The 72,089-nt window shown below is 45.0% G+C and overlaps 1 long non-coding RNA gene across 1 annotated transcript; it reads left to right on the top strand.

Annotated features, from left to right (window-relative positions):
* The first annotated feature begins 29,119 nt into the window (after positions 1-29,119).
* LOC147661193 (uncharacterized) lies at positions 29,120-43,379 on the top strand. Its single transcript, XR_015306010.1, has 3 exons — positions 29,120-29,161; positions 31,036-31,105; positions 43,335-43,379. It is a non-coding gene; the product is annotated as an uncharacterized LOC147661193 (long non-coding RNA).
* The last annotated feature ends 28,710 nt before the right edge of the window (positions 43,380-72,089 follow it).

Below are 72,089 nucleotides of genomic sequence, written 5' to 3'. Positions count from 1 at the left end.
CCTGGCTATATGCAAATTAGTCTGTCCCTGGCCCAGTGCATCATGGGAACAGGGCAGACTAAACTACCAAGCCAATTCACACCAGAAAGGAGACAAGCTACCGGGGATACTCTGTCCATCACCACCCCCTTTTCTGAATCGTTTTGTCCACCATAAGCGTGGAAGGGTATACTCAGATGTGAGTCCCTTGCTCATTGCACCATCAGGATTCAAGCAAGCCGGGCCGAAGACGGCTGTAATGCCAGAAACCGGTCCCCCGAAGCTTGTTTCCTTCCCAGTATAAGAATTGGCTTGGTAGTTTGGTCTGCCCTGTTCCCATGATCACTGGGCCAGGGACAGACTAATTTGCATGTAGCCAGGTTCTGAGCTGGGATGGTGCAGTGAGCTAAAAAACGGTGATGGATCAAGCCCTGATCTGTCGACTGGGTATGAGTGTTCTGTTTAATTCAGATACTCTGTCCATCACCACCCCCTTTTCTGAATCGTTTTGTCCACCATAAGCGTGGAAGGGTATACTCAGATGTGAGTCCCTTGCTCATTGCACCATCAGGATTCAAGCAAGCCGGGCCGAAGACGGCTGTAATGCCAGAAACCGGTCCCCGGAAGCTTGTTTCCTTCCCAGTATAAGAATTGGCTTGGTAGTTTGGTCTGCCCTGTTCCCATGATCACTGGGCCAGGGACAGACTAATTTGCATGTAGCCAGGTTCTGAGCTGGGATGGTGCAGTGAGCTAAAAAACGGTGATGGATCAAGCCCTGATCTGTCGACTGGGTATGAGTGTTCTGTTTAATTCAGATACTCTGTCCATCACCACCCCCTTTTCTGAATCGTTTTGTCCACCATAAGCGTGGAAGGGTATACTCAGATGTGAGTCCCTTGCTCATTGCACCATCAGGATTCAAGCAAGCCGGGCCGAAGACGGCTGTAATGCCAGAAACCGGTCCCCGGAAGCTTGTTTCCTTCCCAGTATAAGAATTGGCTTGGTAGTTTGGTCTGCCCTGTTCCCATGATCACTGGGCCAGGGACAGACTAATTTGCATGTAGCCAGTTTCTGAGCTGGGATGGTGCAGTGAGCTAAAAAACGGTGATGGATCAAGCCCTGATCTGTCGACTGGGTATGAGTGTTCTGTTTAATTCAGATACTCTGTCCATCACCACCCCCTTTTCTGAATCGTATTTACAATGCGGCACACCATGGTCCCAAAACGTCACCGAAGCGTTACGCATCGGTGCCGTAAAGGCGGCTCATTGATGGAGTTGCGTCGCAACGATGGTGCAGCTCTAGCAATGCTGCGTCAAGGTGTACGTCTGCTTCATGCAGGTGCAGGGTTTGAGTGACGCATCATTGTCCTAAATGACTGATTGAAATTTTATATATTCCCCATAGCCACTTTTAGCATGCGTTCCTGCGCAGGACCGCCCTCCCTTGCGCTGGAACGCTCCCTTATGGCGCAGGGCTTTAGAATGGGATGCATCTCCCTTATGCGTCACGTTGTTAATAAACGCCATAACATGGCGCCTCTCTTGTTGTGGCACTGCGTCACAAAAGTGACGCAAGAACGGAGCAAAAGAGCTGCAAGGGGCTTGTAAATCTGCCCCTAGAGTAGAGGCTCAGGTGCAGTCCTTCCTTTGTAGCCCTCTTTTTGGCTGAAATAGTTGGTTCTTGTTCTTTCTAAATGTTTGATTTGGTTGACAAGGACATCGACAAGCAGCAATCATCAATGTTTTCTGTTCTTTCTTTCATGTTGTACGTCAGGTCCCCCCAGGGGCAAGCGGACGGAACAGGAGGATGCTGTGGCTCCAAAGGAGGAGGATGCAGGCCAGGGCGGCGAGTGCTCCTTTGCTGGCCCTAGTAAGTTTTCATTTAAATATAGAGGACCTATTTTAATTTTTTTGAAATAGTGCTTAGATAGGAGCACAATCCATAATACTACTGTTGCAGGGACAATTCTCCACAAACTGAACTATGGACACTAAACACCAGAGTAATAATATTTCAGAGTGGCGTGTTTGGTGCACTGTATAAACCTGGTAGTGTCAGAGGCACGGACTCCTCCTTGCAAAAATTGCAAAACCTTTCGCTCAGTCACTGTAGTCTGGAGGACCAAAAAACACAGAGTCTATTCAAGTTTAAAAGCTTTATTAAAAGTAAACACATATATTAAAATTAAGTTAGCTGGAAATGGAAAAGTGCTTGGTGCTGAGTTGATGAGTAATGGAACACATTTCTTGTGGTCGAGCCGAGCTTTCACCTGGTTTGAAGTTGATGTTGCTCTTGTCCTTAGAAGTCCAGCTTCTGTCTGTTCAGAGAAAAATGGTGTGTGTTAAAATTAAGCAAGCATTCATCAATTGTGACAAAAAAGTGCAGCAAGACAACAGCCTTCCCTGGAAGGAGGGAAATTTTTAATTTAGAGTAGACAGTCAATTACTTTTTCTGTTGTTTTCACATTTCTTCATTCCTAGACCAAATACTAGTGAGTGGTGTAATCTAACATTCTTAAATCTACTTTGTAGGTGGAACATCTGGTGGCGGGTCCAGCTCGGATGTGGTGATGGTGGTCGACTCCGAGGACAACTCTGGGGAGGAGGCAGCGCAAGTGGCCCAAGCAGATACTGTGAGGAAGCAGACAGTGGTGGTGGCGGGTAGAGGTAAGCTAAAAATGCCAGAAAAAAACAGGGTCAGTGGGGGAGGGGGGTGGATCTAGAGCAACAAAAAAAACTATGACCACTGAGCCACCAGACCTGGCATACACACATCTTTCTTTCTCTCTCTCTCTGTCTCTCTCCCTCCCTCTCTCTCTGTCTCCCTCCCTCTCTCTCTGTCTCCCTCCCTCTCTCTCTGTCTCCCTCCCTCTCTCTGTTTCCCTCTCTCTCTCTCTCTGTCTCCCTCTTTCTGTCTCCCTGTGTCTCCCTCTACCTCGCTGTCTCTCTCTCTCTGTCTCCCTCCCTCTCCCTCCCTCTGTCACCCTCTGGCTCCCTCCCTCTCTCTCTCTCCTTCTGTCTCCCTCTCCGTATTCCTCTCTGTCTGTCCCTGTCTCTGCCCCTATCTGTCAGTCTGTCCCTGTCGCTATCTGTCCCTGTTTCCCTCCCTCTGTCTCTGTCTGTGTCTCTCTGTCTGTCTCTGCCTGTCTGCCCCTTTCCCTGTCTCTGCCTCCATCTGTCTCTGTCTGTGTCTCTCTGTCTGTCTCTGTCTCCCTCCCTCCCTCTCTCTCTCTGTCTCCCTCCCTCTCTGCCTGTCTCCCTCTCTTGCTCCCTCTTCCCCTCTCTCTCTCTCCCTCTGTCTCACTCACTCTGTCCGTCTCCCTCTCTCTCTGTCTCCCTCCGTCTCCATCTCTCTGTCTCCCTCTGTCTCCGTCTCTCTGTCTCCCTCTCTGTCTCCCTCCCTCTGTCACCCTCAGTCTCAATCCCTCTCTCTCTCTCCCTCTGTCTCCCTCTCCATCTCCCTCTCTATCTCTCTGTCCCTGTCTCTGCCTCTATCTGTCTGTCGGTCCCAGCTGTTGTAATTACCATATTGTCACTGGGCCAGCACTGGATGGACCTGCGATCCAGGGGGGGGCAAGCGCCCCCCCTTGCCCCTCCCTGCGGACGCCCATGATACTGGCCTCAATAGTTTTGTACTGCACTGGCTAGTTGCTAGTTGTACTGTGACACAACTTTCTGCTGAATCATTTTGTGTTAATCATATTCTTAAAGAGCATTGGTTACAGATTATGTCTTTCTTTCTTCATATAGTTGGTCGTACAAAAACATCCAAACCATCCCGGAGTATGCAGGCTCTACTGGCCCGGCAACGGAGGCTGGATGCCACTGTTGCCGAATATCGGCGGCTGGTGGAACTGGAGTGGGAGGACACGCAGTCCAGTACATCTTCTGGGACACCTGCATCCTCCTCCGCGCCCCCACGTTCTGCCGGTCAACACAGTGCTCCGGCGGTACTGAGCCGGGCTGGCAGACGCCACCGCCGAGCAGCAAAGGCTGCCCCTCACAGTACTCTCAAGGCTCGCTTGCGCCGTGCAACCCACAGATTGTCCGACCTGGAGGCGGAGGTCCGCAAGTTGAAGGGAAATCAAAATTTGTTGGAGGGCCTCCGCTTAGACCACAGCATCCTCCGGGAGCAGTACGATGCCCTGGCCCTAAGGCATGATGCCCTGGAGGCCAAAGTCCACAGCATGCATCCCTAGAGTGTCCCTTGCCCCTTTTTTAGAGACTTTTGGGGGGTGGGAATTGGGAGTTGGGGTTTTTGGGGACTTTTGAAGGACTATTTATTTGTTGGGGTTAGGGAGGGTCTTGCGGGACATTATTTTGTTAGGGATATAAAAATATACTTTTTCAAACTTTATCTGAGCATACCTGTTTTTTACTACTTTTGAGCCTGGTGGGTGGTGGTTTTGCAGTAAGTTCGTTTTACTGAACACTGTCATCGTGTTGGTTCACGTGTAATTGGCCAAATGTTTTCCAAAGTAAATGCCTGTCACAGAGCTATTAGCTCTTTGCTCACTCGTTATGTCCCTACTAGAGGTCTCCGGTCCGCTGGACTTTTCCAACTTGTCGTGCCTCGTTTTAGGCTGACTAGATGGGGAGCCAGGGCCTTTTCAGTTGTTGCTCCTCAACTTTGGAATTCCATCCCAATTGAGATAAAAACGTTACCCTCAATTGACTTGTTCAAAAAGGAACTTAAAACCTGGTTCTTCAGGAGGGCCTACCAATGATGGAAGGCTGCTGGTGGTGACAAGCTGATATTTTGAAGTAGGCGCCTTGACGCCCATTGGGCAAAGTTTGCGCATAATAAGAATCTCTTCATTCATTCATTCATTCAATTCAAAAGTCCTAGGACTTTACTAGTACCACTGTCACTCTCTCGCCTCTCCTAATACTCCATTATACTACCTCCCATCCAAACGATTATCTTACCTGTAATTTGTGTTTGAGGGCTGGCTCCACCTGGAATTCACAGTGTCCTAAAGCGTTCTGCAGCAGGGCCCCAACTGGAGTTTCCCGGCGTGGATTTGCTGCAAAACAAAAGCAATCAACATTAGAAATGTGGCAGCGGTGCTCGCAGACCCCAAAACCCACACCCAAAAACCTAGAAGCCCCACAGACAACAACACTTTGACAGGCAAGCGAGCAATAACGCCTAAACGTTCACGTGTAATTGGCCAAATGTTTTCCAAAGTAAATGCCTGTCACAGAGTAAGTTAATTCAAGAGTCCTAGGACTTTACTAGTACCACTGTCACTCTCTCGCCTCTCCTAATACTCCATTATACTACCTCCCATCCAAACGCTTATCTTACCTGTAATTTGTGTTTGAGGGCTGGCTCCACCTGGAATTCACAGTGTCCTAAAGCGTTCTGCAGCAGGGCCCCAACTGGAGTTTCCCGGCGTGGATTTGCTGCAAAACAAAAGCAATCAATATTAGAAATGTGGCAGCGGTGCTCGCAGACCCCAAAACCCACACCCAAAAACCTAGAAGCCCCACAGACAGCAACCCTATGACAGGCAAGCGAGCAATAACGCCTAAACGTTCACGTGTAATTGGCCAAATGTTTTCCAAAGTAAATGCCTGTCACAGAGTAAGTTAATTCAAGAGTCCTAGAACTTTACTAGTACCACTGTCACTCTCTCGCCTCTCCTAATACTCCTCCCATCCAAACGCTTATCTTACCTGTAAATTGTGTTTGAGGGCTGGCTCCACCTGGAATTCACAGTGTCCTAAAGCGTTCTGCAGCAGGGCCCCAACTGGAGTTTCCCGGCGTGGATTTGCTGCAAAACAAAAGCAATCAACATTAGAAATGTGGCAGCGGTGCTCGCAGACCCCAAAACCCACACCCAAAAACCTAGAAGCCCCACAGACAACAACACTTTGACAGGGAAGCGAGCAATAACGCCTAAACGTTCACGTGTAATTGGCCAAATGTTTTCCAAAGTAAATGCCCGTCACAGAGTAAGTTAATTCAAGAGTCCTAGGACTTTACTAGTACCACTGTCACTCTCTCGCCTCTCCTAATACTCCATTATACTACCTCCCATCCAAACGCTTATCTTACCTGTAATTTGTGTTTGAGGGCTGGCTCCACCTGGAATTCACAGTGTCCTAAAGCGTTCTGCAGCAGGGCCCCAACTGGAGTTTCCCGGCGTGGATTTGCTGCAAAACAAAAGCAATCAACATTAGAAATGTGGCAGCGGTGCTCGCAGACGCCAAAACCCACACCCAAAAACCTAGAAGCCCCACAGACAACAACACTTTGACAGGGAAGCGAGCAATAACGCCTAAACGTTCACGTGTAATTGGCCAAATGTTTTCCAAAGTAAATGCCCGTCACAGAGTAAGTTAATTCAAGAGTCCTAGGACTTTACTAGTACCACTGTCACTCTCTCGCCTCTCCTAATACTCCATTATACTACCTCCCATCCAAACGCTTATCTTACCTGTAATTTGTGTTTGAGGGCTGGCTCCACCTGGAATTCACAGTGTCCTAAAGCGTTCTGCAGCAGGGCCCCAACTGGAGTTTCCCGGCGTGGATTTGCTGCAAAACAAAAGCAATCAACATTAGAAATGTGGCAGCGGTGCTCGCAGACGCCAAAACCCACACCCAAAAACCTAGAAGCCCCACAGACAGCAACCCTATGACAAGCAAGCGAGCAATAACGCCTAAACGTTCACATGTAATTGGCCAAATGTTTTCCAAAGTAAATGCCTGTCACAGAGTAAGTTAATTCAAGAGTCCTAGGACTTTACTAGTACCACTGTCACTCTCTCGCCTCTTCTAATACTCCATTATACTACCTCCCATCCAAACGCTTATCTTACCTGTAATTTGTGTTTGAGGGCTAGCTCCACATGGAATTCACAGTGTCCTAAAGCGTTCTGCAGCAGGGCCCCAACTGGAGTTTCCCGGCGTGGATTTGCTGCAAAACAAAAGCAATCAACATTAGAAATGTGGCAGCGGTGCTCGCAGACCCCAAAACCCACACCCAAAAACCTAGAAGCCCCACAGACAGCAACCCTATGACAGGCAAGCGAGCAATAACGCCTAAACGTTTTCACCTCCCATTTCCTCCTAACCGATTTCAACCCTTATAAGACCTTGCCAGCAATGGCCCAACCAAGACCCGTAAACCCAGACGCAAACAAGTTTGACACCCCCAAACAGCCAAAAAGCAAATCCGGGAAAAAAGCCACATTTAGCAAAATGTATTTAAATGAGGACTCACTACTTCCAGCCCCTCTTTAGGTGACTTGTCAACGTAAGTTTCTTCATTGTGCGGAATCCAGGCATCAGCATTACGGGAAATGGATAGGGTGAGTCTGGAGGAGAAGGATAGACTACCAGGACTGAGTTCTTGTCAACCAACTTGTGAACCTGAGGAATGCTGCGGCATCAAAATCAAGACAGTTCTGCTGATGGGCTTTTTGTTGTGATTGGGTGATTACAGTTTTGTTGTGAATGTGATCAAGCACTTGCTAAACAAAGAAAGACAGACACACAGGAATAAAAGTGAATAAGGATGAAAAATAAAGTTAGTGATTCATTGACTCATTTTCAGAACTCGCTGTCAGGGAAGCAGAACTTGTCCTCAAACTCTGCAAATTGAGTCGGTAGTACTTCTGGTAACTGAGGAAAACTTCCCTCAGGTAGGTCGGTGTCCTCTTCTTCCTGCGTGCATTCTCGTACTTTGAAATCTGGTGGTATGAAGTGCTGGTTCATCTTTATCATTGTGAGCCGCTCCACATTTGCGGGCAAGAGGCGGGACCTTTTGGAAGTCACAATGCCACCAGCAGAACTAAAAACAGGTTCTGAAGACACGCTTGCGAGTGGGCAAGACAAGTAATTGATAGCCAGGTTGGTGAGTTCTCGCCATATGTTTCTTTTCCCATGCCAATACGCCAATGGGTCCTCAGTAATATTGACCGCTGTTGAGTCATCCAGATAGACCTGCACCATTGAAACAATGTTCTCCCGGATTCCTGTACTTTGCACTTCTGTGTCCTTTCTGGGACAAGGAAACCCTAACTGACTTAGCCAATCCTCTTCAGACATATCGCCTAGGCCTGGTGCAGATGATACGGTTGCTGGTGTGGTTAACGGCTCAGAGGAAAAGTCACTCACTTCTGCCACAGGCACAGATGCAGAAGTGCTTTTTTGGGACGCCTGATGGCCTGCTGATTCACTAGTAGTACTGTCTTCTCCTACAGTTTCCTTCCGCTCTCTTTCAAAATGAATGGCTGACTGAGCTAGCCAACCTTTGTACTCTGTAACATCTGATGTTTCAAAAGGAATTAATACTTTGCCAAACAATGGCTTTTTGTAACGTGGATCCAGAATAGTAGCACAAATGTAGTGCGGTTGTTTCTTGATATTTACAAGCCGTTCATTGCTAACTATACAGAAAAGGGGGTGGTGATGAACAGATGTGAGTCCCTTGCTCATTGCACCATCAGGATTCAAGCAAACCGGGCCGAAGACGGCTGTAATGCCAGAAACCGGTCCCCGGGAGCTTGTTTCCTTCCCAGTGTAAGAATTGGCTTTTGTAGTTTGGTTTGCCCTGTTCCCATCATGCACTGGGACAGGAACAGACTAATTTGCATACAGCCAGGTTCTGAAACTGGGATGGTGCAGTGAGCTAAAAAACGGTGTTGGATCTAGCCCTGATCTCTTGACTGGGTGAGAGCTTTCTGCTTAATTCAGAGACTCTGTCCCTCACCACCCCTTGTTGTAAATATTTTTGTCCACCCTAAGCGTGGAAGGGTATTCTCAGATGTGAGACCCTTGCTCATTGCACCATCAGGATTCAAGCAAACCGGGCCGAAGACGGCTGTAATGCCAGAAACCGGTCCCCGGGAGCTTGTTTCCTTCCCAGTGTAAGAATTGGCTTTTGTAGTTTGGTTTGCCCTGTTCCCATCATGCACTGGGACAGGAACAGACTAATTTGCATACAGCCAGGTTCTGAAACTGGGATGGTGCAGTGAGCTAAAAAACGGTGTTGGATCTAGCCCTGATCTCTTGACTGGGTGAGAGCTTTCTGCTTAATTCAGAGACTCTGTCCCTCACCACCCCTTGTTGTAAATATTTTTGTCCACCCTAAGCGTGGAAGGGTATTCTCAGATGTGAGACCCTTGCTCATTGCACCATCAGGATTCAAGCAAACCGGGCCGAAGACGGCTGTAATGCCAGAAACCGGTCCCCGGGAGCTTGTTTCCTTCCCAGTGTAAGAATTGGCTTTTGTAGTTTGGTTTGCCCTGTTCCCATCATGCACTGGGACAGGAACAGACTAATTTGCATACAGCCAGGTTCTGAAACTGGGATGGTGCAGTGAGCTAAAAAACGGTGTTGGATCTAGCCCTGATCTCTTGACTGGGTGAGAGCTTTCTGCTTAATTCAGAGACTCTGTCCCTCACCACCCCTTGTTGTTCATTGCTAACTAGGCGTTGTAATAATCTCTGCGCCAACTCATATGCTTCATTCTTTCCAGCATCCTTTAATTTTGAAGACACCGCCTTGACTTGGTGCTCGAGCTTCAGCAACAATGGGATAGCTTTTCCCAAATTACAGTCCTCCCTGCTGACCTCACGCGTGAAGACCTCAAAAGGACGAAACATGTCTGTCAGGCTTTTAACTAGCTGCCATTGCTCCACCGCTAGCATCATTTCTGTCGTAGCACCACCCAGGTTGTAGACATACTCATTGACTACTGGAAACAGCTCATACAGACGCTGAAGCATGTAGAAGGTTGAGTTCCAACGTGTTGCCACCTCCTGGATAAGTGCTTTCACTGGCATTCTACGTTCATTTTGCTTGCGCCTCAGCTCCTTCCGGGCCTTAAAAGAATGGTTGAAATGTGTGCATATTCCTCTGCAGATGGTCAGTATTTTGTCGACTGCAAGTTCTTTTTTCAAGAACTTTTGCACGAGCAGGTTTATACAGTGCGCCAAACACGCCACTCTGAAAAAGTCACCGTCCTCCATGGCCTTAACTACATTGCTGCCATTATCAGTGGCAACATAACCAACCTTGCATTTTCTTGGGGGCAGCCATTGCGAGACCTCTTTGTTAAAGTCATCCAAAATGTTGTCTGCAGTATGACTTTTCTCCAAGCCAAACATGCCTAATGTTGCATGTTTACGAGCACCCTTAAAAATCTCGACCAAGTCACCACCTGCATTTATCTGTTTTGCAACCCCTGAAAAAGAGACCCAGTGTGCAGTGATGCACATGTAATCAAGGGCTTGGCAACTGGTCCACATGTCTGTTGTCAGGTGTATAGTGTGAACAGCACTCTTCTGCAAAGCTTCCCCAATCAACTCAAGCACCTCTTTATGTAGTGCTGGAACAGCAACCCTGGCAAAATAGAACCGGCTAGGAACCTTCCATTTAGGGGCCAGTGTTGCCACGAGTTCAAGAAAACCCACGCCTTCGACAAACGAAAAAGGGAGAAGGTCCACCGCTAGCATTTTAGCCAGCTTAGTGTTATACAGGCGCACAATTGGGTGGTTGCGTTGAAATGGCGCATCTGAGGAGAACATGGCTGTAATGGTGCGCTGGACAAATTTACTGGATGATGCTGATGACTTCTTCGACCCAGTTGTGCTCAGTGTTGACATTTTCCGCATTGGTGTGTCTCCCAGACTCTCAGTGTGCCTCCTATGTGTTGCGGAGGGTGTGGTGCTGCCAGGGGTACTGGGTGCAACCGGACAAATGTCTGACGCTTCTTCTACCTCCCCGTCATCTTCAGATGAAACACCTAGTACGGGTATATTTTGGCCACTTGCCCTTTGGGATTGCTTTCCCTTGATGTTTGCTAGGTGCGCAAACCATTCGACAGCGTGCCTTCTTCTAAGATGACCTATCTGGCCTCCGGTACCATAGTTGGTACCAGTCTTACCACGGCTAACTCTAGTCTTACAAATGGAACAAATGGCTATGTAATCATGCTTTGCATGGACACTAAAAAAGTTCCAAACTGGGGACTGGAAACTTCTGGTTTTGCCGCACGAGGTGATACTGCCAATGCCAGATGAAGCAGTGGTGGATGAGCCTTGCAGACATCTACTGGGTTGTGCAATTATTGCAGCAACCCTACTTGAGGGAGTCGAGCTGGATGGAGGTCCCCGCTGGGGAGAAAATATGGGAGCTGTAGGTTTTGTTGAACTTGTTGTACTACTTGACTGCGTTGGTGGTGCTACCAGTGCCACGTCGCCAGGGTCACGCTCAGCATGACGTCGGGATAGGGTATAAATGTCTGTCTGCTGCATGGCCGGTGTGGCTGGAATGACGTGTGTGATGACTAGGTCATTGCTGTCATCCTGTTCATCAACATCAGAATGCACCACTTCATCAAGTCCGACGTTCGGATCCATAAGTATAAGCTTTCCGGGGCCCTTCCTTTTAACATTTGATACCTTTCTCAGCTCATGGTGTGCCTCCCTCTCAGACGTCGGAGATGGTTGCCAATCTTGATCCAGATCATCTGATGGAGCGGGGCTTGTAGAGGAACTTCTACACACCCTCCGTGATCTTTTCCTTGCTGGGGAGCTGGGAGAAAATGAATCAGGAGGAGTGGCTTCTTCTTCCTGACATGATACCCCGGCTCCAAAGTCAATTTCCTCCAGTGCCCCTACTTCTGGAAGAACAACCATTGTGGGCGCTTGCACCGCTCCATGCGCCGCTACATGGGCCTCTTCACTGACCTCTACTTGCAACTCTCCATGGACCTCTCCTTCTCGGCCCTCTCCTTCTCGGCCTTCTCCTTCTCGGCCCTCTCCTTCTCGGCCTTCTCCTTCTCGGCCTTCTCCTTCTCGGCCTTCTCCTTCTCGGCCTTCTCCTTCTCGGCCTTCTCCTTCTCGGCCAGCTACTTCTCGGCCATCTCCTTCTCGGCCAGCTCCTTCTCGGCCTTCTCCTTCTCGGCCTTCTCCTTCTCGGACAGCTCCTTCTCGGACAGCTCCTTCTCTGACAGATCCTTGAGCATGTACTTGTGCTTGTACTAGTAGCCCATGCAGTTGTTGTTGCAGCTTTGGTTGTTGAATAGTACTTGTGAGATGAGTTACAACCTGTGTTGATTGTGTGCTGCTACTTTCTTGCGATGAGCCAACATCACTGGTCGTTGGTGATTGAACCACTAAACAGGCTACCTGTGCAGCACTCATGGTGGACTTTTCTTTTTTCCACAAAAATTTAGTGGTCGAGGCACCAGTCTCCTTGGTAAGTGGTGCCACTTGCTTCTTCTTCTCCTTAGTAGAGACATCTTTCTTGCAAGAGGAGCTACGGGCACCTCTTTTTGGAGCCATCTTCTTCAGATGTCGGAACAGCAGGTCGCAGCAGGACTTCTTCCTGGCACTGATGCTCAACGATGATGCGGAGTTCTTGACTTTGTGCACCTAAAAGCAAACGAAGATAGAGGAACATCAGTTAAATATATGTTGCATATGTAGCGCTTCAATTAATAGTTTGCAAGTAGGCATTTATGAATACACACGTGCACACCACAATATGGAAATATCAAAAATAAGAATTGCTAAATTTTTGGGAAACAGGAATTTAACATTGATCCAAGAGAGCCCACAGAGAGGGTTGTAGTTTCATGTACCACTGACTCCTGTGGTACTGAAATTCCGGACCCTGCGGTTCCACCTGTATCGAGGTCCAAACACTCATATCACAAAATATCGTCGTACCATGACGAATTTGGTATCAACGGACCGGTAATGATTAGGACCTTATCCCTATGTATTTGCGTCATGATTGAGTGATGCTAACACCCTTAAATCGTGTTTTCCGTTCCGAACCCTCAGACTCCATTTTGTAAACGGCATCCATCTTATGACTTGCCCTCATATAGTCAATCAATTAAGACCGAGTTTGATCTGAAAGGACACGTCCACCGTAGCTGACTTCCCCATGACCTGGCCGAGCTGACTCCACTGCCTCCAGCCAAACCTGTTTGGGCAGCTCCTCGCCCAGTGGCCGAGTAAGATATCATCAAGGCACAACATGCCATAAACCATTCACTACATACAGACCATGTTTTCTACACACATACACCTGTCCATGTCTCTTGTTTATGGCCAGTTTTACGATGGGAGGGTGCCCGACCTTATTGGTGTTTCATCGATATCTGATGGGAATTCTGGGTCTGGCTGGGTAATCCATCACGAACTGGACATCTAAAATATGGGTTGGCCAGCATGACTTCGCTCTTTGTATTATTGTAGAAATATGTGTATAACCATATCATAAACTCAAGAATTCTTGCCCGCAGCTGTTATTTATGTATATAAGGAGAAGGCTGGTTCTGTAAAAACGAACAGTCTCCTGAGAACTTACAGCCCGTGCTGTTGTAATTCTAGGACACATGTTACTTGGTTGCAACCAATAAACCTCGATCTCTGACTTCAACTAGAAGACTCTGTGTTCCTGTAGTCCAGAACAGGGAGAACCCAGAGGTCTTCGAGTGTGGTCCCCTGGCACCACCGGGTCTCTAAAAACCCGGCACCTCAGTTGGCGCTCAACGTGGGGCGATAGCAAGCGTTGACGGTCCAAGCCAGATGTTCGTGAGGAGCTTCGTGTGAAAATTCCGGAGGAAGGCCAGCCACTTCAGCGACCCCTGCATGTCGACGTGGTTCCGAAGGTCTTTGCTGCGAGGTTCCCCGCGTCCCGACGGCTACGAAGGACTGCTGCCCTGACTATCGCTCTGTTTTGGACCCAGTGATCCTTGGTAGAGCGAAACGATAGACGAGTCTTCTAGTGACGTCATCGATCTTCAATATTCAGTTAAGTATAAGTGGAGCGTCTCCCAGTTCTTAGTTTGGTTCTTAGTTTTGGTATCCCAGAGATACGGTTTGTATTGGTTCTTGCAAGCACCAAAACCGAGGGATTCGTGTATTCACGACACTATCATAACTAGATAATCCCTTGAAGTTTGAAGCTAGACTTGTGAGCGAGGATGCCTGGTCTTAGCAGACTTGGAAACTTGTTTTGTCTTGGTTGTAGTAGGGACTCCCGATTAGAGGATTCGTGTCCGGTTCCTCCGATTGGAACTCCAACATATGAGTTATATATAACGCACGGAGTAGGTCCTATCACGTATAATGAAGTATGGATAAAATACACCCGCAAGGATGGTGTTTTAAAATGGCCCCAATATGGTAGTTTTGACTCAGAAGTATTAGACAACCTCGAGGTCAAATTGTTCAAGAAGAAAGCCCGGCCGGCGATGTTTGACTCTTTTCGCTTATGGCGCAAAGAAGCCAAACAGAAAGAAATAAAATTAGCAAAGAAAAATAAAAGAGGTATGTCGATGGTACAAGCCGCCGTCGCATACAGGGATAATGAGGAAGAACAAGAAAGTGAACGAATGCTTAGGAGGAAGAAACTAGCAGTAGATAAATGCTACCCGATGTTACCACATGAGGGACAAGGCTCAAAGGGAACATCAGAGAAAGATCCATTAATGTCCCATTTATTGAATTCACCACCCCTATATACATCGAGCATTGTTGGACCCCCGAGGCGTATTGTTATACCGCGCCCTGGAGCACGAAAAGCAGCTCTTGCACAAGCACCAGCTCCTCTTCAGCTGGTTCCTACTTCTCCGGCGCAGCCTTCTCAAGGGCCGCCGCCTTTGCTACATACTCTGTCTACTTCTTCTACAACCTTGCCTACTGCTCCAACTATTTATCCTGATACTACTTCTGCCACTGCCTCGACTTCTTCTACTGTTGCTTCAACTTCCTCTTTTCATCAGCCTGTCTTTTCTGGCGCATCATGTCAGACAGAGAGTGGCAAGTACTGTCACTGGTCTATTCTCACCCTTCTTTGGGTCGCCTAAAATGACCCCTAAAACGGGACGTAGACAGTTGCGTAGTCAACTGCCCGACTACGAGGAAAGAGAAGTGCTAAATGAGTTAGCATGCAAATGGGTTACTGACACTGCTAAATATGATGTTCAGTCCGTTATGGAAGTTTTCCGTCAGTGGGATGCGCCCACTCAGAGATATGTATTTGAAGAGATGTGTGTATATCTCTGTGAAGATTTGGAGACAAACGATCCCAAGCCCAAAATGCAGGAGTTATTCCGCATGCGTTTTAAGTTCTACGAAGGTATGATTGTAGGTGCCGATGTTGAAAAGCGATAGATTTATTGTTATCCTATAGGAGTAAGGGAAATGTCTCTAGATCATTGTATGAAGATGACGTGTCAGATAGGAAAAAGGCGCGACAGTACCCCATGAGAGAGGTTCCTCCAGTATGGAGGGACGGTGATGCGAATGTAAATCCACCAATTCTGCCACATTTTCAGCGTGTATGGGTACATGTCCCCTGGAAAAGATCTGAAGTTTTAGCACTCAAACAGACACTACCTGATCCACGTAAAAACCCAGCAGGGTATTACAAGGAGTTATCACAGACTGCCAGCTCATGTATAATGAATTTAGCAGATGTAGACATGCTGTTTGGGAATGTTGTTCCACAACCTTTATGGAGTAAAATTCGTCATACAGATCATGATCAAGAACTAGGTGACTCATGGGCTAACATTTCTGCTACCGATACTAGACAAGTCGGTGGTTCTAAACCCGAGCCCTTAATAGCAGAACTTCCCGGTAGGATTATCGCGTACATGAAAACGTTAATGCCTGAATTGCGTGTAAATTGGGACAAGCTATCTGCATGCAAGCAGAAGAAAGATGAGAATGTGTCTGACTTTTTCACGAGATTTGAGGAGACCTTCGTCGACCATAGTGGTCAGGATATGGCTACCGAAGGTGGCCAAAGATTGTTTGTAGACAAATTTGTACATAATCTGCTTCCTGAACTATGCAATAAATTGAAAGATTCAGAGAGTGCTTGGGTTGTTTCCACGTCAGCGCAGATTTTAGCCACAGCCCAGTACTACGAAAATAGGCGCAAAGACGAGCTAGATAAGGCAGACAAAAAGACTAAAGAGTTAAAAACTAAAGTTCTTCTCCAGCAAGCCTATCCGCCTCGCACTCCTAGTCAGCCCAATTATCAGCAACCACAGCAGTATTCGAGAAACGCGCAAGGAAACGAGTTTTCCCATCCGCGTTCTCCGTATGGCCCGAATCAATGTGCCTATTGTAAAGAAGAGGGTCATTTCAAAAGTAATTGTCCAGCTCTTGCGCGACGTTTAAACGGTGTTTCCGGCGCAAGAGGTAGAGGTGTTCAACAGGCTCCTAGAGGTAGGGGCCGTGGAAATTTCTCTCAGAATACCACTTCTTTTCCGCCTCAAAATTCCATGAATAGCTTTGACCAACAGAATAATGCGTCTTCCAGGTCAGCTCAGTACTATGCAGATGACTATTACGCAGAAAACGAGAATGAGGGTACTAATTGCTAGGACAGCCATGGACAAAGAGAGGGAGTTGTTTCAGTTCCAGTAGATCAGAATGGACCTTATGTCGAGGTGATTACATCCGGAGTGTCGGAACCATTTCTGCTGGATACTGGTGCTACAAAAAGTTCTATTATGCACTCAAAACTTCCTGGCGCACCTTTGTCTGGCGAAATGAATGTTTCAGTAGGTTTTTCTGGCGCCCCTGTTAGAAACCCGATCTCCAGTCCCATGCCCCTTTCTATTGGCCCATGCGAATTGGAAGCACCCCTCATTCTTACAACAGGTTGTGGCGACAACTTGTTAGGTTTGGATTTGTTAAAGAGATTATATGCAACTTTGTACTGCTCCCCTTCGGGACTACAGCTTACCGTAGGAAGAAAAGTTATTTCTCCAATGTACTTGGCAAAGGAGAATATTCCAACCGAATTGTCATCTCTTCCGGATGAACTTTGGGCGAATGGTTCTAATGATGTAGGTCGTTTGGAGATAGCACCGTATGTAATAACATTGAAAGCTAATGTTAGGTTACCACGCATTCCCCAATATAGAATATCAAACGAATGTGAAAAGGCTTTGTTAGCGATCGTTTGCGATCTGATCGAGAAAGATGTCATTGAAGAGACAACAGGCAACATTTGTAACAGTCCTGTTTTGCCTGTTTTAAAGCGTACCGATCCTTCACAGCCCCCTGTGTACCGATTTGTAATCGATCTCAGGGAAGTGAATAAGATCGTTGTACCACAGTTTCCAGTCGTCCCCGACATTACTGCCTTATTGACAATGGTTCCAGCTTCAGCCAATTGGTTTTCAGTGATTGACCTGAAGAACGCTTTCTTCAGCATCCCGATTGCCGAGGAGAGCATAGATATCTTTGGCTTCAATTTACGAGGACGAAGCTTCCGCTTTAAACGCGCTCCTCAGGGCTACTGTGAAAGTCCATCAATATTCAGTCAGGCTCTGAAAACACAACTAGACACGATTGTTCTGCAGGATGGTGCAACTTTAATTCAGTATGTGGACGATCTGCTGATCGCTGCAGACACCGAAGAAGTTTGCAAACAAGCGACATTGTCAGTGTTACATCATTTATGTGACATGAAGCACAAAGTCTCGCTTTCCAAATTACAATTTTGTCGACAAGAAGTAACCTACTTAGGTCACATCTTATCGAAGGAGGGAAGGAGACTGACCCCAAAAAGAATACAGGCAATTGCAGAACTGAGTGTCCCAAGGACACAAAGAGAAGTGCGTGCCTTCTTGGGCATTACATCGTACTGTAGACAATGGATACCGAACTTCTCACTATTGGCCAAACTCTTGCTGGCATTAATGCGTAAAGACACACCCAATCCTTTGCCTTGGTCTGAAGATTGTCAGGCGAGTTTCCATGAGTTGCGTGAGGCATTATGTTCGGCTCCTGTGTTGGGCAACCCCGACTACAGCAAGCCTTTTACATTATATGTCCATGAGAAGGAAGGTTGCGCATTATCAGTCTTGACGCAACACTTTGGGGACAAACAACGCCCATGTGCGTATTTCTCTGCGACTCTAGATCCTGTAGCTAAGGCATTACCAAGTTGCTTGAGGGCCACTGCTGCAGCAGCTGTCTGTATTCGACAGTCTGCTGGGTTAGTCATGAATAATACTCTGATCGTTAGGGTCCCACACGCAGTAGATATCCTACTAAACAGGACGAAAACACAACATCTAACTAGTGCTCGACTATCCAGCTATGAATTGACACTGTTAGCAAGTCACATTCACATAAAGAGGTGTGATACACTCAACCCTGCTACGTTATTACCCATTCCAGCAGAGACAGATGAGGTTGACAAACATGATTGCTGCTTTAGGACAGAGGAAGAAACAAAAGGGAGAGTAGACTTGCAGGACACTCCCCTCCCTGAATGTAATGATAATTTATGGGTTGATGGTTCATGTTTCAAGTTGCCAAATGGTGATACGACTGCAGCATATGCCGTGACAACATTACACACGATTGTAGAGACAGCTCGCATCCCCCACAATTCCGCGCAAGCAGCAGAGTTAGTCGCACTCACAAGAGCGTTTGTGTTGGCGAAAGGAAAACGAGTGAATGTGTATACTGATAGCCAGTACGCCTTTGGCGTAGCCCATAGTTTTGGAAGATTGTGGCGTGAACGTGGGTTCCTGATGTCACATGGTGCAAAAATTCAACACGGCCAGCTAGTACACGACCTTCTCGAGTCACTGACCTTGCCCCTACAAGTTGCGATTGTGAAATGCAGTGCACACAGAAAGATTCAAGATGATGTTGGTCGAGGGAATGCATTTGCCGATGAGGTCGCGAAAGAGACTGCAAGGAACACAATGAGTCGGATGTATGTTGTAGGTCCTGCTAGATGGACCCCTGATGTGGGTATGTGTGAGGACACCATCGAAAGCGTGAAATCTATACAAGCTGATGCTACTGAGAAAGAGGTGAATGAATGGAGAGAAAGCAAGGGTAGATTAGATGCGAATGGTTGTTGGGTCGAACTGTCAAAACATCAGCGATGGATGTTACCTAACGCCTATGTGCTCGCAGTGGTGACGATGGCCCATGGAATGGCGCACATCAGTGTGAAAGGAATATGTAAGCTGTTGGCCCCAGTATGGCAGAATAGTGGTATCCCAAAATGTGCAGAGAACCTGGTCAGAAATTGTATGGTGTGTTTGAAGCACAATCCCGGTAGGGGGACCCCAACCCCAGTTGGTCATTTCGCGCCTCCAACGTACCCGTTCAAGGTCTTGCAGCTCGATTTCATTCACATGGAGAGGTGCAATAACCTGAAATATGTCCTTGTTGTCGTTTGCGCTTTCTCCAGGTGGGTAGAAGCGTACCCCCTTAAGGACAACACTGCATTGTCAACTGCCAAAGCCCTTGTCAAAGAATTCTTCCCTCGATTTGGCATGCCTAGGATTGTCTGGAGTGATAATGGAAGTGAATTCGTGGGACGAGTGATGAAGAGAGTGTGTGAGTGTCTAGGCATCCACCAGAAATTCCAGGCTGCAAATCACCCCCAATCGGCAGGATTGGTAGAGTGCTATAATGGCACGTTAAAATTGAAATTGGCCAAGATCCAAGCCAGCACAGGTCTCAAGTGGCCAGACGCCCTGCCTTTAGCACTCCTGTCTACCAGGATGATTGTCCATTCCAGATTAGGACTTAGCCCACACGAAATCGTGTTCGGCCGCCCAGCTAACATCTGGGGTGTGCCCAGACCCAAGAGATTGAGTGAAATAGAGTACCCCGCACTGTTTGACTATTTGCACGAATTGACAACTAAACTGCATGCTTTACATCAACAGGTCCACAGCTCCTCTCCACCGGCGTCTGACGATCCAGGCCACGCCATCGAACCTGGCTCCTGGATCCTAGTTCGGAACTTCAGGCGAACCAAGAACGAGGAGCCTCGCTGGACCGGACCTTTCCAGGTCTTGCTATCTACCCGCTCTGTAGTACGTGTCCACGGGAAAAAACACTGGGTGCACGGCGCCCATTGCAAAAGGGTCCCGCTGCCCCTTCCATATGACCGGTGGGTCCAGCAAGGAGTCGCTGACTCCGAGACAGAGTTCATACCTCGCTTTGTCCCCTTCAGCAATGCACGATTAAAAGGAACTGGTACCGACAAAGAGAGCGATTGTATTTTGCAAGGATCTGTGCCACCGTCAATGCAGTTGGACACTACGGAACTTGAAACATTGTTTGAAGATCACACAGTACCTGGGAAAGAATGATATAATCTGAGTCAAGACCAAGGAACTGACATAATCAAATTAATGCGATTTTCCCTTTTTTCCATGAACTATTTTTGATTTTACAGCTCTCTCTCCCAGGGAACTAGCTCATTTTTAATTTTCGAACACCCATCCGGTTCTGCTGCTAGGGCCGCGGTTGAAGTCTGAGGAGTGCAGCCGGGGACGCCGAGGTCAACGGTTCTGGTCGGTCTGAGGGAATTACCCCGGACTGGACAGAGCGCACATCTTGGCAGAAGCAACCTCCCACCGCGGGCAGCAACCAGAGGATGGAGTTTCCGAGGGTAGAGAGACCTGCTAGACACATGAACTTTAACAAGAAAATGTGCACTGTAATGGCTAGAAAGAGATTCTTGATAATATGTATTTTGATGATGTGTAGCATAACGATGTTCTTGATTGGTTATACTTTATCCACGTTTCAAGTCACCTTTGTAAACAACACTCAGCCCACACCTCCTCCAACTGTTTCTTTGCACTCCTTTCACCCTCTTCCTGAACACGAGTCTGCCAGAAGACTAGAGTTTGTAAATAACTCCTTCATCCAGCTCCTACACCAGCACCAGTCTATAATGAACACATCGAATTGTTGGATCTGTGGACTCATGCCGCACACGACAGATAAGGGCATTCCATACTTCATCCTGCCATTCAGTTATTATGGTTCTCTGTGGGCTTTCCAGACCATGTTCCTGTTCCCTCTAGAACCATACCCGCCCCGTTCCACAGAAAGCGATTCCAGCAACAAGGCACTAGTGGTAGGAATAAGAAATATGAGTAGGGATGTTGACACGTATCAAACGATTCCTAAAGATGAACTCACTCCCTACAGCCGTTGGAATGTGACTAAATACGGGATCTCCTTGAATAAAAACCAGAAAACAAAGAAATCATCCCCAGTCTGGATCGTGCCCCACCGAGGTCACTTATGTCTGCAAGGTATTGGCAGGGATCCCAAAGCACAGTTGGGGAAGAGCGTATGCACGGAAACATATGTGTTTGCCTCCCGAACTTCCCCTCCATTCTTGGCGGCTAAAGGCACCTATTTCGTCTGCCATAACAAAGCCTATACATGGTTGCCCCCTGACTTCTCGGGCACATGCTTTATCTCGTTTCTGCTGCCACCTACCTACACGGCCGGGGCAGATTACCATCAGACAAGGACAGTTAGGGGTGTCGTGAGTCAAGACGACACTGCGGGTCAAGAGTTTGGAGACTTCGCAAAGGGTTTTCTGCCATTTTGGGGGCCTATGGTGAACAGCAGGAACATTCGACAATTGACGAGGATAGTTGAGTCTGCCGTGACTGAGACGGCCGGTGCCCTTAGCAATTTGACAGCTGAGCTTCAGTCGGATCGACTTATGACCCTTCAGAACAGGGTTGCCCTAGATGTCATACTTGCAGACCGTGGTGGTGTATGTAGAGTGATCCAATCTAGTTGCTGCATTTTCATCCCTGACAATGCTCCGACAGTGTACCAGGCCATCTCCAAATTACACAAAATCTCTGATTCCCTTCACGTGGAGAAAGGGGACTGGTCCCTGCTAGGGTGGCTGTGGGAATTGATCTCTGCCTGGGGATGGAAAACTCTGATCTTCATCGGGATGATCTTAGCCGTTCTGTTTATGTTCTGCCTGTTTGTACAGTGCGCTCCTGCAATATGTCTCCTCTGCGCTACTTCATGTGTAAGGAAGCCTGTATCAAGGGACGAATTGAGCAACAGAATGATGCTACAGCAACATCTCCATGAATTCATCAATACAGATTTGGACTCAGATTAGCATAAGTTATTGCCTAATATGAGGGCAAAAGGAGGGTCTGTGGTACTGAAATTCCGGACCCTGCTGTTCCACCGGTATCGAGGTCCAAACACTCGTATCACAAAATATCGTCGTACCATGACGAATTTGGTATCAACGGACCGGTAATGATTAGGACCTTATCCCTATGTATTTGCGTCATGATTGAGTGATGCTAACACCCTTAAATCGTGGTTTCCGTTCCGAACCCTCAGACTCCATTTTGTAATTGGCATCCATCTTATGACTTGCCCTCATATAGTCAATCAATTAAGACCGAGTTTGATCTGAAAGGACACGTCCACCGTAGTTGACTTCCCCATGACCTGGCCGAGCTGACTCCACTGCCTCCAGCCAAACCTGTTTGGGCAGCTCCTCGCCCAGTGGCCGAGTAAGATATCATCAAGGCACAACATGCCATAAACCATTCACTACATACAGACCATGTTTTCTACACACATACACCTGTCCATGTCTCTTGTTTATGTCCAGTTTTAAGATGGGAGGGTGCCCGACCTTATTGGTGTTTCATCGATATCTGATGGGAATTCTGGGTCTGGCTTAGGCATGGGCGGAAAATCCGTTCCGCTCGCGGATTTTGCGGATTTTCGGGAAATTCGCAATCCGCGAGATTCGCGAATCTCCCGCAAAATCCGCAAATCCGCGAGCAGCGGATTTTGCTCGCACTGCTCGCACTGTTCGCGTGAGTTCGCGCCCCGCGAATAAGTGCAAAATTGCAGAAATACGATCTTAGCAAAACTGAAAGTAACTACTTACCAGGTTCAAAAGTTCAGGCTCATCATTAGTAGCCATTTCCTGTAGTGCTTCCTGAGGGGCCCCTCCAGAGTTCAGTTGCCAGTTGAAACTATTATGTGACCCTGCTCTGAACCTCAGAATAGTTACACATATGCCACAAAGGTCCTGAATTACAGCTAAGGGAGACAAGCAGGAGCCAGGCTGGAAGTTAAAATCCATTAATCAGCCCCTAATTCATTATTGTCAGTTGGGGCAGGGCAGGTGTTGTAACTAATTTTGCAACAATGAAAGCACTTAGCAAGTGCAAAAGATCACTAATCAGGGCGCACTAAGGAAGCAGGTGCCAGCTAAAAAAATATTCTGTGACACATTAATCAGCCCCAAATTAATTCAGGTCACTTGAGGCAGAGAAGGTGTGCTTTGCTTTGCCGAAAATAATGTACACTGGGCAACCAGAGGGTGTGGTGATGAAACAGAGGGTGGCATGGGTGGGCCAGAGGGTGGCATGAGTAGTCAGAGAGTGGCAGTGGTGACAGAGAGTGGCAGTGATGAAGAAGAGTGTCCCAAACAGGCTGGACACGTAGAAACAACAAGTTCGCAAAACTTGCGACCCGACAGGTAAGTTCGCAAATTGCGAAATTGTAAAAACCCTCGCGAACTGGCAGAAACACGGGCGAACACAAAAAAAAAAAATCCGCAAATTCGCGGGAATTCGCGGATTTTGCGGATTGCGAATCCGCAAATCCGCAAAATTCGCGAACGCGAGATCCGCAAAATTCGCTCATGCTTAAGTCTCTGGCTGGGTAATCCATCACGAACTGGACATCTAAAATATGGGTTGGCCAGCATGACTTCGCTCTTTGTATTATTGTAGAAATATGTGTATAACCATATCATAAACTCAAGAATTCTTGCCCGCAGCTGTTATTTATGTATATAAGGAGAAGGCTGGTTCTGTAAAAACGAACAGTCTCCTGAGAACTTACAGCCCGTGTTGTTGTAATTCTAGGACACATGTTACTTGGTTGCAACCAATAAACCTCGATCTCTGACTTCAACTAGAAGACTCTGTGCTTCTGTAGTCCAGAACAGGGAGAACCCAGATGTCTTCGGGTGTGGTCCCCTGGCACCACCGGGTCTCTAAAAACCCGGCACCTCACTCCTCCTGGGCACAATGGGTGAAAACAAGGCAAAATGGGTGCAGGCCTATGGCACAAAGCTCACTGCCTGCCTTCAAAATGGCCGCTTCACCCCCATCCACATGGCCAGGACCATGCCTCAAAATGGCCCCCACCAACATAGCCAGCCCCCAACCCCTACTCCAAAAAGTCAAAAAACACAACACAAATCACCACAATCCAATGCCATCCATCAAGTTTCAGAAGGTTTATGCTGCCTGCTGGTGGTTTTCTGGTGCAAAATTGCAATTTTTGCAATTTCGCGAGTGCGAGATTGTTGCTTCACGACGCGAACGTGGCGAAAGACCCGCAAAATCCGCGAACAGACCGATTCTGGGCCCCCTGGGCATAATGAATGAAATCAGAGCACACTGGGTGCAGGCCTATGGCACAAAGCACACAACTTGGCTTCAAAATGGCCCCTAGACCCCCACCCACACGGGACCAGGCAATAAAATGGCCCCCACCCACATAGCAAGCCCCCAACACCACCCCAAAAAGTCGTAAAACACACAAAAATCACAACAATCCAATGCCATCCATGCCCTAGGCAGAATCATGTTAAAATTCAACAAAACAGTTGTATCATGCACCCATAAAAAATGGACAAAGCAATGGGAGGAGCTTGCTGGACAGGAACAGGAAGAACTTGGTGACTGGGGCACTTCCTTCACCCCCCCACCCCCCACCCCACCCCCCCACAAAATGGACTCCTTGCAATTAATTATGAAGCCTGCTGGTGGTTTTCAATTCATGTGCAGAATTGTAATTTTTGCAATTTCGCGAGTGCGAGATTGTTGCTGCACGGGACGCGAGCAGTGCGAACACAAGCAAAAAAATCCGCAGCTCGCGAACTTGCAGATTTTCGGTAAATCCGCGGGAGTTCTAAGCCCCCTGGGCATAAAAATGAATGAAATCAGAGCAGACTGGGTGGGCCTATGGCACAAAGCACACTGCCTGACTTCAAAATGGCCGCTAGACCCCACATGGCCAGGACCTGCAGGACCATGCCTCAAAATGGCCCCCCACCAACATAGCCAGCCCCCAACACCACCCCAAAAAGTCGAAAAACACACACAAAAATCACCACAAACAAACAACAACATCAACCTATCAACTTACTTGTGAAATCAAATTTCGAATCCAAAAGTAATCCAAAAGGCCTCAAATCCAAATATCCAGCAGCATCCACAAAAAGTAATCCTTCCCAGTCAAGATCGAATTCAAAGTGGCCAGAAAATGGACTAAGCAATGGGAGGAGCTTGCTGGACAGGAACAGGAAGTTGCTGACTGGGGCACTTCCTTCACCCCACCCCAATGGGAGGAGCTTGCTGGACAGGAACAGGAAGATGGAGACTGGGCCACTTCCTTCACCCCTCCCCAATTGTAATTTTTTTAATTTCGCGAGTGCGAGATTGTTGCTGCCTGCGCCGCGGGCCGCGAGCAGCGCGAACACAAGCAAAAAATCAGAAAATCCGCAAAATCCGCGAGCGTAACGGATTTTCCGCCCATGCCTAAAAAAAAGTACCTTAAATCCTGGTTGCGGAGCATTGCGAGGGTCAGTGTCAAAGATGGCTGCACTGTCAAAGCAATGAGGCGAGGCTGCAATGTAAAATCCGATGTCTGGGATGCGGTGTGCAGTCAGGGCGATTCGTTGGTTTCTAATACCTACGAGGACTCAATACGGAGGCCATCGTCATTATTGATGCTGTCACTGCCAAGAGATGCAAGGGCCTGTGCCGATGGTGCGTCGTGCAGCAGCGTTCCCAAAAGTGGTGCGTGCTGAGGTCAAAATGTGAGTCCTTGTGATAGGTGCAATCCATGCAGCAACGGCAATATGCCCATTCTGCTCGCGGATGCGGTGTCCAGTAGAGAAGATGTGCCAGTTCTGATGGGCCATGGGCTACTCAGCAGACAAGATGGGCCAGTTCAGTTGGATCCACAGGGGCTGACAAGCACCTTAGGCCCACTTGCAAGGATCCAGGACTAGGGTGGCACCACTTGGCAGAGTAGACTCACAGATATCAGAGTCCAGGTACAGGTTGTTGGAAACCTGTTATGTCCCTAAGGCTTCTAATCAGGAGGCCAGCCAACGAGCCCTTGGAGTCACTCTGGATCTGGGGTTAAAAGATGCAGTTCCAGCCCTTTTCACTCATGCAAGAGGGCAGCAGTTGGCAAGTCGGCACAGCAATGCAAGAGTCCGGCAAAGTTCAGTACAGTAGAGTGACAGTCCTTCAGAAGCACAGCAGTACTTTTTCCTGGCAGAGTATCCACAGGTCCAGAAGTATATTGAAGAGTTGGTGTTTGAGGCTCTATTTTTATACCGTGGTGCCCAGGTTCTGGAAGGTGGGAAAAGCATCTAGACAGTGACTTTGAAGTGCATGGAATTTCTTATCTCCCCTACCCAGGCTGGGGAAGTGACAATGCCGGGTGGTTAGGCCCTTTCGAGACAGAATACAGCTTATTGAGGTGTAAGTGAGGTTGGATATAGCTCCTCGCCCATCCTGCCAGTGATGGCCCACCAAGTCACACCTAAGCTACCATTATGTGTGACTCTCTATGAGGAATACACAATAGCCCAACTGCCATTTACACCCAGTCATGTGAGCTGAGACAGGCTGCAGCCACCAAATGGCTAAGGCAAGATAATGCCAATTTTCTAAAATTGGCATTTTCAGAATTGTAATTTAAGCATTTCACTTAACCATAAGTTAGGGTTTTAATTTAGGATTCCACAGACACCAAACTTGAACAGGTCATCTCTTCCCATTTAGAAATGTCACTTATACCTCTAAGGTTATCCTATGGGAGAGATTGTCATGCAGTAGTGAAAACAAATTTAAGAGTTTTTCACTAGCAGGTCATGTACAACTTAAAAATACATGTCCTACTTTTAAGTGCATTGCACCCTGCCCATTGGGTTGTCCAAAGAAGGGTTGGGCCTGTCAAAAGGTTTATTGTGCCAGGTCAAAATGGCAGTTTGAAATGCAGACAGAGGCTAGGCATTGACCGGCTTGAGACATGTTTAAAGGGCTACTGCAGTGGGTTGTAGAATCAATGCTGCTAGCCCACTAGTAGCATTTAATTTACCGACACTGGGCACATATAATAACACTCTACCAGTGACTTATAAGTACATTAAGTATGCCACTTAGGTATGAGCCAATTTTAATATTGTCAGAGGAGAGAGCACATGCACTTTAGCAATGATTAGCAGTAGAAAAGTGCTCAGCGTTCTAAGGCAAGCAAAAATTAGATTAGATAAAAAAATGGATGAGGGAGGCAAAAAATTGGGTGGGGGTAGCCTAAGGCTGACAGGTCTTACAACCATGCATCACCTGGCAACAGATCTGATGGGTCAGTGCATAGGTAGGCCTGACCTATTTTGGGGTTGGTAGATAGACAGCGGCCTACATTGCCTGGAAGAATTTTTCTGAAAGAAACAATCTTGATGTTTCCTCATTGCATTAGTGGCCTTTCCAGCCTGGGGTGATGGGCCCATCCATACATATGGGGTATCATTTTTACTGGGAGACGTGTTGGTGCATTGTAAGGTAGGATTTGTGTTGCTCGCCGCAGATTCAGGGACATTCTAATATGTAAATGTGAGGAAAATCTGTGATTATATTGACAGTTTGACATTTGCATGACATTCTGATTAAGGAAATGTGGTGGAATCCATGCAACCCCACCATCCTTGATAACCCTTGTCTACTTTTCGGAAATATCTGAGTTTGGTAGGTCTCCATGTGTATCGACCAAGCCCAGGCTCATCTCCTCATTTACCTATTGCGCCAGAATGAGTGAATTTCAAAGGAAATAGCCTGATGTTTCCCTGTCGCATTCATGAGACTTACCTATTGCAGGAAATAGGCTCACCATCACAAATAGGGTGCTGTTTTTATATGGAGAAGTGTGAAACATAGAGTAGTAAATCACTTGTTATTAGTAATAGAATTTGTCTCCATTTGTGGCTTCCAAATGTAAGCAAGATTGCAAAAAAGGACACATTTAACAAAATGTCTTCTGACTCACATGGTATTATGGTTAATCCCAAATACAGAATTGTGATAATACCCATTAATCATATATTCATTATGAGGCATATTTGCCCTCTGCCACGCCATTGTTCTCAGTGGAGGTCCAGATATTTCAATGTTCTGAAAAAACTTTCAGTCCTATAGCATTCCAACATTATCAGGTTTGTTCTGAAACATTTTCATTCATTGGGTACTTTTCTTGTCTTGCATATTTAGGTTTTGTCAATGTTTTTATTTACATTTATCTCAAAAGTAAAACGCCTGCTTCTCTTATGTGTTTTAGGCAAATTTTCACATCTTCATTTATAGCATCGTCTTCTTCCCTGTTGTTTAAATAGCCTTTGTAGAAGACTTGGATCTATCCAAATGTTAATTTTGTTTTCGTAAAAATTAATATTTTTACTATATTTCATCACTCATCTGTTTGCGGTTTTAACTACTTTCCCATTTCGTTAATAATTTCTATTCAGCATTGTAATATGAAGTTGATGGTTTTTTAAAACACTCTTCAAATTAAAAGGCCTCAGAAAAGCATTGATGAAGGACAGTGTCATATTTTAGAATTAATTTCCTCAATTAATTTGTTTAAAACATAATAATAATTAATTGTAATGTTCAATAAAATCTAACTCTAGAAAATTGACACTAAGAAAGGAATTATTTGTATATATTTTGCTGGACTGATAATGTTGCTAATTTCCCCCATGGCAATGAGGTGCAAATTCTGACCCACAGGTACCTAGGTAGAGTTTAAATTCAGTTCATAATTGCCCTGCCTGCCATGGCGACAGACAGAGCCGTATGCGGTAAGCAAGAAGCAGGAACAAGACAAAGGGATCAAACATTCTAATACTGTGTAGGTTTTAACATCTAATTCCTAGAATCAAAAAAGCCACCTGTCTCAAAATGTGAAAGGCATTATTGAATTCATAATTATCAGACAACGCCTGAATTGTGGTTTGAATGGCCACGGAAACTTCGACAGCTCGATTGTGGAGTTTCGTGTCCTTACCTATTTATTTACCAAGACCACAGTTTTTACAAAATATTGCACTTAAAAGCAGCAGCAAAGGAAACTAAAGCAGGAGTCATCAAGGGTGGATTATTTACCACCCACTGTAATGTGTGTGACACAATCACCTCTAATCCTGGTAGAGCCAAGCCCTTAAACTAACACTATAAAAGTGCAGACATTGTAACACCAAACACCACTTCACTCACAAAAGCATCAGAAGACAACCCTTGTAGAAGCTCCTTCTGGTAAGTTATTGCTTTTAACTTTCAGATTGCTTTTCAGAGCTGAATGAAAGGGTAACCAGTCGAGTCGATTTAGGTTCTGATCATTTCTATATTATTTCAAGGTAAACTTGATTGGATGGTAATGAAACAGTTTATATTTACATTTAAAAAGCCCACACTGATCCAAATCTAGGAGTAAGGTGGGCATCCGGCAGTTCAATTTTCGAGCATAATCCCTTTCAGTCATAGCATTTATATGCTTTAGACTTTCTGTGTAAAAAACACACCGTTCATATCTGATTATTGCTCTCGATTTAAAATGATGTAAAGCTGTTAAAATTAAAATGGTATATTTTGTAGAAGAAATATTCATTTGGTAATGATTCCTTTAAAGTTTGAGCTTGCAGAAGGTTATTTAAGGCTCTTGCTTATCCATATGTTACATGGACAAGCAAAGCCCCTTGCTGACTGACATATGGAAATGCTGTTCATATCTTCAATTTTAAAACGGGATTCTGGGCTGAAGTCTAAAAAAAAGGCAGGTTCGAATCTATGAATTGTTGTATTTACATAGATTTCAAAATGTCAAAAGTCAGGGAATTCACAAAAATCCACAGGAATGTACATCAAAATCTATTTAAATTGTAGATTTCCATGCCTATATTTAACCTTAAACAGCCTGATTTCAACTATTGGAACTCCGATGGTTTACAGTACTATTTAAGTAGTTGCCTCTAGAAGTGGCAATCCCTAGCTGCTTTATAGAGCATAAATATATTAGACCAGGCTTTGATGGCCCTAAATGAGGTTCCTAGAATTGGTGAAAAAAACACTCAGGGCCCGATTCACGAAGGTAAACTTACACTTCAGGTCTAAGTTTACCTTTGCGAATTGGGCCTTTAGACTTCAAGCCTACAGTTTGACTCCAGGTGTAAAGTTGGACTTCTGGTCTGAATTTAGACTTCAGGGCTAAGTTTACCTTTGTAAATCGGACCCTCAGAATGGTTGTGAATGCCTTCATAAATTTTATTAATTTTGTTAATAAAAACTAAATCTGGTTAAAGTATTGTGAAAAGGAGAACAAAAGCTAAACAGTTCAGTTAACAAATGGGTAAACATATTTGTCTGTTTGTTATTTTTGTCTATTTTGCCTCAACCTACTAAATGGCACTAGCTCATATTAATTGTGTACAATCATATAGAAAATTCAATAAAAGGGATTTCCAACCTTAAGGGAAACCTGCATCATTATGGACAGGGCCTATAAAAACATTATGACATAACATTATTTCAGCAGAAATATTACTTAGCTTCTCCAGCCATGTAGTTCACCAAACGTTGAATTATATAAAGATTTAAAAAAAATGTTTCTGTCTCTAACAGATGGAAAGTTATTAAAATGAATCAAATAGTGGTGCAACACAATGATTCACATTTATTGCGCTAAGGGGTCACTTTTCGGCCTTTGAATGTTGTATCACACATGCAAACAGGTGAAAATGATGTCCGGATACTGGAAACACCTTCTATAGTTAGGCTGGCAGAAGGTATTTTGTCTGCTGCAGGGGGATTTTTTTAATGAATAGAAAAGTTACAAGAGGTCCTACTGCATGAAATGGTGCAAGCACAGAACTGAAGAAAAGTTGTAAAACATATCTGTGAGGCACTGAACAAGTGAGGCACACCTTTCATTGCAGAAAATCTGTATAAATAAGCTTGTTTTCACATGGTGTCCCACTACATCTGTTTCAAACAGTGCTATACTCAGGTGGTGGCGAGGTGAATTTTAATACAATTGAGCATCTGTGCTTAATCACAAGATTTTATTTTAATTCTTTGGAAAAACCTTTTTGAAATGTACTCTTTATTAACGTTTTTTTCATATTTCCTTGTAGATACCATTTATAAAAGATGAGGACTTTAGTTGTGGTGTCCTGCCTTCTGGCCTTAGCTGTTTGCATTGCGGTGAGTGATGATGTGTGGGCCATTAGCAGACATAAAGTACTTTGGTGGTCTCACTCAACAATGCTTCTAGTGAAAATATCTTTCATGCTTCTGTTGATAAGTATATATTCCCACTTTCATGTATGCGGTAGTCCGTTCCCTAAAACGGGAATTGGAAACACGTCCTACTGCCCTCTTATGGCTCAAAGGGTGCTTTTGGATTTTCTGGGTGTTTGAAGCATTTCACAATTTGTCTGTTCTTGAAAATGACATTAAATGTTGAGAAGTCTTGAAGTGATGATAAGGCATGTAATGTATGTGTCTTGTAAAGCGCACTGCTGCCCTGAGGCGTTGTGGCGCTGTAGACCGCTGGGAAACCCGTCCTGGTTATCCCTGTGAGATGGTCTCTACTGGGTATCTCCAAGGTGAAATCAGGCATCCCCAGCGAATGTGGGGGGCCGTTGCAGAGATGAGGCAACCTAATGCCCAGAGTTGCCGAATGTGATCCCTGGTTAGAGTAGGCACTGATGCGAGAATTATCGAGTCACCTTGAGGTTCCGTGACGGTTCCGTGACGACTTGAACCCGTGTTTTCAAGTTTGTCGGAAATACATAAAATTAGTATCAGCGAACCGCAAATGATCCATTTAGTATATCCTAGTGTTTTCGCTACGCTACGAGCAAGAGCACTCCTTCCACTGACACATTTCTGATATACACACGGCATCCATCTTAAGATCATGGCCGCCATTTTGTGGTTCCTTGCCCTCACATATGCAATAGCCTCTGATCATTTCATTCACTTCACTTTGATTAAGGACACGTAGCCTTAGCCGGAGATTCACCTCTTACATGACACGTGCACCTTAAACCAGATCACGCTGAAGCTGCATGACTCGACAAAGGCTGCCTCCTCTGCCCGAGGCCAGCCCACCTGAACTGGTTTTCCTGTCCATTGTACCTGATCATGATTAGGCGGCCGAAGCCGGTAGCCTTGCCCATTTACAACCCACAAACATCTCTTATCCCGCTTTTCTATCTTCTGCACCTGGCTCTGCTCCTTTCCTTCTGGGCCTTTATTAGGGGGAGGTAACGAACTTTACGATGAGGCGGTCCGGGTCTTGAATGCAATATTGACAAGGGATTGTGATGGACTGGTGGGAACCCCTCTTCGTGATGTTTGGTATCAGATATTATCGACAGTTCCTGTGTAACGCCAAATATTTATTGTTTAGAGACACAAAGGTTTGGGAATGTACCGACATGTGAAATATTTGCCTAGAGCACAATTTTTAGTATATAAGGAGCAACCCACTTTGTACAAATCGAACAGTCTCCTAGATTCTGCCCGTGTGTAGATTCTGTGACTTCTGTGTCCCTGCAGTAATAAACCTTTGGTCTTTGACGCCACCATCGAGAAGCCCGTGTTTCTGTTCATTTGTGCACCAAGGCAGGTGGGACTCCGGGGTCTTTGGGTGTTGTACCCTGACACCTCTGGACGGAACAAAAAAAAGTCCAGAACTCCAATTGGCGCCCAACGTGGGGCGACGTCATTCGGTACCGGTCCAAAAGCCTGAAGAGTTCGAGAAGCTTCGTGTGAAGATTCCTGAGGGAGGCGCCCCACTTCATCGATCCCGGCATATCGCAAAAGTGGCCCTGAAGTTCTCTTCCACGAGGGTTCCCGTTCAGGACGGCTGCAGTGGGCCGTTGCCTTGACCGTCGCCCTGTCTTGGACCCGAAGTGGTGCAGTCCTTAGTACGGCGAAACGTGACGGGTTTCTCCTTGGTGACGTCTTCAGTGCCTCAGTTAAGTATTTAGTGATAGCTAGCTGGTTACTTTTGTGAGGATTGTTAAAAATCCTTGATCGGTTCTTGGTTTGGTTTGGTTTTGTAAGATTATCACTAGTTGTTCTGGTTACGATAATCTATTTGGTTCAGTTTTGGGTATCGATACATCAGTTCGTTTTGGTAGGCCTAAGTTCTTGGTTCAAGTGCACAATTTGTTTCGTGTTTTGTTTGTTTTGTGTTCCGGACTGAGAATGGTAAGTCGGAAAATGTTGTCTTGTTTTAGTTGCAACAGTGACTCACAATTAGAGGATTCCTGTCTGGTTCCTCCGATTGGGACTCCCCTATATGACCTATATTGTAAGTATGGTGTGGGTCCTATAACTTATAATGAGATATGGGTCCGTTATTGTAAGAAGGATGGTGTCCTTAGTTGGCCACTGCATGGTAGTTTTGAACAAGAGATTCTCGACAATTTAGAAGCGAAATTGTTTAGGAAGAAAGCCCGGCCGGCAATGTTTGACTCTTTTCGTTATTGGCGGAAAGAATCCAAACAGAGAGAAATGAAAAGGTTGAAAAAAGAGCAAAAAGAACTAGAAGAGTTAACTCTAGAGCAAGCGACTAAGCAGTTGCAGGCTAACGAGTGTGAGAAAGCCATAGATGTAGCCATTAGAGAGCGTAACTTAGCGATTGACAAGTGCTATCCTGCCTTGCCATCGAAAATGGCTAAGATACTGGAGGATTCCGAAAACGATCCTCTGCTATCTTATCTGTTACGGTCGCCTCCACCGTATGCACAAGGTGCTGCGGCTCCACTTATACCGGATGTTCAATTGCCGGTTGCTGGACAACCTGGTGTTCTTGTTCCTCAGAATCAAGTTCCTATACCTCCTGTGGTGAATGTAAATGTTCCTACAGCTCCTCCTCTTCCTGCACTGCCCGCTCCTATACCTACCACTGTACCTATTGGTCCTCAAACTATTTTCCTCGATACTCCTACTGTTTCGTCATCTATTCCTACCTCTACTGCGTTCTCTATGTCTGCGAGTGTACTAACTCCACTTTCTGTTCGTCGAAGAATTACTGATTCTGTTACTAATATGCTGTCTCCTATATATAAAACCTTGATTAAGACTCCTACTCCTGACTCTGTTCAGAGACGGAGTCAGCTTCCAAGTACTGAGGAACGGGGAGTTTTAGACTCCACAGCTCTCAGATGGATTACAAAAGTTAGAAGATATAGTACGAAAGATGTGTTAGAGACATTTATGCAATGGGGAGAGCCAACACAGCGATACGTCTTCGACGAGATGTGCTCGTTGTTGCGTGAGGAAATAGAAGAAGACGATGTCGAATCAGATTTGGAAGATTTAATTAAGATTCAAAAAGAGTTTGCTGCTGGAATGATAGTGGGCGATAATATAAAGGAAGCGATGGAACTCATTTTGAGTTTTAGGAATGATCCATCTCTTCGTTCGCCGAGAGATTTAGAGAAAGGTAGAATGAAGCTAAGTCGCCAATATCCTATGAGGGAAGTTCCTCCAATTTGGCGCGAAGCAGTACAACGTGATGATAATGCGGGTATTGCAGCTGCTCCAGCACAGTTCCAAAGAGTATGGATACATATTCCGTGGAAGCGAGCAGAAGTGTTAGCAGTGAAACAGGCCTTGCCAGATCCACGTAAGAATCCAGCCGGATATTACAAGGAATTGACACAGACAGTTGAGGCTTGTATAATGAACTTAGCCGACATTGATATGTTGTTTGGTAATGTAGTTCCACAACCAGTGTGGGCTAAAATTCGTAGAGAGGATCATCAGGCTGCTTTAGGTGGTGATTGGGCAGCTATCACTGCAGCAGATGCTCAACAAATAGGTGGTGCGAAACCCGAACCCCTAATTGCTAATCTTCCTGGCAGAATAATAGATTTAATGAAGACTCTGATGCCAGCATTGCGTGTTAATTGGGATAAATTATCCGCATGCAAGCAGAAGAAAGACGAAAGTGTCTCCGACTTCTTCACGAGGTTCGAAGAGACTTTTGTAGACCATAGTGGTCAGGATATGAGCACTGAAGGAGGACAGAGATTGTTTGTCGATAAATTTGTGCATAATTTGTTACCCGAATTATGCAATAAATTGAAAGACTCAGAAAGTGCGTGGGCTGTATCTACGACAGCGCAAATACTTGCGACTGCACAGTACTATGAAAATAGGGATAAAGAGGAAAAGGAGAAATCAGAGAAGAAAACGAAAGATTTAAAGACTAAAGTTCTTTTACAGCAGGCGTATCCGCCTCGCACGAATCAGACTAATATGCAACAGAATTCGTATCAAAAGACAGATTATAATTCGACCAGGCCTCAATACCAGTGGAATCAGTGTGCGTACTGTAAGAAAGAGGGTCACTATAAAAATGATTGTCAGATTTTAGCGCAAAATAATGCGGCAGCAGCTCAGAGAGGTCGTGGTGGTTTTGCACAGAATTCTAGAGGTCGAGGACGAGGTGCTATGCCTCCACAAACTAATGATCGTCCTTCTAATCACTTTGATCAGCGAAATGTACAGTCAGCTCAACAGAATAGATCTCAGCAATATCTTGTTGAGGATTATTGTGAAGTTGAAGAGGGATTTCAACAAAATGGGTACTAGGACAGCCATAGACAGAGAGAGGGAGTAGTATCAGTTCCAGTGGATCAGAGTGGGCCTTATGTCGCAGTAGCAACATCAGGTGTAGTCGAACCGTTTCTGTTGGATACTGGTGCCGCAAAAAGTTCTATCATGCATGCGAAACTCCCTGGCGCACCTTTGTCTGGCTCAACAAATGTTTCCGTAGGTTTTTCAGGCGCCCCTGTGTACAACCCGATATCTGGTCCTTTGTCTATTTCTGTTGGACCGTGTCAATTGAAAGCACCCTTAATTTTGACGACAGGTTGTAATGAAAATCTGCTTGGTTTAGATTTGTTAAAACGACTATATGCGACATTGTACTGTTCTCCGGAAGGAGTACAGCTTACTTTGGGTAAAAGACTCACCTCTCCGATGTACTTGTCAATGGACAAACTCCCGCCGGAGCTACGTTCACTCCCTGATTCTCTTTGGGCGACTGGTCCCAATGATGTAGGTCTACTAGAGATTCCACCGTATGTAGTAACTTTGAAAGCGAATGTGAAATTTCCAAGAATTCCTCAATATAAAATATCGAATGAAGGTGAGCGTGCACTCTTATTGATTGTGCAAGATTTGATTAAAAAAGGTGTGGTTGAAGAAACGCGAGGAAATGTTTGTAATAGTCCTGTATTGCCGATTTTGAAACGAACAGATCCTACAAAGCCTCCAGTCTATAGGTTTGTCATAGACCTTAGAGAAGTTAATAAGATTGTAATTCCGCAGTTTCCTGTAGTGCCAGACATTACTGCTTTGTTAACATTGATTCCTGCTACAGCTACATGGTTCTCAGTCATCGACTTGAAGAATGCCTTTTTCAGCATTCCGATAGCCGAGGAAAGCAGAGATATTTTTGGCTTCTGTTTAGGAGGTCGCAGTTTCAGATTTAAACGCGCTCCACAAGGCTACTGTGAAAGTCCATCTATTTACAGTCAAGCTTTAAAAAGCCAGTTAGATTCTTTTGTCCTTCCTCCAGGTTCTGCCCTAGTACAATACGTAGATGATCTTTTGGTGGCTGCCGATGACAAGGAAACTTGCAAAGCAGCTACAATTTCACTATTGCATCATTTGTCTAATTTGAATCATAAGGTGTCACCTTCCAAAATGCAATATTGCTGCCAAGAAGTAACCTATTTAGGTCATCTCTTGTCAAAGGAGGGAAGGAAGTTGACCCCAGAAAGAATAAAAGCAATTATGCAAATGAGTGTTCCACGCACACAGAGGGAAGTACGTGCCTTTCTAGGTATTACCTCTTACTGTAGGCAATGGATCCCAAATTTTTCACTTTTAGCAAAACCGTTGGTAGCTTTGACTGGGAAAAATGTTCCGAGTCCGGTGCCATGGTCTGATGAATGTCAAAAGAGTTTTGCTGAATTACGAAAAGCTTTGTGTTCAGCTCCTGTATTGGGCACACCTGATTACAGTAAGCCATTCACGCTCTACGTTCACGAAAGAGAAGGTTGCGCGTTGAGTGTCTTGACACAGAAGTTTGGTGATAAACAACGCCCTTGTGCGTATTTCTCATCAACATTAGATCCGGTAGCTAGAGCATTGCCTAGTTGTTTGAGGGCTACAGCGGCAGCTGCAGCTTCCATTCGACAATCTGCTGGTTTGGTGATGAACAATATGCTAGTGGTCATGGTTCCTCATGCAGTGGACACACTCATGAACCGAACGAAGACACAACACCTTACTAGTGCGAGATTATCTGGTTACGAGCTGACGTTATTAGCGAGTCATATTCAGATCAAAAGATGCAATGTATTGAACCCAGCAACATTGTTGCCGACTGATCAAGAGTCGAGTGATTCTGAGCCACATGACTGTTATTTCAAAACGGAAGAAGAGACAAAAGGTCGTATCGACTTGAGAGATACTCCTCTATCCGACCCAGATGGTACGCTGTATGTGGACGGGTCATGTTTTAAATTGGAGAATGGTGATGTGACTGCTGCCTACGCGGTAACGACTTTGAAGACGATTGTGGAGACTGCAAGAGTGAGTCAGAATTCTGCCCAAGCTGCAGAGTTAATAGCTCTTACGAGAGCGTGTGTTTTAGCTGAGGGAAAGAGAGTGAATGTGTTTACAGATAGTCAGTACGCATTTGGCGTGGCCCATAGTTTTGGCCGGTTGTGGAGAGAAAGGGGTTTCATTACGTCCCATGGGACTAAGATTCAACATGGTCAGCTAGTTAACGACTTGTTAGAATCTCTAACCTTACCGACTGAAGTTGCGATTGTGAAGTGCAGTGCTCATAAAGCAATCACGGATGATGTTGGTCGGGGAAATGCCTTTGCTGATGAAACCGCTAAACAGACAGCTAGAGACATGATGAGTAGAATGTATGTTGCTACGTCTGCAAGATGGATTGCTGAGTCTGGAATGTGTGAGGACACAATGGAAAGTGTGAAAGAGATTCAGAAAGAAGCGACTGAGGAAGAGAAACGCGTATGGAGAGAAAGTACGGGCAAATTGGACTCGAATGGATGTTGGATCGATTTGACAGAACAGCAGCGTTGGATGTTGCCTGATGCATATGTGCTTGCAGTAGTGACGATGGCGCATGGAGTGGCGCACATAAGTTCTAAAGGGATATGTAAGATGTTAGCTCCGGTTTGGAAGAATGAGGGAATCAGTAAGTGTGCAGAGAGAGTGGTGAAAAATTGTATGGTGTGCTTGATGCATAATCCTGGCAAGGGAACTCCAACTCCAGCTGGTCATTTTGCTCCTCCTTCCTGTCCCTTTGAAGTAATACAGTTAGACTTCATTCACATGGAACGCTGCAACAATTTAAAATACGTCCTGGTGGTGGTTTGTGCTTTTTCCAGGTGGATAGAAGCATACCCACTAAAGGACAACACTGCTTTATCAACTGCCAAAATTCTTCTCAAAGAATTTTTCCCTAGGTATGGAATGCCACGGATTGTATGGTCAGATAACGGAAGTGAGTTTATAGGGAAAGTTATGCAGAGTGTGTGTGCTGGTCTAGGATTGAAACAAAAATTTCATAGTGCGAACCATCCCCAGTCTGCTGGTTTAGTTGAGGGTTACAATGGCACCCTCAAGCTTAAAATAGCCAAAATTCAAGCATCCACAGGTTTGGCTTGGCCAGACGCACTTCCTTTGGCCTTGTTATCAACGAGAGCAACAGTGCATTCTAGAATAGGGCTTTCTCCATATGAGATTGTATTTGGCCGCCCGGCAAATGTCTGGGGTGTGCCAAGGCCTAAACAATTCTGCTCCATTGAATATCCTATGTTGATAGACTATCTTTACGACTTGACTGCTAAATTAAGTCTTATTCATCAACAGGTCTTTGATGCTTTGCCAAAACCTCCGGAGAGTCCAGGGCATCAGCTGAAACCCGGCGACCACGTGGTGGTCAGAAATTTTGCGAGGACAAAGAATCTTCAGCCTCGCTACATCGGCCCCTTCCAAATCCTGCTGGCGACGAGGACAGCTGTACGTGTTGCTGGTCGCAAGCACTGGATCCACGCTTCTCACGTAAAGCGTGTTCCACTGCCGCTGCCCTACGACGACTGGGTGAAGAAGGGAATTGGTGCCTCCGAAGCTGAAACAACTCCGAAATTTGTCCCTTTCAGCGATGCCGATTTGATTTCTGACACTTTGAAACGTGACTCTCCTCTTGAAAAGACTGCTTTGAACATTGAAAATTTGTCTCCAGCATCAGAAGAAACTTTGCCATCTGCGAACGTAAACTCTGCAACAGCTGCTAGTGATACACTATTTTCCGATCAAACAGTACCAGCGAAGAAAAGATACAACCTTAGAAGCCATAAAACGAACTAATAAAGCAGGCAACTGCATATTGTGATTTTGATATTTATATACATTGGACTTTTTTGCTTTTCAGCCAGGAAGTTTGCTATTGTTTATTGTTTTTAATAAATTGCCTTGCCGTCTGGGTAGCCGTAGGGTCGTGGCTGTGTGCCTAGTTTGAATTTGCAGGGGTCTGACACAAGGTCGATCTTTCTGTTAGTACTGGGAACTCCCAGGGCTGACAGAGGCATTTTCATCTACGTACACATCATCAGTGGTCGCGAGCGGATTGTAGAAGATGGAACTTCCTGCGCTGCAACGAGAAAATGTGATTTACGTTCGCAGAAACAGACTAAATAGAATTCTTCATAGCAAATGTTTCTTGATGCAATGTGCCATTACATTTTTGATTGTTTTAGCAACACTGGTGGGTGGAATTGTCTTTAGCATAAATTTGATTTTTGTGCCAGTATCTACAGTACCTCCCCTTGATCCTGCTATTTCTACTGTTTCTTCTATACACTCTTTTCACTCGTTTCCGGAACATGAGCAAGCTCGACGCTCAGAATTCATTAATAATACTTTTGTACAGCTCTTGCACCAACACCAACTGGTAGTTAACACGACAGACTGTTGGGTGTGTGGCTTGATACCCCACACTATGGATAAAGGTATTCCCTATCTGGTTTTGCCTTTCAGCTACAATGGATCATTTCAGGCCCTTCAAACCATCTTTGCTTATGCTCTTGAGACCTATCCTCCACGTCCACCACGCTCCACTAAATATAACTCTGCCAACAAAGCTTTAGTCCAGGGAATTATTGACATGATCAAAGACGTCAATAATACTCCATCTTACCCTAGAGACGAATTGCGAGTATATTTAAGTTGGAATACTTCAGAGTATCGCCTTAGTTTAGGAGAAAGCAAGCGTAAAAGCTCAACTCCAATCTGGGTCGTACCTCACCGAGGTCAGGTCTGTTTGCAAGGTAATGGGAGAAATCCGAGAGCTCAGCTAGGGAGGAGTGAGTGCGTAGAGACTTATGTGTTTCCGGCTAACTCTTCCCCTGCCTTTCTTACTGCTAGGGGTACCTATTTCATTTGTCGAGACAGAGCTTATACATGGTTGCCTGCCGACTTCTCAGGATCATGTTATATTGCTCGATTATTGCCTCCGACATACACTGCTTCACCTGATTACCACAGAACAAGAGTAGCGAGAGGTGTCTTCAGCAAGGAAGATACAGCTGGTCAGGAAGCTGGAGACTTCTTCAAAGGCTTCCTTCCGTTCTGGGGGCCTATGGCCAATAGTAGAAACATACGTCAGCTAACACGGGTAGTTGAATCTACTATTACCGAAACTGCTGGTGCCCTTAGCAATCTGACAGCTGAGCTTCAGGCGGATAGGCTCATGACATTGCAGAACCGTATGGTTCTAGATGTTATACTTGCAGATCGAGGTGGGGTATGCAGAATGATCCAATCGAGCTGCTGTGTCTTTATTCCTAATAATGCTCCAACAGTTTACGAGGCGATCTCTAAGTTGCACAAGATTTCGGACTCCATACATGTAGATGAGGGAAACTGGTCCTTTATGGAGTGGGTTTGGACTCTGATCTCAGCGTGGGGATGGAAGGTTCTAATGGTCATTGGTGTCATCTTAATATTACTATTCTCATGTTGTCTGATTATCCAGTGTGGTCCTGCTCTGTGTAGTCTTTGTGCTACAACCTGTTTTAGGAAACCACCTGCATTTGGAGAAAAGACACGAGAAAGGATGATGATACAACAACATGTCACTGACCTGATGAGCATAGAACTAGATTCAGACATAGATTGAGTAATTGCCTATGTAAGGGCAAAAGGAGGGTCTGAGGTTCCGTGACGGTTCCGTGACGACTTGAACCCGTGTTTTCAAGTTTGTCGGAAATACATAAAATTAGTATCAGCGAACCGCAAATGATCCATTTAGTATATCCTAGTGTTTTCGCTACGCTACGAGCAAGAGCACTCCTTCCACTGACACATTTCTGATATACACACGGCATCCATCTTAAGATCATGGCCGCCATTTTGTGGTTCCTTGCCCTCACATATGCAATAGCCTCTGATCATTTCATTCACTTCACTTTGATTAAGGACACGTAGCCTTAGCCGGAGATTCACCTCTTACATGACACGTGCACCTTAAACCAGATCACGCTGAAGCTGCATGACTCGACAAAGGCTGCCTCCTCTGCCCGAGGCCAGCCCACCTGAACTGGTTTTCCTGTCCATTGTACCTGATCATGATTAGGCGGCCGAAGCCGGTAGCCTTGCCCATTTACAACCCACAAACATCTCTTATCCCGCTTTTCTATCTTCTGCACCTGGCTCTGCTCCTTTCCTTCTGGGCCTTTATTAGGGGGAGGTAACGAACTTTACGATGAGGCGGTCCGGGTCTTGAATGCAATATTGACAAGGGATTGTGATGGACTGGTGGGAACCCCTCTTCGTGATGTTTGGTATCAGATATTATCGACAGTTCCTGTGTAACGCCAAATATTTATTGTTTAGAGACACAAAGGTTTGGGAATGTACCGACATGTGAAATATTTGCCTAGAGCACAATTTTTAGTATATAAGGAGCAACCCACTTTGTACAAATCGAACAGTCTCCTAGATTCTGCCCGTGTGTAGATTCTGTGACTTCTGTGTCCCTGCAGTAATAAACCTTTGGTCTTTGACGCCACCATCGAGAAGCCCGTGTTTCTGTTCATTTGTGCACCAAGGCAGGTGGGACTCCGGGGTCTTTGGGTGTTGTACCCTGACACCTCTGGACGGAACAAAAAAAAGTCCAGAACTCCAATCTGACCCTGGTCCATGCATGCGCAGTGTGTAATATTTTGTTTTGAATTCCCATAAGCTGCAGGCGGACAACATCAGTTAATATCATTGTTCGGAAAAACCACTCTGAAAAATTCATCCTGTACTGGATGTTAAAGCCTCTACTTTGCAGTGTGTAATGATAAGGGGAGAGAAGGCATTAAGCTAGCACTGTGCCCTCAGAAGATTCTTTTAGAACACACATAGAATTAAGGACAAAACACTATTTATTAAAAGGGGAAACAAACAGTGTAATACAAGGAATACAGTACCCTCTTCCTTACATTATAATGATGTTGCAAGTCACTGAGGAATTCCATAACCATATAGAGGAATGAGGCGGAAGACCAAGTTCTTTTATAAGGTATTGAACATTATATTCTGTCAACCCACTGGAGTCCTGATCAGAAGAAAATGAAAAAGGCAAGGGAAATTTTTTATCTTCAGGGATTAAAAATAAAAACATATGGCGTGCATGGGATGTCTCTTTCAGTTCTCATCCATGTAGTGAGCACTCTTAGATAATGGCACCAGTTTTAGCACATTTGCAGCTCATTCTTTAGCAATGGTCCAGTTTCCTGTAGATGGAAAGCCAGCGTTAAAGCAATTTCCCCGCCTCTGGGCACTTGGTCAAACACAATTCCCTTCTAAAATGTGTTTTCTACTTTTTTAATGGGCAGTATGTAACCACTGGCGGTATTCACAAATTATCATATAACATTACCATGTTTTCCAGAATAAAACTCCTACAAGGCACCGTTCGATAACTTCACCCTCTCAGAATCTTAGTGAATGAATGAGCCGTGTGTGGAATGTACATAGCAGGTTTTACCTCATTTTGGCCCTGGTTTGCAGCAGATGTAAATAACAAAGGGCTTATTGTCAAAGGAGTGGCATCTGAGATGATGGTCAGGATGGGGATTCAAAGTTAGTCGATAGTAGCAGCTGGAATCAGCAATGGAGCTGATGGAGGGAACAGCATTCTTATGTCATTAGTGCAGGTTTAGAGGGTAGCTGAATGGTTCAGTTACAACTGGTAAAGGTAACTTTAAGTTAATGGTTGAATACAGTGTCACTTTTGCATTGCATTTCACCCCAACTACACCCGGCTAAGAACATTGTTTTCTTCTAAATCTTTATTTTCCCTACTTTCCAGGCCTTTGAACGGGATGAGAGGAGTGCAAGTGACAGTGGTGTAAGTAGGAGAAATTCTACCATAGTTTCTTACATACTGCAGTTAACAATGCATTCTACCTTTGTATGTTAATTTGTCTTATTAGTTTTTTATAAAATATTTTTCTGGACTCTCTCTGGATAATATTCGGGCTTCTGTGATTGAATGATCTTAGAGCCTACACCACCTGGACGATGAATAAGGCACTTAGATAAAATAAAAGGAAGGAAACAATTCAATTTGAATCAATGGTACTTACTTTGTTTAGTATTCCATTCCATGTTTGCCAAGACTAATAGAACCATGGTCCAACCATATCTACATTGTTTGTGATATTATTTAAGATATAACAGTACTTCTCCACTGCTAATTCACTGGAAAAGAGCACAAGAAATCCCAATGGGCAAGATAGACTGTGTCTGACTTAATGGTTGATCTTTGACATTTCACGTTCTTGCTTTTTCTTTACATTATTCCTAGATACATTGGCAGATATGCAACATATCAGCAATTTATGTATAATTAAGTCTTAATGTGTTTTCCTGTAGAATCTGACTACATGGGTCAAGTTCAAAGGTTAAGCGTAGAATGCAGCATCTGTTTTATGCATCTAAAGAGTATAAAGTGAATTAATTTAACTCGATACTTCTCTGAGTTAGTTGGTAATTTTAGACAACACATATCAGAAATTTAAAGAGGCAAACCTTGCTTACTGTTTCTGAGTAGTTCTGTCAGAAAATAAAGCAGTGACTCTTCTTGCAGGCACAAAATATATGTGCTAGGCTTTGACCTGCTTAATTAAAGACCATCATGATATGGCCCATGGAGTCCTTTTAGATATGTTCCCATAAATAGCTCATGTAGTAAAAACTTGAAGCATATGAACTACTTCATAATTGTGCTCTAATGTACTGGGGAAAGCTACGCATTCAAACTGTAATATTTCTAAATGCCTATTGTGTTTCACTACTGAATCCTGGAGGAGTGAATCTTTTCAGTGCATGTAGATAAAAATCAGGTCTACGATGAAGGATAAAACAGAAGTTATAAATCAAAGGTCCTTTCCTTAATGGATTTGATGTCCGATGATTCAAACTGTCTTGTTTTTAGACTGAAATCATCAGACTCTCTTTTGTACAGGCCTATGCGTGAGAAATAGGCAACAGTAATGAGTGAGTGTGGTCACTGATAATGGGATTAATAAATGGAGCGCAGTCACTTTCTGCTGCAAAAGAACGTTTGATGGTGGACTCCAAAAAATGACCCTTTTTTGAGTGTAGGTCTTACTTATATCAACAATTGTAAACTCGAGTTTGGTACTCTGAAATCCTGAAGTTACACTCATAAAGGGATTTACACATGCATAATATTGTCCTAAATTTGTTAATACTACACAATATAACCCCCCAGGGACCGGGAGTGGACACCCCAGCAAAAATATGCCCTGAAATCCTAGGAACAACCCAAACACCAATGATTTTCTGAATATGGTAATATTCACATATGTGACCTATTGCAATCTTAGAAATGCTCAGAGATTTAATCCTGTGAAAAGAGTGAGTAAATCCCACTCTTGAGTGTGAATGGGAAATCAACATCCCCACAACAAATGGAAAAGGAGAAGATCTTTATCACTTGTGCAAAATAATTTTCTTTGGAAACAGCAAAAATGTGATTGTATGCATGTGCACTGGTACACTAAGAAAATTACATATTCGGAGAGAATTTCACATTTATGTAAGTAGCGATTAACATATAGAAATATAGATAGGTGGTAACATTGAACATCAGGGATGTTTTTCACCAAGAGGTTCTGAGTAACATCAAATAAATAACGAGAGCAATGAATGTGATGTGTACGATGTCAGTAAGAACCTCTGGATGAAAAAACTGTTTTATTTACACTTTAATTTTAGGTTGTGTATGGTCTCCAAAATCATCTGCTCCAGTTGCTCTAGGACAGAGGAGTAATAGGGAGCCATACATAAGATGGCCCCACTCCCTGTCCCAAAGGTACTAAGAAAAACCTGGCATCCTTTTTCCTACCAACCTCAGACAGCTTCCTCCCATATCATATATGGAATTATAGATGGCAGATGGGTAACATCCTCATAATTTGCTTTAACCCAGCTGTAATTTTATATTATGTATGGCCTCTAAATACATCTGCCACTGCTTTCAACTGCTAAACAGAAAAAGAGGTGTAATGAGGAAGCCATGGGATCTCCTCCCTGTCCCAAATTTGAAAACAAATTATATGGCTTCATGCCACCCATTCCTAAGAACTCTCTGTACCTTCCCTTCTATCCCTTGAAGATGAAGTACACACGGATCTCCAGTGCTGCTTTGGCAGGCTCTTAGAGAGCCCAGACAGAGCAACCTATAATTCTTTTATAATGTAGCAATTGTGGTTAACAAGTTCTGTTACCCATTGTTTATATGTCTTAGTAGTGAATTACTGGATTTAGAATCCAGCTGTTTATGCCAAAGGCTCTCTATAGGTGCCATACATAACATGTAGAATTATAGATGGTTAACATGAAATATGGATAAGGTTTTTCAGTAAGGTGTTTAGGGGGATATCAAATAGACAATGAGAGCAAAGCTCAAGGAGTCTATAATGTCACTTCGAACTCCGAGGTGAAAACACATCAATGTAATCCACTTTTTACCCATCTATAATTGTATGCTATATATGGCCCTAAAATCACCTGCCCCTGCTTTCAACTGCTATGCAGGGACAGAGGAGTTATACAGACCCATACAAAATGTGCCTGTCCTCCCTGTCCAATTTGTTTTAAAATCAATATGTGGCATCTTGCCACCTAACTCCTCCGCTCTGTGCATTCCCTCTTTTCCAGAAGCTGTGACCCTTGCTTTCCAGGACTGCTCTGTCAGGCTCTCACAGTGCTCAGCTAGAGCAGCCTGGAAATCCGTTATGATGTAGCAACAGTGTTTAGCATGTTCTGTTCCACTATTGTTTTTTCATAGCAATTAATTATTAGATTTAGAGTTCAGTCATCTACGCTAATGGCTCTCTATACGAGCCAAACATATCAAACCTTTTTCAGAAATGCCTTTGTAAAGATTTGTGAATTTTTGAAATTCAGAAATCTACATTCACATAAAGGAGTCAACCTGCAGGTGCACATTTTTGTTTTCTTTTGTAATCAAGGCTCCTAGAATCTGTGCTAACATAATGTGGTGGAAAGCAGCAGCTCATCTCATAAGCGTTCACTATTAGGTCACTTTGTGGTCAGAATACTTGGTCTATGTTCCCCATTTCATTTGTTACAAACTTAACATTTCAACACACACTTTCATCCTTACAGTCCTTGAATTTTTGTTTTATTGGGGAAAAATGTGAATGGTTCCAGATAAAACCATAAACAGTCATATTTATGCATCAGAAAGGGCAACTACATGCAGAGAATGTGTTTTAGATCTTAAAACATTGCCTGGTGTTTGATGGCCCTGGAAATATACCGTTGTTGTAATGTTCTGCTTTGTGGACCTGTAGTGAGCAAAAACATTGATACATTTCTCCAAAGATTATGGTGTGATGTTTTGTTATGTACATCTGTATTATAATTTATTAGAGTGTATCCTATTTTTATTGTGTGTTCTCTATTTTCCAGTCACGTGAAAATAAAGGGCACAAGAAGAACCATCATTATCATCGTCGTACAACAACTCCAACCACTACTACTCCGACCACTACTACTCCGACCACGACCACTCCGACCACTACTACTCCAACCACTACTACACCAACGACTACTACTCCAACAACAACCACAGCTTCCACGGCTCTAGGTTAAATATTAAATCAGGTATGTGATGCATGCAACAGTAAACATTATACAAATATTTATTCATTTTTGTGTGGACATTGCTCTTTCAGAATCTATATTTTCTAAACAACAAGAGGCTAACAATCAGAAATTAAAACAACCACACTCTTTTCTCACTTTTGCACTATTTTTAGCATTGATAAATATAAGGACAAAGAAAGATAAAAGAGTGGTTAGGAAAAAAAACATGCTCACTTAAATATGTGTTGATCGCTCCAGCCTCAAGGACAGATGTACAAATATACCTAGCAGCTCTACACTTTTGTTACAACACAATATTGTACACAGTCCTACCACGTTGTTTCCCTAGCACTGTCAGTGTCACAATACAAGTTCTGATAATCCCACCCTCCCAAACAAGCATAAGATCAAAATAGTTATTCACATGCTTATTGGAACAAGAGGCCACTTAAAGGAGAAATAATTAGATACAGAAAGGCAATGATGAATCAATCACATTCCATAACTGCATTTCAACAAATCCAATATAATTACAACCTTTAAGCAATTTAGTTACATGCCAGCATTTCTCAAAAAATCTCAATTTAAACAGTGGGAAGCAAATGAAGAGACAATATATCATGATCTGTCTCATTTTGAGTGACCCATAATCTCGATTCTGGAATATACTCCAGCTCGTGGCAGAATTAGGATTATCAGCAGTAGATAGATTTCATGCTCTTTTACCCCCACGAGGAAAATATTGGCACAATTATTGGAGATTAAAAACAACAATGTACAGAGTTTTGCAGCTTGGAACATTGGAGAAAATGTAGTATCGCCTAGCTATCCACCATTCTGAGGTGCAAAGTGTAATGATATAGAAACATTGTACTGGGCAGAAAAGAACCCGGTGGCATCTATATTTCCACTGCGCGTGTGGCATATTGCGTAAGGTCTTTTCTTGACTTACTGTACAACTATATATTACAGGCTGAAATTTTGTAACTGGAGGGTCTTAATCTGAACAACACTGAATGATAAATAAGTATGGCTTAAAGCTAAATTTCACTAAAAGAAAGGCATGTTTGAAAACAACCCTCTCTTCTAGGAATTTGCAGTGTGAGGTGGCCACCAATAACAACCCGGTTATTACTTGTAAATAAAAGGCCCACAGTGGAGAAGAAATGCCACCTGGTTTTCAAAATGTAATGATGCTGCAGCCAGGTGGACCAAAAGAGTCAACAGTTGAGTCCTTGGCAAATTATGTGAAAAAGAACTTGTACATACATATTATGTCCCTTTAGTAAACATTACCTTCCTACATTAAGCAAACATATTTTATATTGCATTGAGCAAATTTATAGCCAATTTAAAACGGGTTGCATATTAATTTATTTATAGACACAATCGTTCTGCTTTTGCACTCACAAAACTCATTTGCACAACTGCTCCTTTAAAATGTTCATGTTGCACTGCCATGGGAAACCTAGAGATGATAAGAAAATAATCTGTAGCAGCCCTTCTTATTTGGGTGTTCAGAATTTATGAATCTTGGACATTAAAGACTTCTTTTTATATTTTACCTTGTGATATGTCGAGTGGAAAGAATCACTTCCTCTTACCCAGAATTCACAGCACCCACTGGCTGACAAGAAATACCCTTATTAACAATTTTAATCGATGCCCCCCCCCCAGTCATTCCCAGAGATGATCCTCTCAAACACACTTGTGGTTAACTGTGCGCTTTATAATTTGATCTTTGCCAATTTTATTGGTTTATTTATATTGCTTCTACCAACGGTTCTCAAACTGTATTTTCTCATTTCAATAATAGATTTATTTAATTAATATATTCAGCAAGAATAATAAACATTTTGACAAGAAATTCTGTACATGGCAAAATAATCTGCGTATAAAAGCTTAAATACAGTTTGGCTGAATTGGCTGCATGGTAACTGTTGATTGAGAGTCGAAGCGCAGATTACACAACCTACTAGATTTACATATAGAGATATCTACAAATTCACACTAAGGGGGAATGGGAGGGAATGAGGTGCAAGAGAATTAATTGTGACCAACATTAAACAAAGAATCATTTTGACAGTGAGAAGAGAGTAGATAAAGTTCTGTCCAAATAGGAGTCTAGTCCCTGGATATGATCTGAGTGGCTTGAATGAACAGAACCGTGAAGCAGCACAGGGAGATTAGGGGAAAACAAAAAGGTTAAGATTAGTCGAGTGAAAGGCGCAAGAAGGCGCATACAGTTTTAGCATTTTACATTGGCTTCTAGAACACAGATCATTTATAGCTTTAAAGAACAGTCACAAGTTAACAAATGAGGGGCATATTATCAAGGGGGTTTATCTCCGCTTTTTTGGCTTTAAAAGCCAAGAAAGCGGAGATAAAATCATCTCCCCATTACCTAGCTGTCGCTAACACCAGTTAGCGACAGCTAGTAGGAGATAGCGACCATCTTGGGCCCCACTTTGCATGTCAGTGATATTTATCACTAATGAGATGCAAAGTGGGCGTGCCAAGATGTTAGAGACTGAAAACAGTCGCTAACATCGCTATCTCCTATTACCAACTTTTGGAGATATTCGCGCTAAGCGGGAATATCTCCAAAAGCTAACACCTGCCCTGAGCAGTTCTTAGCCATGTTATCCAATGGGAGGTGGATAACATGGTCATTTGCTCGATAATGCATGAATATCGCTGACTTTTCAGCGATATTCATGCATTTCGGCCGTTTTTTATCGCATTTGCGATAAACCTTGTTAATAGCAAGGTTTATCTGCGATAAAAATCGCCGATGTGCGGCGATAATTTTTGTCTCTAAACAAGTTAGAGACAAAAACTATCGCTAGTTGTTGGTAATATGCCCCAATATTGGGTTGCACAATTTACATATCTGTTATGCTGACATTGCTCTGGGTGCTGTGAAAAAATAAGCTAAATCAACACTACATCCCCAATACACAATAATCTAATATGACTGTGTTTCTTTACAGAAAGAGAAAAGCAGCTCATCTGAAGTGAAAAGAAATGCCTGCTCTTTACCATAAGAAAGAAGACATCCTTTATGGAATACGTGAAAGTTTACCCTCCTAAAGAATGTAAAAAGCTGTATCTTATGTTTAAACTGTTCTTTTCATTAAGATTTTCTTTCAATGAATCAATTCGTCAAAACAATATTGTGACTCGGTGTGTTTTCTTTTTTACTCTTCCGAGAAAAGCATCTGCAAGTAGATACTTCGGATATACTTAATTTGCATTTTATTAGCAGCAACCCCACCAGGGCGCACTGCATTATGGGGCTTTAGGCACAACCTTTCAGTCACTGGCTTTTAAGATATCTTGAATAAAATAACCACCACATTTGGCAGGGTATACAAACACAGGAGAAGAGCACTGGACCCAAGATAGCTGTTTTTCGGGATCTTAGTTGCCCAGTTCTGTTCACAGAAGAATCAAACCTCCAAATAATGATAGCAATTCACATTTTCTTTCTTCTTTGCCTTACCTCTGACTCCTACTGCAATTATGAGTTGAATCCCAATATGCCATCCGTGTGAAAAATCTTTAACCACTGTCTCCCATCAGGTTTTTAAGGACGATTTCTTGTACCAGGCAGCACGTTTGAATGTATTCCCACTGCATAATTTGAGCCAATAGTTGCAGGTGGGGGCTACCGGTACTCGTGTTTATGGATTGGCACTCATGTTTCTCTTCAGACTTTGACCAAGTGCAAGGGAGAAGAGAAAGAAGGGAAAACCATGACAAAGAGAGAAAGCAGAGAAAAAATTAACATGCAAGAGTGAGATAAAGGGGCAGGGTGTGTCTGTGAATTAAAGAGGCATGATGTGCAAGCAAGACTTCACAGCCTTAGCATTCGGCACAATGAAATTCAAGAGACCGGCTTATGACCTAAACTTTGGGCACTTACACTTCTTTTTTTATGATTAGGCATTGTGTAATCTTTCATTACACATACTCAGGGAAGGCCCATGAGAACAGCAAGTTGTAAGGCTTTTTTGGTTCTATTCTTTGCGGAAATTTCTCATTTCCTACTTCTGTTGTGAAATGTACTATCTTCACAGTGACCATTAGGACAAGGTTTTAGTCTCATAGTGTATTTGAAAGTTCCAGAAAGGTTTAACCCCCCACTCCTTATCCAGCTGTTTTCAAATACGGGTACTCCAGTCTCTAACACATGAAGAAACTATGGAGCGTGCAACTATTCACAGTTTCAAACAGATGCTGCCCGCTCATCCTTTTATACCTATCAGCGGCCTTCGACACAGTCAACCATAAGCTATTTTTGAAATCCCCGCAACAGAGAATCGGAGCTGACAGAACAGTTCTGCAGTGGTTCACCACGTTTCTGCACAACCCTTCCAACTTACAAAAATAAGCAACTTACCATTCAATATCTCTGCTATCACCCGAGGTGACCCTCAAGGCTCAGTACTCTTGCTGACACTCTTCAACATCTACATGGAGCCCCTTACTGCAATACTCAGACAAGCAAACATTGCCTACCACCTTTATGTGGACAACATCCAGCTTTACCTGGAAATATCCTCTTTGCACAACATTTGCAGGTGCAATGCCACACTAATAAAAGTTCAGGACTAGTTATCTCCCAACCACCTCAAACTCAACCAAAAAAAGACAGAACTTTTAGTTTTGTCCAATCATGGTCAATATCCACAAATCCATACATGGCTAAATAACCTAGACTCTCTGAACTGCAAGCTGACTGTGACGCACTCTGCCAAATCACTGGGTATCATCCTGGACTCATACCTGCACATGATCTCACACACTAGGTCCACAGTGAAAGGTGTCTTGTATAACCTAAAACTCCTCAAACAAATTAAGCCTTTCCTTGACCTACAAATCACCATGCAAGCACTGGTACTATCCAGACTAGACTATGGGAATGCCAGCCTCACAGGTGCACAGAAGGCACACTTAGCCCCCCTGAAAGCCAGTCTAAATTCAGCGGCAAGGATGGCCACTGGAGTAAAGAAATACGATCACATCTCCCCTTTCCTGAAAAATCTAATGGCCTCATTTATGAAAAGTGTTGCATGTCTGCATGAAAACAGTGATGCAACACTTTTCAGTGCGACACATGAATGCGCCTCATTTACTGTAAGGCGTACCATGTCGCAAGGATTTACAGATACATCAGTATTGCTGATGTATCTTTAAGTGAGAAATTGATGCATTGCTGGAGTGTGCCTGAAAATAGACGCAACCCCAGCAATGTGTGCTTTTACATGGGCCAAGCCCCATGTGAAAGGGCCTGCATCAGTCATACGCCTACTGTGAGGCAGGTGTAAGGATTTGACACAGTGGCGTCCAAGAGGTGATGTGGTGAATTCTGTTAGATTTCACTGTACCACTTCTATGACCCTTTTTTGCAGGGGAACACACACCCTGCATACAATATACCGTACGCAGGTATAATGAGGTGCAGGGGTTTACAAAGTGACGCATCTGCTTAGATGCGTTACCTTGTACATATGTTGCAGTTTGTCGCATATTTTACTCCGCCGGTGCAACACAAAAAGTGACGCACCAGCGGTGGAAGGGGCTCATAAATAAGCCCCAAAGTGGCTATCAATCGAAGCACGCTACTGCTTCAAAACCACTTGACTCACCCGTAAAGCTCTGCAAACTGGCAAACCAGACTACCTTGCATCTAAACTCACAAAAGCAAGCCAATCGAGAAATATAAAAAGCACCAAATTACTTCTTCTCAATCTCTCAAAAAAACATAAGCAAAAAGCTCTCTCTCGCCCTTTCTGGGGCAATGCACCCAAAATATGGACCTCTGCCTCAATACATATCAGAACTAACACCTCCATTGTGAGCTTCAAGAGACGGTTAAAATAATTGCTCCTAAATCAGCAACTTAATCCTCTGGGAAATTACTCTAAACACACAATAGAATAATACCACGTTATACGCATATCCCTCTCAAGGTCCTTACAATGTTTTGACACTCGTCACTACAATTGTACTGTACTGTAATTCATTGATTATGATTGGACTCTTGACTCTACAATCATACTGTATTATGAATGACTGTTAATGCCACATTACCGCCGCCACCGCCAAGGAGTCATAAGAGGCCAGGAGACCCACAGAGACTCACCGCAGACCGCGCCGACACCGCCAAGAGTCAGACGCCATCAGGACTCCGCGCCGCCGCTCCGGGAGACTACAGCTCCCGGCAGGCAACGCGGCGGCGCATGCTGAGTGACGCGGGTCGCGCTGAGGGAGCGCACACGGACGCATAAAGTGGAGAGAAGCCCGGCAGAGCGGGGGACACTGCCACATTACCGCCGCCACCGCCAAGGAGTCATAAGAGGCCAGGAGACCCACAGAGACTCACCGCAGACCGCGCCGACACCGCCAAGAGTCAGACGCCATCAGGACTCCGCGCCGCCGCTCCGGGAGACTACAGCTCCCGGCAGGCAACGCGGCGGCGCGTGCTGAGTGACGCGGGTCGCGCTGAGGGAGCGCACACGGACGCATAAAGTGGAGAGAAGCCCGGCAGAGCGGGGGACACTGCCACATTACCGCCGCCACCGCCAAGGAGTCATAAGAGGCCAGGAGACCCACAGAGACTCACCGCAGACCGCGCCGACACCGCCAAGAGTCAGACGCCATCAGGACTCCGTGCCGCCGCTCCGGGAGACTACAGCTCCCGGCAGGCAACGCGGCGGCGCGTGCTGAGTGACGCGGGTCGCGCTGAGGGAGCGCACACGGACGCATAAAGTGGAGAGAAGCCCGGCAGAGCGGGGGACACTGCCACATTACCGCCGCCACCGCCAAGGAGTCATAAGAGGCCAGGAGACCCACAGAGACTCACCGCAGACCGCGCCGACACCGCCAAGAGTCAGACGCCATCAGGACTCCGCGCCGCCGCTCCGGGAGACTACAGCTCCCGGCAGGCAACGCGGCGGCGCGTGCTGAGTGACGCGGGTCGCGCTGAGGGAGCGCACACGGACGCATAAAGTGGAGAGAAGCCCGGCAGAGCGGGGGACACTGCCACATTACCGCCGCCACCGCCAAGGAGTCATAAGAGGCCAGGAGACCCACAGAGACACACCGCAGACCGCGCCGACACCGCCAAGAGTCAGACGCTATCAGGACTCCGCGCCGCCGCTCCGGGAGACTACAGCTCCCGGCAGGCAACGCGGCGGCGCGTGCTGAGTGACGCGGGTCGCGCTGAGGGAGCGCACACGGACGCATAAAGTGGAGAGAAGCCCGGCAGAGCGGGGGACACTGCCACATTACCGCCGCCACCGCCAAGGAGTCATAAGAGGCCAGGAGACCCACAGAGACTCACCGCAGACCGCGCCGACACCGCCAAGAGTCAGACGCCATCAGGACTCCGCGCCGCCGCTCCGGGAGACTACAGCTCCCGGCAGGCAACGCGGCGGCGCGTGCTGAGTGACGCGGGTCGCGCTGAGGGAGCGCACACGGACGCATAAAGTGGAGAGAAGCCCCACGTCGCGGGACGCCCGGGGCTAAGCCCGGGCAAAGGGCGGGCCCTCTGTGGCCCTCCGGGGACCGAGGAGCCGGGCCGGGGCCATACCCTTTACGTCCCTTACTGAGCAAGTGTCTTAAAAAAAATGTGAGTGAGATTCTGCTATTTATATATTTTTTCTATATACTTCTCGTATTAAGCTAGCATTCAATTATCAGCCACTATGACCACTAAAGTGGTTACTATGGACAATTTTCTTATAAAGAAGGTAGCGCAAATTAACAGTAATAGGAGGGCTTCACTGGGTCTGGAACACTCACCTGCTATTACTATTGTACCAGAACCCCCAGTAACTGTTTCTGATAACCCTGTGGCTAAGGAAGACTCGGCCCCTGCAGGCAAAGTAACCATTGTAACGGCCATGGTTCATGCAGGCCAGTATGATGAAATCCCTTGTGCTCCTTTTCCCACAGTATTGGCTATATCATCTACAGTATTTAATGATCATGCAACTAAAGAATCCCCTAGAAAATTTAAGAAAGCCCGAGTGAGACGGAGGGGGAAGCCAAGTAAGGCAAGTCATAAAAGTACACAAGGAGGGGGGAGTGTGCCTGAAACTGCACCTCTACTTCTAGGGTTGAGATCGTCTAATTTGGGAGGAGTGGGGGATGCTATTTCACAGAGTCTACCCACAGATTCCGTGATGCTTATTGATCTTTCACAATCAGGGATTATAGATAATACTGATAATTTTCCTCTTGATCCCACCATAATGAGTAAGCATCTTTTGTCTAGTACACCAACTAGTCTATCTCTATTAGATTCTTCTATAGGGAATGATGAAAATGGAAGGTTATCAGGATCACCAAAATTGCCCATTGAGGCATCTTCCAGGTCTTCTATCTCACCACCCACTATAAGAACAAGTAAAAAAAGGGGGGGTGAGCCACTGTGTAATCGACCTCAGAAGATAAGGAAAGGGGTAGTTCAGACCCCACAGTTACATACTGGTCAAACTATATTAGGTGAAGAGGCCATGTTGGCCAAAATTCTAGAATTAATTAGGGGTGTGATACAACCGATTTTGGATAAGACCGACTTGATGTCCACGCATTTGGACATCATAGAGAAAAAGGTTGAACAGAACTCCCTCCTTTTACATGACCTAATAAAAGGCTCGGGAAAAGCTAAGACGAATCCCACGGTTAAGACTAACCCTCCTGCAAAATCTAAAGATGTAATGCCCCTTATAATGCCAGCTCCTATTACTCCAGTAATTAAGATACCAGCACCAGTGTTAAAAAAGAAATTAGTGCAAGAAAAAGGAAGAGTGGGTAGCCCAACGATTTTGCCATCAACTCCCACGCTGCAACCGCCTGCAATTCAGCTGGCGGCCCCAGTAACTAAAGAACAAACTCAAAAACCTGGGGGAGCTCAAAATCAGGGAGGTAGAAAAGACCCTTCAACACCTAATCCGAGAAATAAGAATCCACCAACCACTGCCTTAGAAAAAACGATCCATACTATAGACTTACCCCCAGATTCTGCCCCTTTCGTCATCGTAATGGCAGGGGTCCCAGAATTACCTGCAGGTAAATGGGAAGATCATGTTGCCTTACGGAATAAGGTCACATTTTGGCTCCGAGACAACAGACCGTTGCCTGCATCCATCAATGGAGAAATCCTAAGTGTAAGGCGTGCCCACTGGGTGGGAGTCAGACCTAAGGATAGAAGGGGTGATGTAATAGTCATCAATTTTAAGGATTATAGGGCCGTGAGGCATATCGGAGATTGGTTTGACGCCAGTAGCAGCGATGCCATCTCCACACATCTTTTATCCTACTTTTATCCCTATGCACCGTCAAAAGATCTTAACAAACAGGGTTGGAATAGGCAGCCATTTAAGAAAACATCACACCGACAGCGGGGTTTTAGAAAAGTGGGACCATGGGATATGCCCGGTTTAATGGGGCCACCACCTTTGATGGGTTATCCTGTTTATGTCAATGCTCAGGATCCCCATATCCACATGCAAAGGTCGGAGGAGTTCTATCCCAGATACCAGGTATCAGACTATCAATACCCCCCTATAAATACCCAATATCCACCACATCGGGAGCCCAACCTCCTGCAAGGGGGGCCATGGAATAATAGAGAGTTTCACCCATCCATGTACAATCTACCTATTCAAAATCGGTTCCAGATTTTTAATGGTCTGGACGGGGTGGATTGACAACAAGCTCAGCTTTCTCAAGAAAATTTGGATGGGAACAAGCTTCATCCTCCAGTTTCTCACCCCTTTATTAAGGATATAGTTCCCCTTAAAAGTACTGAGACCTTGAGTGGGAATCCCCAAGATCTGCCAACTTTACAAAAGGCCCCTAATACTGACAGTTTGTTACCATGCAATAGTAATACCCTGGAACAGATGCAATCCCCCATAGTTGATATTAATACCAGGGGTAGGGAACAGGCAGGTGATGGGATTCCGGCAGACCTATTTAAAGCCAATACTGAAATTTGGGGGCCAATGTTAGTACAACTTTTTAATGCAGCTCTCTCATTGGGTCTGAAAGAATCCTGGTTTACCTCAGTCATTGTCCCAATCTACAAGAAGGGGGATAGGAACAGCTGTGCCTGTTACAGACCAATCTCCCTTCTTGATTCCTCAGTAAAAATTTTAGGACGTGTTGTATTGGCAAGACTCCAAAGCTGGGCAGAGGAAAATGATATTATTAGTGATCTGCAATTTGGTTTTCAAAAAGGGATCGGTACAATTGAGCAAGGGTTAAACCTGATGCTTTTGCAGCATAAATATATAAGGATAAAATCTGAACGCTTGTATTTTACTTTTGTCGATCTCTCTTCAGCGTTCGATTGTGTATCACACTCTAAATTGTGGGATATAATGAAAGGTTTGGGAGTGGACAATAACATTATCTGTTTTTTGAGGGAACTCTACAGTGGAGCTACAGCCTCTGTTCGTTATGGCAGGGGAGGAGAATGCTCCAGGCAATTTAGTATAGGTCGCGGAGTGCGCCAAGGTTGCGTATTGGCACCTTTTTTATTTCTTCTTTATATAAATGGGCTCGAGCGTCACCTGCTGCAGGAGTGTAGGGATTTGCCCCGGGTGGGGAGGAGGGAAATCCCTGCGCTCATGTATGCGGATGACGCAGTACTCATGGCACGCACTCCTCGCGCTCTACAAAAACTAGTAGTTAGCTTTGAGAAATTTATGTTGAACCTGGACCTACTAGTAAACTGTAGTAAGACCTTCACAATGAATTGTGGCCTAAAACCAGGTAAATCAATGAAGCGTATTTTTCTAAACAATGTGCCGCTGGATAACACCCCAACCTTTTCTTATTTGGGCATTTTATTCCATGAGTCAGGCTCCTGGACAAGCGCTATTAAGGCTAGAACTCTTTTATTTATGAAAACGATCATGGCCTTACAGAATTTTGTTAGGAAATTGGGCAGGAAGCCGATCAAAGAAATGTTAACTATCTATAAAGCTACATGCTTGTCTGTGGCTATGTATGGTTCAGGTCTGTGGGGATATGCAAATGTTGATCAAATCCAGTTGGTAGAGAACAAATTTCTGAGGGGTGTTCTAGCAGTTCCACAGTGTGCAGCCACATTTAATTGTCACGCTGAACTTGGCCAACCCTACATAACGGACATTATCAGAATTCAACCTATCCTATTGTGGCATAGGGTATGGACTACCAACGAATGTGTTACGAACCGGGCCCTGCTATGTGACACCCTCAGTTTGGACCATGCGGACAAAATGGAATGGTTGAGTTACGTAAAGCACTTTTTGACCGAGATTGGACTACAATCATATTTCTCGGACCCAATCTCAATGGACACTATTCCTAGGAAGTTATTAAAAACTATCTGCCTGGACCACTTGCTGGATAAGAGGAAGAGAGTGGAAATTCTGAAATCTACAGTACACTCGCACCTTCCTACCCTTTGTGAGACAAATACTGTACAGCCATATTTATCCCTGCCCATGACTAACTATGATCGTTTTCTTTTAACTCGTTTTAGATTTTGTATATTTTTTAGATTAGTGTCTTTTCCATGCATGAACTCATGGACTCATATTTTGCCCACCTGCTTGTGTGATGGTACGTCACAACAATCTGATATTCATATCCTTTTCTTCTGTAAATTTTATACTGCCATACGTAGGAAAATCATAGTCCCTTTTTTAAAAAATATGAATTTAACCAGATGTCGCCCAGCTTTTTTAGAAGTACAGAAAATGGACACGATTTTAACTGTTACTGTGATTTTAAACTATTTAAAAAGTGTTTTTAAACTTAGGAAACAAATTCAAATTGAAATACTATAGACTCCCTATTGATCTACCTCACTGCATTACTAATCATGAGAAGTATTTATTGTAACTACTGTAATTATTGTATTTTGTTTTATGTTTGTTACTTTTATGGTTATTTGCTTTTTAACCGAATAAAGTTTATTGAACTGACTTACAATGCTGTAAAGCGCTCCAGCACCCTGGGGTCTTGCCAGCGCTGTATAAAACGCTTAAATAAATAAACAAGAAGGCTCTGAAAAAACTTGCATCAGGTCACCTGACCAGTAAACAAACATTTACAGTGGGCTTCTGAACATTACAAACATATTTATCTGCTCTTTACCACTTTAAAGTCCTTTATTCCTGTAAACTTCAGTTCCTTTGCATTTAACACCAATGAGCCTATTTACAAACTGCATTCCATAATACGTAAAGTAGAACTACAGTAATATTACTAGGGTTGTACAAAAGTTGCATAGTTCACTTTCATGTAACTACGCACAATTTCAGTGGAAACATACGAAATTTAGTGTGATTAGATGAAATGAAAATCTGCCCCATCATACTGTATTTTAGCATGAAACGCAACAGCTGCTTGTGTTCTGTCGTTCCAGTGCTAATATGTCTCTTTACCCCGCAGTCTTTCTTCTTGCAGGGAATCACAATGCGGTCATTACCACGACCGCGTTGTGATTCCGCATACCATTACTCCGCAAGTCGGAAAAGCGACTTGCGGAGGGGGGGGCGCTGGATGTTGAAATAGTATAATTTACTATTCCAACTCCAGGCAGTGCGGACACTAGGGAAGGTGTTGGATTTTAAATACAACACCTTCCACCCCTCCCCCACCCCCTCCGCAAGTCGCTGTTCCGACTTGCGGTGTAATGGCATGCCTTGACACAACGAGGTTGTGGTAATTACCTTGTTGTGATTCCATGCGGGATGATAGTTTTGGGGTAAACGTTGTTTACCTTCCAGTGCATTTGCCATAGAGCTTTAATCCAAATATCACGTTTGCTTTAAAGTTTTTACAGCGAGTTACAGAAACAAGCATACTGAGACCAGTTTCGAGGCATCACCCCCAATCAGCCAGGCTAGCTTGAATCCGGTGGCGCAGTGAGCATGAGACCTATGTCTGGACATACCCATCTCACTTAGGGCTACAAACGTAAAAGAGACCAATGATGGACAGAATTCTGAACAATATAAACATTCACCCCCAGTCACACAGATCTGGGTTTAATCCATTGTTCTTTTGCTCACCAATCCACCCCAGTTTGGACCCAGCCTTATGTAAATCAGTCTTGATCCTGTTCTTCATGGGAACAAATTCAGTCCGTACTACCAAGCCAGGTTCTCCCTGGACCAGAAGCAAGCATCATGGGACCGGTTCCTGGGCATAACCCTCATCAGCCAGGCTAGCTTGAATCCAGTGGCGCAGTGAGCAAGGGACACACGTCTGGGCATACCCTTTCCACTTAGGGTGACAAAATCAAAAGAAACAAATGATGGACGGAATGCTAAACAATGCAAACATTGACCCCCAGTAACACAGATCTGGGTTTAATCCATTGTTCTTTTGCTCAACACTCCACCCCAGTTTGAACCCAGCCATATGCAAATCAGTCCTTAGCCTGTTCCTCATGGGAATAGTCCAGCCCAAACTGCCAAGCCAGGTCCTCCCCGGACCAGAAACAAGAATCCTGGGACCAGTTTTGAGCATCACTCCTCATCAGCCAGATTAGCTTGAAACCAGTGAGCACGGATAGCACGTCTGGACATACCATTCCCACTTAGGGTCACACTAATGTCCTTTCCTTTAGGGACTCTGTCTACATGATGTCCATGAGTAGCTGTCATGCCATCTGTATTGGTGTCCTAACTTACCTTTTAGTTTCAGTACTGTCTCAGTATTGCATAGCGCTCATGTGATGTCCATCTTCTCTTTCTGTCTCCATAATTTCTCTTTGTAATTTTTTATTCCCATATATACCTTACTAATAGTTTCCACTCACCAATACATTTAAAGCTTCCCATTCTGTCACCCTGTTAAAGACCACAATTCTCATCAAAATATTCAGTGATTTTGTTTTTGATTGGTATTTGAAATGTTTTGTTCTGTGGCAGCTCAATTCTAAGGCTCAAGTGGGAATATTGGGGCTGTTTCTATACCTGATGTAAGTCAATATCAATGGGGAGTTGTTTTACAATATTCAACCCATCAAATAATTCTCATCTATGAAAAAAGTAGTCCAATATTTTATATGAACTCACCGGGGGTACTAAATGGGCTACGCCAAGCCTTATGGACATCACTTTCACCATACATTACCAGATTTAGTAGTGTTACAGTATTTACTAATTGTGTAGCGAGTTTATTGACAGCGCTTATTTCAGAAGAATTTCTATAATTTGCAGCAGACATTACACAGTTATAATTGCCTACCCAAGGCATTGTTTTTCCTATCCATGGAATTGTCAAGCCTAGAATCTTTGGAGAAAAAACATATTCATTACATTTGGGGTATATTGGGGTATTTACTTTACAAAACAGAGTTCTTGTCCATCCAACTCCACACCATTAAGTACCTTCTTTCTGTGTCCCCCTGTTTCAAAGTTGCCCTAAATGGAAACTATTACAAAATCAGATTTCCACAAACCTTATAAAGGTAGAGTAGGAAGATAAATACATATTATATCCTTTGCAACAGATGTCACACAATTATAATTTCCTGCTCAAATCATCAGTGTTCGTAACCATAAAATTGTCAAGCCTTGCATCTTTTGAAAAATAGTATGTGGATGATATTTGGGGTATCTAGGCTTATAAAGTAAAAATCAACTCCCTAGAAATTGCTATCCCCCTCGAAATGTCTGAGTAGAAAGTAAAATTCTTGACCACGGGTTAGGTTTAATGACTCTAATGTGTGTTTCTTGCAAGATAGCAATTCTTACAATCCATCTTCTTGTTAATGGTTGCATTCTATGGAATTTACGCTAGTTGTAGAGGACTCAAATGTTCCTGCTAATTTGCGCAAAGTTTTTCGGTAACTCCACAGAATTCCGCAGAATGAAACTCCACAAGCTACTCCCATCCCTTGTTTTCATGGCAGTTCCTCTCTGAAAACCCTGGCAGGGAGAAAAGAAAGATAGCCCTACCGGGCCCCCTGTGTCTCTGCTGCCTGTGGATGCACACAGGGGGGGCACACATGCACACTAGTTCCTGCACTGCATGGACATTTCAGTCTATGCCGTGCAGGAACAGATTTTGGCATTGCGGTGCCTGCCATGGGAATGCAAAAAAAAGCCGCCAGATATGATTCACACTCATAATCTGGCAGGCGGGCTCACCACAGGGTTGGCGGTGAGGCGGCGGGGCGGACCCAACGCAGCACTGCCAAACTCGGAATCAGGCGCTTATTGTATATTAAGTACTTATTCTATACGCAATATTAGGGACCACTGTCTTGTTTTGTAACTCTTAAATACCCCGATCCCATTTTTGGATCATAGGGTTATTCCTTGTTTTCTTAACATTCCTAGAATGAATACACACCACTCTGCGTGGATGGCTATTTTCATGCCTTATGGCAGCTTCAAAAGCGTATTGTGACACTGTTGAAAACATAGCAATAAAACACAATAAAAGGAATCGGAATATACATTTGGGCACTATAAACATTGGGCTTCGAAGGATTTGAGCACAGCAGTAAGCTAAGGACATATATTTCACACATTACTCCGATTAGAAACTGCTATCCCCCTCGAAATGTCTGAGTAGAAAATCACATTCTTGACCAAGGGTTATGTTTTATGACTCTAATGTGTGTTTCTTGCAATATAGCAATTCCTACAATCAATCTTCTTGTTAATGGTTGCATTCTATGGAATTTACGCTAGTTGTAGAGGCCTCAAATGTTCCTGACAATTTTTATACAGCCTACCATGCTAACCAACTTGCAGTTTTAATGCTTATTGCGTAGGTTCCATTTCACCCTGTTGACTGTCTTATTTCTGACACATTGACATCACTAAAGTCAACTCATTGCAGCACCATACCAAAATCACAAAAATCAACAACTCAATAACCCAAACCAATCCCCCTACCAAGGATATAGACTGTCACATCTCACAGATCTCATACAAAAAACCTAAACCTTTTTCCCACAAATCCCCACAATTAATCTTATTGGCAGATATCCAGGCAACTATTTCTCAAAAGTTTGTTTTTCCAAACCTCATCCCACCATTAACCCAACCAAACATCAGCAAACAAAGAAAGAAATAACGTTTGCGTGATCTCCCCGGCCGATGTTCTATGCCCGTATAATCAGGCATATAAGGTCCCAGCACAGTACTGAGCATAGTTCAGGCAGGAAGAAAGGGGACCAGGTAGGGATGCCCAGTGGCAATCTACAGTTATATCTGTCTCATCTTAGTGTGCCTACCAAGAACTTTTCAGTGCAATCATAAGGTTCAAGAGCAATGCATACACCCTTTGAACATGACTGCGTATACACACATTTAAAGTCATAACTTGTATCAGGTTCACCCAGCCACACCAAGAGTTCCATGTGAATTCATCAGGATTCTGTGCATTGAGCTGGGAGAAGACTTGTGCCATTTAGTTTTAATTAGTTCTATTGTAAGTGGAAGTGAGGGCCCAGTCTCCATTTGTTAGTAAATTCCTGCCCCCTCACATTCTTTTTTGCACCTTCCAGTCCTCAAGCCAATCCCGTCTGCCTCTGGAGAGTTGAAAAAGTGTGTCCCGCCAGCTTTGATCACTCTCAGCTTTGTGTGGAAAAACTTATTTGGACCAGAGGACATGATTACAGCGGCTAGAAAGTGGGGGTAGTAGTAGGATTAGTCACACAGTAATATTTCCATATTTGTACTGACTAGAATGTTTCTGGAGCAATCACCGGGCTACACATCAATTGAGTAACATCCAAGTTATTCCTCTGAGGGGGGACTTACAAGGATGAGCCACGGCCTGCATCCAGTGCTGGGGATGAGATGGAAATTGCATAGATTCTGAAACCTAGGCATACAAGTCACTCAATCCCATGTTTGCTCTTGATCCTGATAAGTCAGGAGATCTCAGGAATGCTCTTCATCCTGGTTGTCACTGGATCCCACTGGGCCCTGCACAATATAGATTAAAAGCTCTCATTGTGAGACCCGTGATTAGATCCAAGTTGTGCTCCCTTTGTGATATCTATTGATAGATCCTAATCAGATATTAACCACTAGATCCCTGCTATCCTACAATTTTCATACTTTTCCCTAAATCACACATGACCTCTCACTCTGATACCTGCTGCTAGATCCTTTTTATTTTTTTTAACACTCTTCATTTTCCAATTATAATCCCCATACTCCCCACCCTCCCCATCAGACAGATATGATCAAACAAGTTCATTACATTCTTACATAAAATGCCATATGGTTACCATATCACCTGCGAAATATAGTGACATGTGCAGTGTCTTTCCCTTATACAAATTGAAAGAGAATAGACAAACAATATTCTTCTTTGCAGCCCACAGTAAACGTTCTTTCTATCTTACTTAACAAACTATACCTTTAGCAACACAGTGCGGTACGTGTTCTTTTGTCATTATTCCACTCTTTGGAATTGACCCCAAACAAGTAAGGGGGACCACATTTTCAATCCTCTTCTACGCAACTTGCTACCTTTTTGTTTGTAAATAGCGATTTCTAGATTAAACAATGCTAACAGCCTGGCAAGACATTGATGGAACGTTGGTGCGTTGGAGTCCAACCAGGCAGATTAAATACACATTCTTAAAACTGCCATCCACGCAAAAATCAATTTATGTCCCGTTCCTACACATTTGGATTCAGCAACCCCTAACAAAATAACATCTTTGGTCAGTATTATTTCAGTTTTTAACACTTCAATTAAAAATAATTCGATATCTTTCCTCAACATTATTTAACTCATTACATGATGCAAAGATATGAACACCATCTGCATTAAACATTGTGCATCTCGGGCAAAATGTTCCCTTTCCACTCCCCCACTTGGCAATTTTATCTGGAGAGTGAATACAAAAAGAAGCAAAAATACAAAAAAGAAGCATGTTTTAAAAATTGTGCATGTAATCTGGTAGACATTAAAATAGTCTGTGATATTTCATATACGCATGTAAATGCCTCATTAGATATCCCTACTTTCACCTGCCCCTTCTGTGCATATTTATCCAAATCATCTGGGAATGCTGCATTAATAAGTGCATATACCTCACCAATAGAGCTTTCTTTATCCTGAAGTACGCGTTCAATAATTCTGACTTTCTAGAATTTAACCCGTTCCCCCCCTTCCATAACAAAAAATCTGGAGGAGTTTAAAAAAATCTGCCAGTCAACGGTAAAATCTTTTTTAAGTTCTTCAAAAAAACAACCAATCCGAACAATAGAGGCACTCCTCCATTTCCTCATACATAATTCTCTAAAAATCTCCAGGAGATTATGATTGTCCGCTAATGGTGTATAAAAAGATAATCTTAACAACACAAAAGTGTCAAAGGGTCTAAACAAGATGCCTAAAGTGATAGAAACACCAAACACGTAGACTATATTTATCCTGAACCTCAAGGTTAGTTTCCCGACCTCAAAGAGGGTCAGTAAAGGATACCCATCAGTCACCACACGGAACCCCCTTCATCATTTGGGATTCCTTATTGACCAAAGAGTGGAACACCTGCCTTTGATAGATGAGGACAAGATGGAACAGCCTTCATCTACTCAACCAGGTGTCTGTATGGTCTTGCTATTCTGTATCAGAGTTCAAGGATGAAACAGAGTGACTGATGTTGCAGTGCAAAACAATAAAAGTGTGAAAAAAATGTGTATTAAAATTGGGTGAGGGAGTACTGTAAAAGTTTATTCTGGTGTTACTCACTCCTCCAATATTAAAAAGTCAACTGAAGTTTATGAGGATAGCTGCCTAAGTGTGATGAGAGGTCAACATGTTTCAGCATATCTCGTGGACAACTGAGTCCTTGCTTTCTTCAGGACCTATATGACTAATGCTACTGCAAATGTGAGAAAATAAAATAACGTGTGATTTCATAATTACTAAGAGATCATAATAAGACAAGCTACGATATCACCTGGTTCCCTAGGTGTCCTGTCCTTGTCCTATCTCGTGGACTGTGCATGTTACTGAAAACAAGAGAGAAGATATCAAATGAAAGTGCAGGTGAAACATCACAACACATAGGCAAATATGAGTGTCAGAGAAAATAAACATGTACACTGTATATCTAATAGGTATACAACCAAACTCACTAATAGAGTGTGTTTTTATCATCATTTTGGATATAAGTTTACATTCCAAAAAGGAGAGAACTACATCTTACCAGTGTCGTAAGAAATAGAGACTCTCATATTTGCCTATGTGTTGTGATGTAGCCGTGCCGTAACAGCGGTTGCCTAGTGCCTTCGATTCGGCATGACGGGAGCTGACTCCATCTCTACGACCCGACCGGAGCCTGCGCAGAGGTATTGCAGTAAAAGGTCCTGATCGGGGTTGGGTGAAATGGCTAGGAGGCCACCGCCAAATGCCTTGAGCTCACCGTGAGGAGCATCGCCGGAGGGTCGGATATGGCTTGGAGATGCCGCTGCCCTTCCCCCTCACTCTGAGATCCATCATCTTCCCCAGCGTGGAGCCGGGAGTGCAACAGCACCGGTCCTGGGGTGCCGCCCGGGCCTTGCGCATCATAGACCTGCCGGAGGGGCCACGGTCTGGTCGGCGCCACCTGCGACATTGGGGCGGCCTTGCCTGTGTGGACGGCGTGATTGGGCCCCGTAGGATCGGGCTGCCTGCAGCTGAGGTTGGTTGCGCAGAGGCCAGGTCATGTCTTGAAGAGGTGAGCGCGGGGCCCGCATCCACGCCCGCACAGCGCTCTGACGCTGGCATTCCTGCCCCTCTCCCCCCCTCTGTCGCCGGGGGCATTGTGCTGCTGTGGGGCTCCAGATTGAGAGTGCTGAGACACCGGAGGTGCCCTGCGGATCAGCCTGGATTGCCTCTTCAGAATGACTGTGGAGGCTGGACCCTGAATGTTCTGCTTAAGGCCCTGGGGGTGCAGTGACTATGCGAAGGTGGCAATCTGTGTGGGCCCCAACTGGATATCCCATCCTCCTGATGATGGCCGAGCGATGCCCGACATGAGAGGTAATTTACATACCAACGCCGTCGAGCGCTTACATCTGGCTGGTGTTGGCTTGTCCAACTGACATCCCCTCGGTGGGCTCCCCAGGACTTGGCTGCCTGGCCCGGCACGCCGTATCGTGGTTACTGCTCTTCCTGTAGCCCGCTCCTGACTGGATAGGTGGCTCCTCTGTCGCGCCGGGCGCTGCCCCACAAACCAGGCCTGCAAGCACTTAGCCATCCCTGTCTCTATCCAGCGAAGAGACTACGTACCTCGATGGCTCGGGCCCGGTATCCCGGCTGCCTGACCCCTCTCTTTTGCTGCTGCACCGCCCCAGTTCATCCCTCCAGATGGGCAAGGACAGACCGGGTGGGGCCGGCCAGAAACAGGGCACCATCGACCAATTTACCACATCTGCTGGAGGTGGCAAGGGCAGAGACAGGAGTTGCTCAGCTCCTGGTAATGCAGCCCTCCTGGCGGCGATTACTAGTGCCCTGGACACACTGGACGCAAAGATCGGCGCAGTAGGGTCCGAGGTCTCCTTTTTGCATCAGGACCTCCGCAGGGCAGTTGATCAAATTACAGAGGCGGTAACGAGGGTCTCGACGGTGGAGGATACTGTTACCTCCCTTCAAAAGAAAGTGAACAAGCTCACGGTGGTGACACAGGTACTGGTATCTAGGGTGGAAGAGGCGGAGGGCCGTGCCCAATGGATCAATCTATGATTCACAGGCCTGCCAGAGGGCTGGGAAGAGGTTACCTTGATGGGCTTCATCACTAAGTGGCTTACGGATCTCCTACCGAACAATCTCCTCTCTTCAGCCTTTGTGGTGGAGCGCGCACACAGGGCCCTGCAACAGAAGCCCCCTCCAGGCATGGCCTCCCAGGCCAGTCATTGCAAAGATCCTGAATTATGCTGACCGGGACGCTATTCTACGATATGCCAGGACTCAAATGGACAGTTTTAGACATGAATCCAGATCTATCATGGTATTTCCAGATTACACGCGCCTGGTCCAACAACAACGCTAATCCTTCACGGCTGCGAAGCGCAGACTCAGAGAATTGAATGTGCAATATATGCCGCTGTATCTAGCCAGGATGCGTGTAATTTATAATTCCAAGTCCTTTTTTTTCGACTCAGATCGAATTCTCCACCTGCTATAGACTCAGACTCCTCTCGTGGCTCACGAAGTCAACGGCTGTGACACAATAAGTCCCAAAAACGGCGAGGCTCGGGATCGGACCGGATGTCGGCAAGCCCAGAGCAACCGCCCTGAATGATCCCGGGCCCTACCGGGGAACAAACAGCAAGTTACTGGGCACTGTAATTGTTTGAAGATTATATCTACATTGTTCTCTCTGGGTTGGCGTGGGAGCTATGTCATGGACTGCTAAGCCAGGACCACTTCCACCCCTCGTGTTAATAGGGTTATAGGGTGGGAAGGGATTTTTTGGTGCAGGAGCTGGGCGTCCCCCATTGGGGTCTCCTGATCTATGCACCGCAACAGATGCTACTTGTTTTTGGCAGTGTCAGGTGGGGGGTGGGGAAGGTCATTTGGGGAAAGTAGTTTTCTAATTTTAATGTGTTTCAGTTACATGCAGAAAGGGCTTTACGATGAAGATCTCCTCGCTCTATCCATATCTCAATTAGAAATTAATGGTACCCGGTGATGTGACCCCCCTTGGTGACCTAACAGTGGTCTTGTGGAATATTCGGGGTCTTTTAAATAAGGTGAAATGAGGTGCAGTTTTATGTCAGGCAAAGAGGTATCTTGCTTTTACAAGAAACCCATTTATTAGGTACAAAGTCCCTTGCCTTGCTCGATTTGGCTTTCATCATATTTATCATGCAGGGTTTACAAGGTGGTTCCAGGGGAGTGCCTGTTCTTATTCACCGCAGGGTTCAATTACAACATACAGCACATAGGGCGAATCCAGGGGGCCGTTTTCTCTTTGTCACAGGAACAATGTATGGGGAACACATTACCATTTGCAGTGCTTATGCTCCTCCCCCATTAGGGACTGCATTTATCGATAAACTCTTGGGTGTATGGGCAACTAGTCCTACAGGCCCGACCTTGCTAGGGAGCGACTGGAACAACACTATGGGGCCCTTAGACAAACAACGCAACCTAGAAACTCCACAATCATCGGGCCCAACTAAACTACATACTTTAGCTTCGACCTTGGGATGGGCTGACACATGGCACAAATTTCACCCTACAGAGCGTAATTATACATATATATCGGCCGTCCATGGGTCACAGTCCAGACTAGATTATTTTTTTGTCCCTCGGGTATTACTACATAGATCCTCGCCGATAACACACTATCCACGTGGTACTCAGACCATTCCCCAGTCACCATGCAGTTTCATATATGCTCCCGTAAGCCCCCATTCTGTTGGTGGATGTCTCCTTGGCATCTCCGCAGTCCTGCCAATCAAGACATTCTCACTACAGTGATCACTACTTATGTAGCAGACAACTGTCCCTCTGCCCCTTCTCATAGCATTCTCTGGGAGGCCCTTAAGCCGACCATCCACCGCACGGAAGTCAGCTACCGCACTAAGGAGAAACGTGCACGCCGTGAGCCGTTTGAGACCCTAGAGGCACTCCAGGTGACCCTGTCTTCCCAACCCAGCACAAACCCTAGCCCCATCCTTTGTCGTAATCTGATGCTTGTACAGCAGGAGCTGCACCAGTACCTCTGGGCGAAGCCAAAGAGATCTGGGAGGCGTCGCAACATCAGATATATCGGTGGGCTGATAAATCCTACAAAATGCTCAACAGATTGTGCCAAGCAGAAAGCTCCCCAGCTGTTACACCCACTATTCGTGGGCCAGATGGGTCCATATATACGACACCAGAGGGTGTTGCTGGAGAGTTTGCGAGGCACTTCACATCCCTGTATGCCCTTTATGCCCGAAAAGAGCAGATCTCAGCTGAACTCATTGTGAGTTCCTGGTGGAAATTCTGCCTAGACGGCTCCCCGACTCTCTCTGAGGACAATTAGAGACTCCAATCACGTTGGATGAATTGACTGGGGCCCTCAATGCTCTACACCCTGGCCGTGCCCCAGGCCCCAACGGGTTTCCTATAGAATTCCTCCAACCACACATGCACCTTTTGGGGCCTCATTTATTGGCAACCATCAAGGAACCCACAGAACTGGCTAGTCTGCTGGAGGACTGGTGACACGCATAAATTGTGCTCTTTCTCAAACCCTGCCGTTCTCCAGACAACCCCCCTTCTTATAACCCCATCTCCCTTATTAATTTTGAACCCAAATGGCTAGGGAAAGTCCTGGTGGATCGCCTTCGAAAATGTACCGCTGACCTGATCCAGCCCGATCAGTCAGGCTTTATGCCACAGAGAGCCACCCGACACAATATCCGACGAGTCCATAACGCCATAGCTGCTGCTCCTGCGTTAGGCCGACCTGCTGCCCTGCTATTAGCCGAAATCGATAAAGCATTTGACTCTTTCAGCTGGGTGTATCTCTTTCAGCTGTTCGAGGTGATCAATTTTGGACCCTGCTTCCAGACATATATACGACTATTAAATATTGACTTTACGGCATCGGTTAGTATCGCGGGACATCGATCACGCTGTTTCCCAATTTAGAGGGGTACCCGACAGGGCTGCCCATTTTTCTCCATTGTTGTTCGCCCTCGCGGTCGAGCCTCTGGCGGCATGGGTCAGAAGGGACCGGTGCTTAGGGATTCAATTGGTCTCGGTCACGGTCGGATCACATAGCTTTATACGCAGATGATGTTCTCTTCTTCATGACATACCCTTTGTTCTCTGGCCCGCTATACTAGAAATTCTTAGGGCATTTGGGGGCACCACTGGCCTTCATGTCAATCCCACTAAATCCATCTTATTCCCAGTGTGTGGTCATCAAGGCCGTGATTCATGGGCCGCACAGTTCTCCCAAGCTACAGATGGGCTCAAATATTTCGGGATCTATGTCTCCCCATGCCCCAAGGTTTTCTGGGTGCGCAATATCGCCCCATTGTCAACAGGCCTTAAGTATGAAACGGCGATATGGTACTCTCTTCCCCTCTCCCTATACGGGCGTTCAGCCATCTTCATGATGGTTTCCTTGCCTCGGATCCCATACCGCCTTCAAAATCTTTCATATCCTCTCCCTCATGCATGGTTTGCGCAAGTCAATGCCATACAAAAAAATTCCTCTGGGGCGGCGGGCTGTTCATGTGACTCTCCGTACCTGTGAACAAACCACGTACTGTGGGGGGAAAGCGGCAGCTGATATTTTCTCCTACCATGTCACGTGACGTCTCACATCCTTGTAGTGAACGAATGGTGACATAACTCCCCCACAGATCCGGCCTATGCCATAGAGCATGCCGCAATGGAGCAGGTCCCTCTTCTTCACTGTTTATTTAGTTCCACACGCTTAGAGCATTTCCCCCTGGCAGGCAGAGTGGTCATACAGTTGTGCAGGGCCAAGACCAGACAAATGGGGTGGAAGGGGAAACTTACTCAGCAAACTCCCCTGTAGCAGGGTACTAGGGGTGGGCGAAATTTGTGAAATTGACTTTCGCAAACTATCGCGAGCATTCAGAACTTTTGGGAAGATACGGAAATTGCTTTTCCCTCCCGTTCGTGATGTGTTTTTGGGTGCTCGCGGGGAAATGTACCTCTAACTTCCCCATGCGGTTGCTAATCGGCGCGGCCATCTTGCTCGCGATGCTTATTTCCTCTTCCGGGTCGTTTGACGTGTTCGCGATCGCAAACTCATGTGGGATAGCACCACCGGTTACCGACATTCCAACATCTCGTGGCGCAAGCAAAGGGATAGGAAAACTCATCGCCGAACGCAGGGACCCGGTAAATCGCACCGCGCGCGCGAGAATGCATTTTTAAAGCGCGAACAACAAAAAACGTC

This window comes from Lissotriton vulgaris, unplaced genomic scaffold (assembly GCF_964263255.1).
Source record: "Lissotriton vulgaris unplaced genomic scaffold, aLisVul1.2 SCAFFOLD_2375, whole genome shotgun sequence".
Classification (NCBI taxonomy): domain Eukaryota; kingdom Metazoa; phylum Chordata; class Amphibia; order Caudata; family Salamandridae; genus Lissotriton; species Lissotriton vulgaris.
The sequence above is the reverse complement of the archived record's forward strand: the minus strand, read 5'-3'. Positions and strand labels throughout refer to the sequence as shown.